Source organism: Oxyura jamaicensis, chromosome 5, assembly GCF_011077185.1.
Source record: "Oxyura jamaicensis isolate SHBP4307 breed ruddy duck chromosome 5, BPBGC_Ojam_1.0, whole genome shotgun sequence".
Classification (NCBI taxonomy): Eukaryota; Metazoa; Chordata; class Aves; order Anseriformes; family Anatidae; genus Oxyura; species Oxyura jamaicensis.
In genome coordinates, this window is record NC_048897.1 from 50,679,189 (window position 1) to 50,749,354 (window position 70,166).

Consider the following 70,166-nt stretch of genomic DNA (forward strand, 5'->3'; position numbering starts at 1 on the left):
CAATTTTTTTTTTTAATTGGAAATCAAATTTGAGAAGACAACTTTCTAACCATAACAGCACCAAACAAGGACCCTTCCCGGGTGTTTTGTCCAAATGGAAACTTCATGTGACTACACATAAAGACCTGACCTAGAAATACCATCATGGAACTGCTCCAAAGGACAAAACCCGGCCTTTTCTTTAAAAACCAAACAGAACAAACCCCAAATAATACACTTCCACACAAGCGATGGCTTGTAGTCTACTCCAACTGGCATGCTTAGAGAAAAAGATTTGGCAATGAACCTGCTCATCTGCAACAAACTCAGGGGTGCTCTTAGCTAGTGGGTGAAAATGAGACTGTGATTATTTTTTCTCAAAGAATTAAAAAGAGAGAAAGGAAAATGAGATGGAACAGCTCCCAGAGAGCCAACAGGCCTCCTGCCCTGCGCTGGATTCAGGCCTTGCTGAAGCTGCTGCTTCCCAGCGATGGCTTCGTGCCGGTGCGTGGCAGCACCTAACGAGCCCAGGGTTTTTCCTGCTCCCTCACACACTGCTCAAGGGATTCTCCCCAGCAACAAAACCCCTCGAGCATCCACGCCAGGAAATCCTTGGGGCGCTTGCTCGCCCTCCCTAGACCTGCAGGGATCCCTGCAGGATGGTGCTCGTCACGGCCAGCCCGCGGGGAGGCCGGGCCAAGGACGCGTTTTGGTCAGATAATGCAGCACAGCTTCTCAGGGGGTTCTTGAAATGGATGTAGGCAGCAGGGAAATTACCGCGACTCGCCCCAGCCCCGTGCTATAGATTTTGTCTGCATAAATTATATATTTACATTCAAAACTCTATTATTCATAGAGTTGAGTAAACAGGTATTGATTTTTACACTGCAGCACAGACGAGTATTTCTAAGGGCGCGGGGGCTGCTCTCGCATTCTCGATAACCCTGACCTCATCCGTGCTTCCTGAGAGCAGGATTTAACGTGGACGATCAAGTTTACAAAATCAGCTAGCTGTCACTGCGCCGAAAGGAAATCAATGGGCTTTGCTTTCTGAATGGACAGCTTCTCCTCCCCCACTACGTCACGTGCGGCTCGTCCCACCACGGCAAAGCCACGTTTTAGATGCGGAAGCAGGCGGATGCCGGCGGAGAGCGAGGAAAAGGATGCACGAAACGATCTGAGCTTGTCAGATGCCATCGGCTCTCCCACCATCGGGGAAGAGGCAGAACCAGCGGCTGTGTGAATAAAGCACAAAGAGCAAGCTTCGGCGTATAAAAACCACGATCACACTGCAGAGCTCAGGCAAGCCAGCTGAGAAAGCTCCTACGATCAGAGCTTGTGCTGAGATTTCTCCACCGATTTCTCCACCAAATGTACGGTATTTCCACGCACATTCAGGGGTGGCAGAAGAAAAAAAATCCCTTAACTGCATTTTCCAGCACTACGTTATTTCAGAGGTTAACCGAAATCACTTACTTCATAGCTAACTTTGCTATAGGGAATCAATGTACAAGTCCCTTATTGGATTTTTATTACAGGTAAAATTGACAGAGAAAATCACTAGGATATACTTAAAAATGGGAAGGAAATGTACGTTTACAATAAAAAGGTCTCTGAAGGTCTCTTGTTTCATAGGAAGGAAGCTGTCTTTATATTACATGAACGATAAAAAATGATTAAAACTGAAGAGAGACAGGAAGCTGATAATTTGATTTATCATCTTAATGGCTATGATTCATGCATAAATAATATAATGGTTTATGTCTCTCTTGTAAAAGAAGTAGAGAAGAGCAATTTGTCTAATAAATGACTTCAAAAATTACAGCTGAGTCTTGTTTGCCACATTTGTTCTATTTAAAAAGAATGAGCAAGTATCTTATTTCTTATTACTTACTAGGACATTTGTTGTATTATTTATAAGAGTCAAAAACCTTAACTAAAAGCCACTCATCTCTGACCACAGTCTCCCATTAGCTTTAAATTCAGGAAAGAGAAAGGGATTGATCACTAGATCAATAAATCTAACCTTAGAGCTGACTAAAAGCTTCCTTTAACCTCCTTCCTACAGCATCCTTTTTCAAAATTAAAGCATCCCCCTTTTTAATTATTTAAGAGCACGTCAATTTTACAGTAAGGCCATGTATGACTGCATCATACAAGGATTTCTTTTTCACATCGGAAACACGCCCGCATCTTTAAAAGAGAAGCGTTTAAATTAAGATCATGCTTTTTTTTTTTTTTTTTTTTAAGCTCAATATGCTACTGAAGAAATACGTATCCTGTTCCGAATGTGCCCCAGATTTCACCGTGACGATTGCTGAGAACCGGGGATGAAGAAGGAATTTATGCTCCCGGTTACTGGACGGACCAACCACCCAAATCCATCAATGAGGCTGGCGGAGCGAGGTCGCTCTGCATTGATGGCATTGCGCCTACACAGCTGCACAAAGTCACTTCAGGCAAAAGCAAATGCCAGAGAACACGATTAACATAATGAACGGAACGAGTGTTTGTCTTTAACCTGTCCCGTAAAAAGAGCTCGTGTATGTCCTTGGCCCAGCGTGCCTCGAGAGCCTGATTTCCCTCCCCCTTATCAACATCACGCATCAAAATCAGATCCTGTTTCTTACCAGCTCACACTGATGCAACGCCGTGTTTCTGCAGAACCACAAGGACACGTAGCTGAGCCCTCCAAACAGAAACCACTTCAGGGCCACGATTCCTGACACAGAGCTGGCTGGGAGCCTCGAAACACGAGGACAGTGGCCAGGGCCACTTTGGGAGCGTGTCCTCGTCAGCCTCAAGCTCTTGTTTTTCTGTACTTCTCCACACCTCTCTTTGTTCCACATTTAATCTTTGCCCTGAAGAACCTGCCAACTTTATCTCGCAAGAACCTGGGATGAGAAGATGGCAGTTCTTACTCTGTTTCTGAGGCTCTCAGAGAAAAGTCTAGAGGGCTTCAACACTGAATTTCAAGACTTGGTCGTTCTTGGAACATACTTCAGAGAGCTAATGCCAGGCATTATAACCCATTATTCGAGTGATCAGCCCCAGTAAGACTGTTAGTAGTACCTTAGGATGACAAATCTTTGTGTATCATGAAGCCAGTTATTTTCTACAAGGCTTATTCAAAAATAAAAAGTATGTGGATTTAAGCAAAATAGATCTTGAGTTCTCATGCTTCATAAAAACCTGGGTACTTTGGGAGATGTCTCTCTCACAGGCTGCACAAATACGCACAGTTCAGGCTGTCAGATACTGAGGTCGCACAGGTATGGCTTGGACAAACAAACAGGAGAAATGTAGGGTGAATTTCCACCAAAGCCCATTCAGGGGTATTTTCTACATATGATTTCTCGAAATAGATACAATTCACTGGCCTGTGGTCAACAGGCACTATTTTTACGTGCAGCACCTCCACTCCCCAACCACTACATTATACAGGTCTCCTAAAATTGGAGTGCTCGAGACGGTTTTGGGGTAAGCTTTGCATCAGCAGCACTCGCCTGCTGAAGCAATGTAGGCTATGTATGGAACGACACCAAAATCACAGCCAGTTGTAGACCTGTAACCCAAAAAAGGTTCTTTCATTTTGAGGGGACAAAATCTCTGCTGGCTTTGAAAGAGACGGTGGCCTTTGCTAAGTTTCAAAACAGGTAAGACTTGGTGGAAATCTCGATTTTGTGGACTTGCGATAAATGTAACAATGGTAATTTCCATCTAAAATTGAGCTTTTTGCCCTGATAGTTTTAGGAAGTTTTAATCAAGCAGCCTGCATCTATGAAGTTAGATTTCAAACCAATTGTTCTGTATCACAGCAGCATTTTGTATTGACGTGCACAGCGTAAAAAAAAAAAAGGCAGAACAAAGATGATCCCTGCTCTTCATTCACTTCGTACGTGGAAAATAGCAGCGGTAGATAAAGAAGAAATAGATTTACTAATCCGAAGCTGTTCTCGACACAACCCAGCTTATGCAAAAAGTAATACCGGTTGAATGGAAGCAGCACAAGGGAAACACTACCAAAAGAAAAGGGTAATTTTTTGGACATCAGTCATACAATCATCATTTGCATACGGAGGAGGAAGGATCTCAGCTGGTATAAACTGTTATAAGTGCATCAATAAAGCCACGCTGATTTATAGCAGCTGAGAGTCTGTCCTGCAGCGTATTCATCCGTGTGCGATGCGATAGATTGATGTGTTTGCATTTTCTCCCTCGAGACTTTGGTTCGAAACCTATTTAAAACACAGTGAAAACAAACTGGCTGGTCTCTAAGCAGATGTCCCTGGAAATGTGCTTACATCACAGCGACAGCAGATCAGGGGAAAGGCTATTCTCGCTCAGGGGCGAGCAGGACTGCATGGCAAACTTCCTTGGTAGCACCCAAGTTCCAGGATGGATTGGATTCACAAATCCGCAGGGTGCTGTACAAGGTGAAATGAAGATATTTGAGGAGAAATGCTGCTTATGCTGCTGTAGCACTTAATCTGCGATCCGGGAGGGAGACTGCACGGCATGCTCCCGCTCTTCGCCTGCACACGTATGTAACCTCACGTACCTGGGTAATTGAGATTTTTTGATAAGATCTCCGGCACGCATGCATAAAATCAGACATCTGTAATTCTGCCTGCTTTGGGTCTCAGTTCCAAACGCTCCCTGCGATCAAGGGGGAAGAAAACAGTACGGCTGCTGTCGCTGCGGTTAGGTGATCTGCGAGCACGTGCAAGTGAAGACACCAGAACCACAGGTTGCTCCTCGTGGAGCCACGTGCCCGAGGCCAACCTGGAAAATGCTCTGGTTTCTTGCCTGGACCTAGAGCCCCTGAGTCTCCTTGGGATCCTACCAATAATTCAGCAGCAGATCTGACCATCCATGCAACGTAAGTAATGCTTTTAGGAGCATTATCGTGGTTTTCCCATATATGGGATTTGGCAGCGGGCCATTTGGCCAAACGCTACAGGTTGCAAGAAAAATGTGCACACTTTTTTTTTTTCATCTATACTTAACCACTAAAAAACCCCTCCCACTAACAACGTGAGAAAGCTATTCGTCACCTCAGGATCAAACAAGTAGGATCAGACAGTTTAATATGCATAAATTGTACAAGATAAAGGAAATACCTGCCTTCCCACCCCACGCTTTATTAACTCAGAACAGCAGCCCCTATAGTGAAAACAGGCTATTTCCCATAATGAAACAGTAACAGAGAAGCAGTTGCCAAGTCCAAGCCCCATCTATCACACGTGACTGCATCATTACCCCTTCCAGACACCAAACAAACCCCAGTTTCTGAGCAGTTTGCTTTTTACTGCTGTTACAGAAATGAAAAGCCGCCCCAGAACCCCACTGCTGATGAGTATGAGCCTTCCTCCTTTGCAAGCAAAATCCTTTCCCGACCAGTCTGTACTTGTTTGTTCCTGTGCTGAGCGTTGTCCTTAGCTTGAATTGTTTTTCCCCTCCCTGGCGTTTAGTCCCCTGATGTATTTATAGAAAGATCGTATCCTCTTTCAAACTTCATTTTGCTAGGAATAGTAATGTTAGAAATAGACCGATGGGTTTACTACGTTAAATATGGGCGCGCGCACACACAGAGGCTGGAGCACTCGCTTTAAAAGAAATGCAGAAAATAGAGATGAGTCAATCTTTAGTTAATGTGCATTGTTTCAAACATGTCAGCAACAGATGCAAATTACAATATAAAAGACAGATCGAGTTCAAAACTGATTTTTAAGGTTTTTAGATCTAAAGACTAGCCATCTAGAGAAATACCAGAAAGCCTACCTGAAATTCCATAAAACTCTAGTTGGGGAACAGTACCGAAAGCCCACAACGAATACCATTTCTAAAAAGACTTGGGAAGACTCAAAGTACGTCCGGATAAAAAAGCCATAGACAGAGGCTAGTTTGGGTTGTAAATCATCTGCAGAAGAAGGGAAAAAAAGTCAAACTGACATTAAGAAACTTAAAAGGAGGAAAGACTGAACACAAATTTATCTGTTTAGAGACAATTTCATTCTTCCATAAAAATATTTTCTAGCTTTGCTGCTCTGGTACATCAATCCTGAGTACTCTAACCTTTGATTTGTAATGGTATTCCTTCAAATACAGCTTCACTGACGGAGGAATAGGAAGTGCATCGATGCCATCGTAAGTGGTACAGTTGCAAATAACTGTTCTACATATATGTTGGAGAGAAAAAGGAAAGGTCCTGTTTAACGGAGTGGATAAAAGGGGTTCAAAGAACATACAGGAGCTCGGATCTTTATAGTGCTCGAGGAGTCCCGTGATGTCTGGGGAGTGGAAGACACACGGATCGTGGGCATCGAAGCTGAAGTTGTGATTCCACTGCTCTATGCGCGCGTGGAGGGAACGGCTGTAGCGCCTGAAGCTCACAGAAAACAAATAGTCTTCTTGGGCGGAATCTCGTAACAGAAACGTTCCCTCCGGCTTTCCTTCCAGCAGCGCTTCGGCGGCGTATTTATCCATGACTCCCCAGTAGCAGGGGTTGTTGTTGATCTGAAGGAGGTCTGGGACCAGGCAGTGGACGTAATCGATCTGCGTGTGGTATTTCGGAGGTGTTTCCATCCGCAGCAGCTCATCGTCGGTTTCCCATTTGGGCTTGTTTCTTTTCCTCGAGCTCGTGCATAGCGTAATAACTTCGTCGTCGGAGTCCATATCGCTCTCCTCTTTACTGCTCCGTACCACCTTACCCAGCACCAGCTCAGACCTCGAGTCCCCCCTGGAGGAAATGCCATCGGTAAGGTCACAGGACTGGGAGGGAGAGTCTGTTCCCCCGTTGGCTACCTCGTCGTCTCGCAGGTGATCCTCCTTCTCCTCATTCTGGGATAAGTCAGCGATTATCCAGTCTTCCGCCTTTTGGCTGATGGGGGCTGTATGCCTTTTAATCAGGTGCCACCGAAAAGCAAGCTCTGAGCGCGGAGGAAAAGGACACTTGTCTAGCATTAATTCGCTGATATGAATTTTCCTTTTCGACTGAAGTCCTGAGGCGTGCCGACTGCTACAGTTCTTTATGGGAAAGCACTGACCCACGGCATCTTGCAACTTCTGTTTGAGAGAGCGGCCTAAAAACCTGTGACCACATGAACGATCGAGATCCAGCTCGATGGAGGAGCAGCTGTATTTCCTCTCTTGGCTCTTTAAATTAGACCCCGATCTTCCTACAGCGCTTGCAGTTTCAGCATCAGAACAGTGCTCGCTCTTTTTGGACCAGGAGAGCTTCTTTCCGCTCCAGACGTAACCATCCTTTCTGTCCGCGCTTCTGCTCCGGTTGCTTTTGGGTCTCACATCTGCGTTTTTAACATTACTGTCCTTATTGTCTGCCATTTTGAGAGCTTTGCTCCACGAGTTTCCAGGAAACGCGCTGTTTTCCTCGTAGGGTTTTTCGCACAAGGAGGCTTCTTTGAAGCACCTTCTGGAAGTACCTGAGCAAAGAGAGAAGACAGGGAGGTTAGCAGCTTCGCATGCACACAAGACCAAAGCCAGCGTACACACGCCAACAGGAACCATTAATTGCTAGCCACCTATAATAATCATCAAGCTGAATTCTTGAGAGCACTTCACAAACGCTGCCCTGATCCCAGACAAGGCTCTCTTAACCCTTTCCTATGAGAAGCATCCTCCAGAACAAACCCGCTGGTCCGTTTTTAGAGTACCCATTCTGACTACGAAGCAGAGCAGAAAGTTTTAGGCGTCGGCAATCCTCCTTTGCTAGGGTCCGTTTCAAAACGAAGCATTTCACGTGGCAGGTGGCACTGCTTCGGCTGTTTATTGAGCAAGTTCTGCATCTCTCCCCAATAACCTTTCAAGAAGGAACAAGCCAGAGCAGAAACAAGTAGGTCAGAGTACAAAGAGCTACTGTACCTAGACGATACGCCTGTTTGCTGCTAATCCACAGGGTGGGATGCCAGAGATCTTATTCTTAACTGACACTTTTGGGTCACTTTCTGGGTAAAAAAAAAAAATAAACGGTATCAGTCACAGATCCTGTCAATTTCTGAAAGCTGTTTTCCTTTGCCTTTTAAAACGGAGCTAGAAAATACTGAGCCCCTCAGGGATTGAAATATCTGGGGCTTTACATACTGAAAAGGATTAAAACAAATCCAGGCCCTTACTAAAAGCAATTTTAAAAGGCCATGAAAGATGGAACTGCTTATTACTCATTAGAGAAGAAAGTTTACATTATTAAAATCAGCGCTGCTCTGAGACCTACGGTTGCTGATTTAGTTCTCTTTTGTTTCCAAAAGCGTATTGAATTCTCAGACAGATAAGAGATTTCCTTTTGAATGTTGCGCTTTGAAAAAAAGAATAAAAAAATTCCTCTTTTGATTACTCGGTTGAAAGTAGAGCAGGGATTTTTTTCCAGGTACACAGAGAGCAACATGCTCTGCGTGCTGCGCTCTCCCAGGGCATGGCAGAAATGCTTTCCATCACGTCCCATCAGACTTTTTGCACCAAAACTAGACACAGCTCCTGCCTTCTACCGGTCTGTGGTGGTGGTTTGGTTTTTTTTTTGAACTAATTGACATGGTAAATACTAAGCAGGAAAAGCAAAGGGCATCCACTTCCTCTCTCCATTCAATCCATTCTCATCATTAGGATTAGGCAGCATGACACAATCTCCCTGCAGTCCCCGAGGGGCCGAGCAGGCTGAGGTCTAGCCTCTGCTTTCAGGAAAAGAATAAGGCTGCCGTGCCAAGGGCTTACATGCGATGTGTGGACCAAATGCATCCCAGATGTAACTTTCACCAAGGAATTTTTGACGTTGCATTCATTATTGGCAAGCCACAAAGCTGAGGGGGGGAAGGGAAAGGGAGGGAAAGGTGAAGAAAAGAAGAGATGAAAACATTTGGAATGAGGATAAGAGAGGTAAAACATTGCAAATGTGTGGAAAAAAACTAGCGTTAGAGCCATGGAGATGAGCAATACCTCACCGGAACCAAGTGGAGTCAGAGAACAGGGTCCATGCTTCAGCAATTACAAATCATCAAATATTAAAGACTGTTTTCTTCTCCCAAGATCTTGCACACAACTTTTTGGTGAAAACACTGCAGATGCAACACTGACAGGAGAAAGGCAGCATTTGAGACCCAAACCTCCTTTATGTAGAGTGGGGTTCAGTGACTGCTTTGTAACATTTACATTTTTTCATCCAGAAGCTTAGAACTGCTTCTGGAGCACTGAATTTTCTCCACCATGATTAAAAAAAAAAACAAAAAACCCCGACAACCCCCATCTCATTCACCCTGGCGATAATCTGAAATAACTGCCGACAACAAAATTGTAGACTGGGCCCGTGGCAAATTACATTAGCTATGTATATGGCATTTTTAATTGGAAGGAGAGATAGCATTTAGGGTGCAAAGTCAAGTACTTAAAAATTAGGGTATGACTGTAATTGCCTTTGAAACCTTCCATTATCTCATTCTGCACATCCAGCCCTTATAAGGAGTTAAGAATAAGCAGAATACAGGCTTTTAATTAAAAACTGCAAAACGTGCAAAACCCCAAAGTGCTGAGAAGGCCTGGTATCCCCCAGCGTGACAGCACAGCCTTGCCACTGAAAGAATTTCAGTGCTTGGTGTCGTTTCTATCTGGGTTGCTGTTGTGTTTAGCGGTGTTCCCTTCCCTGTCTTTCTTCCATTAGCGGTATCTGAGCCCTGAAACTCCAAGCAGCGCGGTAGCACATGATGTTTTAAGACATGCCCCATTAGCCAGCGGCACAGAAAGCTGCTCCCGGGGCTTTGGAGGCTGCTGGGAGCGAGGCGCCAATCCTGCCACGTCACGGGAGTAATTGCTCGGCCGGCGCAGCGCTATGCCCGTGGAAAGAGCGCGGGGCAAATGAAGAAAAAGGGATGTCGTCCTACAAAAGGCAGGTCCGAACCTGAAACTGTGAAGGAAGAGCAAAGTGATCAGTGTGTAATGTGGGAGGCAAAGCTGTGGTTCCCAGCTCTGCCGCAAGCTGCATCCTGAAGCACCCACCACCCACAAGGAAAGGCTGCCCAAATCCCAGTGTCCTGTGATCCAGCGAGGGGTCATCCCTTCAGGCTTTCCCTAATCCATGATCCAGAGCCCTGCCTGTAGCACGGGGACCAAAATTAATTTGGGTAGAAGGACACAAAGGACAGCGAGGCATTCACTGGGGCTGTATCACCACTGCACGCTACCTACCTAAACCAACCTTCCCTTGTGCTGCAAACCCGCAAGGAAAATACGGCGTCCCTACATCCATTAGTGGCTGAATGCAACTCAAAGAGCAAGAGAGGAAAGGGAGAATAAAACCCAGGGAACACAGAGTGTGCTTTTCCCCACAGGCAGCGCTAAATGGAGAAGTCGTGCACCGCACAGCTTACGTACGTCAGTTCTGAGATCTTTCCTCCTGCAAAGAAGTGAAGAGACAGGTGCTGGTAGGTAATGACACAGATACGATTAGTCCTCTGCCTACAAAAGCTTTCTTCTAAGCGGGGACACCTCAGGCATCTCAGCAGCAGACGGATTTGGCAAAAACCTTACGCTCGAAACTCTCAACAAATGGCAGAGCGAAAGCAGCGTGCGGGGATAAACAGGGTTCACATCAGGCCACAGGATCCGGCTTGCAGTTCAAGGTTATCCAGCACTGCCACAGCTTACAGTCCCCGAGGACAGGCAGCGAGCGGGGTGGTTTCTGTTGTTGTTTTCACCACGGGCACAGCTCCTGAGCACGAAATGCCTCTTCGCTCCGTCCGCAGCGGGCTTCAGAGGGGGATGGGGCAGCCGCCTGCACCCAATGCTTTTTCCTTCCAGCGCCCATGCCTGGACGCTCAAACTTCAAGCCTAACTATAAGCAGTACCTGGCAGCTGTTCTGAGGCAATAAAAATATTACCTCCTAGCCAGAGGTAAAATGCCACCACCAACTGCGATAAGGCTCACCATGTCTGCTTAAATCAGCTGCAAAACACCCAGGAACTCCGAGAGCAGAATCAGAACCACCCATGTTTTTTGACTACCCCCCCCCCCCCCCAATAAATCCTGAATTGCTTTAACTAGGTATTTGTGCTCAGCCTCTAGCACAGAGCCCCCAGGTCCTTTCTGTCAAGCTGCTTCGGTTTCTGTATAAAGAAGAAACAGAACAGCACAATGCCCCCAGGCACTGGGTGAAATGGACGCCCAGGGCTTCCAGCCCAGCCTCCTGCTGGAAGCCTTCCACGTCCTGCAAGCCTCCAAGGATGGAGGTCCCACCAGCTCTGGGGGCAACCCGCTGCACGGCCCTCCTGCTGAAGAAAGCTCTCCACAAGTTTTCTGTTCAAGCACACAAAAGCCAAAATGTCACCGTAGCAAGCCTCTTGTTTAACAAGAGGAGATTCACACACAGGTCTTCTAGACCTGATGAAACCCCAAGAGGGAAGAATTAAGTTGTAATAAATTGGAGCACCCGTCCTTTTTCCTTTCAACTTACGTAGAAGTCATTAAAAAAAATTCTCACCGGTCACATGCTGTTTTCATTACTTTCGCCCAATTAGATTTTGGCTACAAGATCCCATTTTAAAACCTGACCTTCCACTGAAGCCAGGCTGTTATTGACTTATTTTGGAAAAAAGCCCGACCTGTTAAGGATAACGCTGAGGTTCCATTCCCCTGTCCTAACTTAAAAATGATAATCTGAAAAGATAGAAACGACAGCCTGCAGTACTTCTTACCTGGAAACAGACTTGATTCCTACAGGGTCTGCATATCCCCAGAGCTCCAGGAGGAGAAGGGCAGGCAGCGATGCCCAGTTTACCCCAAATTAAGCCCTCTTATTCTCTCCTGGGATGTGGAAGAGGTTTGGAGGCAGGTGCCGAGGACCTCTCGTACCTCCCGCTGGAGCAGCGCCCTGTTTGCAGGCGGCAGGAGCAGCGCGCTCGGCAGAGCGCAGCCGCCTCTCGAGCACTAAATCAGTAACAGCTTCACGGCCCGTGACCGACACTTCGCGCTCCACCCAGAAACCCAGGAGGCGAGCCCGGCAGCTCCCGGCTCCCGCCCTGCTGCTGCCCTCTCAACCGGCTGCACCTCTTCACCAAGCTGAAGCTTTCATTTCCGACCGGATTTGAAGAATAACCTTGCACTCGATGCCTTGCCACTTCCAACGGGACCGAGCAACGGTGCCTGCGCTCTCTTGGTAGCACCTCCGGAGGATGCATTTAGGCGTTACGCTATGCTTGGACTTGTAACAGCTTTTACATTGTAAAATATTCCAGGTGCAGTTCGCACGAGACTTTCTGCCAACTAAAATAAATAATTAACAACATAATAATACAGTTGGCGTGCATTCGTCTCAGCCCCAGAAGCTTGCAGGAAGGCTGCTGTAAGAATAGCTCGCTCTTCCCACTCATCTGATAAGCGGTTCAGCTCGAATCACTGTGCTAGAACACATTATCCTCACCAGAAATCACGATTTACTGAAATATGTCAGGATACACCCATGGAAAACATGTCTCCACACAGCTTCCACAAGGCTTAATAATAATGAAATCTGGGCATATTCATTAAAAAAAAAAAAAAGAGCCTGCCTACTGTCTTACTCATTCATGAAAGTACCAACAATGTGAGTGGTATCAAGAGCCCGAGCACATTTCCAACATAAATAAATCACTCTGCTCACCCCGACCACTGATAGATCCGCTCCAGAGTAAAACTGAAGATAAAAGGTTTTTGCCTGGAAGCAAATTTTCTTAGAAGCTGCAATAAATTGGGCCAGAGCATTAAAGTTGCATTAAGGAAAAATAGAGAACATTTTTTTTTTTCCTTACTTCGGGTATGCCGAGCTGTAATGTTTTGTCCTCTAAGAAACAATAATAAAAAAAAAGATGCCTGGCTTCTATTTCCCAGCCTCGAAAAGCTTAATGACATGCCTCGCTACCCACTTCACCGCAACTGCATTTGGCACGAGCAGTCGCGGCAGCTGTTGATAGGGAATAATGCCCTAATTCCGGGGAGGATCTCCAGGCGGGTTTGGTCCTGCAGCCTTCGTGGGGTGCGCTCCCCGCAGGGAGCACCCCGCTGACATTTCGTTTTCGTAGGACTTTGCCTTGACGGAGGGCTTGGTGGATTCCTACGGCTCCTGAAGGATTTATTATGGACACGCACACGGCTCGGATGGAGAAGCGACGGGTACCCGGCACACCGATTTCCCTCAGGAAAACTGAATTATTGGCGCACTGGAAAGGATAAAGCCGGTTTTTTGGATGGCAGGAGGGTCACGCTTCCACCACCCCGCGTTTAACTGCCACCCCACCTCAGCCAGCCGGGCTTCGTTTTGGGGCCAAAATGCCCTTTTTTAGGGGTGGGAGGCAGCCGGGTGCGGTGGGATGAGGCCACCGGGGCTGCTCAAGCGGAGGCCTGGGGGGTCGGAGGAGTAGGAGAAGAAGGAGGAGGAGGTGGATGAGGAGAAGATGAGGAGGAGGAGAGGAGGAAGGCCGCTGGTGCCGGTTCCCTCACGCCCGACCTCGCCGCGTCCCCGCAGGCAGCAGCCGGGCCCTGCCCGCCCCTCACGGCTCTCACCTGCGGCCACCGGCCTTGCCCTGCCCGGTGCTCGCCCCTCACCCGGCTCCGTTCCGCCTCCTTCACCCGCCGGAGCCCAGCAGCCGCCTCCTCCGAGCGGCCCCAGCCTCGCCCGCCGCCGCCATCCTGCGTGTGGCGGCCGGGCCGGGCCGGCCCCCGCTGCGCCCAGCTCCGCCCCGGGCCTGACGGGCTCCGGGTCGGCCCCCGGGGCGGGCACCGAGAGCCCAGCGCGGGAAGGCTCCAACAGGGCGGCCGGGGCCCGCTGTGGTGAGCGGGTAGGCCGTGGGGGACACGGGGGAAACGCGGCCCCCAGCCTTCCCCTAGCCTTCCCCTAGCCTTCCCCTAGCCTTCCCCTAGCCTTCCCCTCACCCCCATGGGGCTCTCCGCGGCCCCTTCCCGCCGAGGTTTCGGGGTTCAGGCCCCGCGTACCCGTCCCCTCCGGTCCCCCGCGTTTAATTTTCCCCCCTTTTTCTTCCTTGGCTCGTTCTTGACCGAAACCTTCGGATCTGGGGGCGTTTAGGAGCAGTGGGGTCTGATCCGCTTAGGCCCTGTGGGAGGTTGGTGGCTGGGCTCTGCGTGGTTCCAGCTCCTGTTGGGGGGGGGTGGGACTGCCATCACCTCTAACCTTGCCCTGGCATCTGGATCTCTTTCTGATTCTTATTTATTTATTTATTTTAATTATTTCTCCCCTTTTTCTCCTCAGGTGAGAGCAAAGATGCCTTCTGCCCAGAAACCCATGCGCTATGGCCACACGGAGGGCCACACGGATGTTTGCTTCGATGACACCGGGAGGTAACTAACCTAACTCCTGGAGAGCAGGATAAAATCTAATCCGGGGGGGTGGATTATCTTGTTTCTGTCTGCTGCTTCATCAGGAGTATCTGTACCAGCTGCTGGTGGTTATGATACTGCACAGATGGATTTATGGCCTGGCATGGTCTGGCAAACCCTTTATTTGCCTTTGTTGACAACAAACTGTAAGACATGTCTTTGATGCCGTGAATTTTGAAGCAATAGACATAAGCTATATGTAAGACTTATATATTTTTTACATTATATACATACACACGTGTATGTTGGAGAAAATATGTTTATGTATCTAATAAGAAACTAAAACTATAGCAGAAGAAATCCACTACTGGCTTGCTATTCTTACATACTTACACTAGTTCTTGCCTGCAGAAATAAAAACTGAATGTTTGTTTTTACCTGTTTTTTGATTAAAAATAAAAGGTAAGCCAGAATACAAGCCATAACAAATGAATTTACAGTCTAAATCTTATAACGTCCATTTAAACCATAATCAATATATCTTATCCCTTTCTTTAGGTAATTAGTCTGTAGAGTTAGTCTGATAACAACCCCCCCCCTCCAACCACAAAAAGTCTTGTTTGCATAAAGTTAAGATTTAGGTATCTTCCATCAAAATGCAGATATATATATATATATATAAAATAATAAAAAAAAACACACACACAAAATACCACAACAAAATAAAATAGACATCTCTGCTGTCTGGTCCAGAATTGCTGAACCCTCCTATGTCAATATTTTGAATATCAACACAGTGTTGCTTGCAAAGTACAGACCTTATAGAACAGCGCCAGGAGAGTAACATCACAGTTTCTCTACTGACTTTGTAATACTTTAATTAGATTTTTTGGGGCCTGCATATGGGAAGAAGAAAGAATGTAAAGCTTGATTATAGATTCACAAAGTATTTAATTAAAAATCCTATGCAAACTTTTACATATTTGCTTTGTACTTCAGGTTATTGTTTATTGCCTTAAAATTGTGAAAGCTAACTCTAGTAGACTTGACAATTGAATCCTATGTTAACTATTTTTAAGAACTCTGTAGGCCTGGAACATGTTAAACTTGGTTAACTTCAGTCAAGTGTGTGTGTTTGTGCCCTTTCTTTGGCCTCAGCTTTGTAATTAGCTGTAAGGTAAGTTTTCAAGGCTTAAGAAGCAATTCAATGCCTAGCCCAAAGTGAAATCGGTACTCATTAAGTCCTTTGAAAAAAAAAATCATCTAGATCCTGGAAAAAGTGGATTGACCTAAAATATGTGAGTTCAATGGGTGCCAGGCCTCACCAGTTGTCAGAGACTCAGGTACTCTGCTATGGTACAAGACTTGCATTTTTTTTCTCTGTTTATTAAGTGTGGCACTCGGTGAATAATGTAATATGTATTGTGTTTCAGTTAAAAACCAGACTCTTCAGTAACATTTTAATTTTGGGAGTGGAAGCCACCATGGCTGTCCTTTCTGTACCTGAATGTTAACAAATCTCTTGTCTTTGAACAGGTGCATTGTAACTTGTGGCAGTGATGGAGATGTTAGGATTTGGGAGAACCTGGATGATGATGATCCGAAATCCATTAATGTTGGAGAAAAGGCCTATTCGTGTGCTCTGAAGGTATCATAGTTAACAGAACTCATGTTAAATTCTGTCATGCTGATGTTGATACATCATAACGTGTCTGTTGAGACTGTTAAGATACTGCTCACATATGTGACAATATACATATACTGAGATAATACACAGAAAAAGGCAGGAATAATATTGTGCGTAGCACGTTTCAGTCTGATGGAGGTTAAATATGTAGATCTTTGTGCTAATATATGGAAAACAGTGTTGAATGGTGTTTAATCAGATTTTGTTTAAATTTGAGCCTATGTCGACATTCTACCTTTGTGTCTAAGTGAAAAATGTTAAAGCAGTGTTGAAAAAATACCTTTCAGACAAACAGAAAACTTCACTGAATGTGTCTATAGAACATTTTAACTAAGTATTTTATATAAACGAGTGCTCCTGACAACTCACTTTATCCCATACAGGCTTGTAGAGGAATTATTCCTTATACTAAAATTCCATAATACTGGTTTTTCTTACTCCTCTCGCTTCACAGTCAGTCATACTTATTTCTGACTTTGATCTCCTTTTTGAAAAACAAACCCAGCAGATTAAACTAATTATGCAGTGAACTTTGTAGACTGTTTCAGTGGTTTTGCACAATGTTAGTTGCAAAAAGTTTCCCAGCATAGTATGTAGTCATCAAGTGTTAGGAAAAGCGTTTTTCAGTGACAGCTCCGTTCTTCAGTGATGAGGGAATGAATATTTTACCGACAGCCTGTAACTGCAGCCAATTCCTACTCTTGCCCTTCCAATCTCAGAGGCTCTTAAAATGGTGTTAACTGGGGGAGGAAGGTTATGTGAAAATAGGTAAGCCAGGAGGTTATTTGGAGTGGACCTATTTTAATGCCCAAGGAATTATGATCTGTATGAATCAAAAATTACTTTACTGAAGCCAGCGCCTGGTAGTGCTTTGGTAATACTTTTTGTTGTTGTTGTTTTATGTTTTTAGTAATTAGTTGATCTTTAGCTCTCAGAATTGCTTGTAGGCCAAAATGTGCTTCTGACGTTTTGTTTCTCCCTTGCTCCCCACCCCAAGTCAGAGGAGAAGATTCTTGTTTAGCAGTAATTAGTAATAATTTCTGAGAATGCTGATTAGAGGTATTTCTGTCACTTGCCTGACTTGTTCTGGCATTTGTAGTACAACCTGCTCCGTTTATTTTAATGTTAAGGCAGTTCCTTGTGGTATATCTTGAAATAGGGGTTATTTGTAGTAAGAAGACAAATAATCCACCTATATCAATTTGTATAATAGAAAACAAATCCTTTTTTTACTACGCATATTCATGTATTTAGCTTGAGAATTCTCACAGCAATTCTTTTGTGTGCAATTATTCTTATATTACATTAATAATAGGAAGTCCAAAATGTTGTCTTTATGGCAATTGTAGAAGAAGAGAAGAATTCCAGAAGTTTACATCTCTTCTTCAGATATGGTAGAGTTAATTTGCAGTCATAGAGGATGTTTTTAAAGCTGTTTTTCAACTATTTGTGATTTTTGGAGGGGAATATAAAAGATGAAATAGATGAAAATCATACAGATGTATTCACAGAATGGCCGGGGTTGCAAGGGACCTCTGAAGATCATCTGGTCCAACCCCCCTGCCCAGCAGGATCACCTAGAGCACGTTGTGCAGGACGGCATCCAGGCAGGTTTTGAGTATCTCCAGAGAAGGAGACTCCACAATCTCTCTGGGCAACCTGTCCCAGTGCTCTGTCACACTCACGGTGAAGAAGTGCCCTCTTGTTTTCAATTTTTGGACAGCAGTAGGAACAGTCCTGTGCTCTTAGCTTATTGGAAAGCAATTCTAGTTTTGATGGATTTATTTTTAAACAATGAGATTATGAATGCTTTCTGTAACTTCAGGAGGTTTTATTTCAAAAAATATGCTTCATTAAATACACTTCTTATGCGGCACTGGTCTGTAATAAGTAATAAATCTGATCTCTTTCTCAGGTTATTACTGGCTGCTGCTTTTTCTTTGTGATCTTTACTATAAATTTAGGCTTCTTTTCTTTTTTTGAAAAAAAATAATGAAATAGAACATTTCTCTATATATTCCAAAAATTTATTACTGCATCCAAGTGAGGAATAGTGTTGTCACTTTAAGAAGATATACTGCTGTCCTAAGCATAGAATAATTTCTTTTGTTTTGGAATCACTTTAATCTGGAATCATTTGTAGATGACATCTGCCTTCTGTTTCTGCAAAGGACGAAGCTGTAGTTCATGAACCTTTCATCTTTCCCTAGTGGCATTTAACTGGCAATTTCGGTCCAAGGATGCCCTCTCCTGATGATGTAGCATATTAGTCTTAACAGGATGCAAGATTCCTCCTGTTCTAAGAGTGCTCTAGCCGATATAAAAAGATTTCCTTTTTCTATCTACCTGAAGAAGGTCAGACAGTTCTTTGAAGTTCATTAGTGACTTTTCTGAGAATTCATTATTTTAGTAAATATACAGGTGGGGAATGTCTTGATGGAGTAAATTGCCATATAGTTAACATCATGAATTTTAAGTTTAGCAACTTGGCATTAAATCTAGCAGTTTCTAGTATATTGAAACAAACAATAATTTTATGAGTTTGTAATAGTTTGGTTTAAGTGATAAAGTCTTTTAATAAGTGATTGTGTTTCTCTGTATTTTTGGGTGGAAGAAATACAAGTTAGATTATTTCTTCGCTACTCTTGATGTCTTTAGGACCTACTAAAGTTAAAACATTGGGAACGTCAGGGCATTTCTGTCTCCTTGGGCACAAACATGGTTTCACTAACAAAAGTTTTTTTTGTTTGTTTGTGTTTAAGAATGGAAGACTGATCACAGCAGTATCAAACAATACTGTTCAGATACACACGTTTCCTGAAGGAGCTCCTGATGGCATCCTCACTCGTTTCACCATGAATGCAAACCATGTTGTCTTTAACAGTGATGGTACCAAAATTGCTGCTGGATCTAGGTAACCTGTCCTTGATCAGGAAGAAGATTGCTATAATTCAGCAACTTCCTCACATGGCGATTGTGCCAATGAAATTATTAATCTGCATACCGCTGAGAGTTTTAAAGTCATGCAAAATGCCTTCCAGGAACGCTGGTGGCGGGGAAGGAATGAAAAGGACTGTTAGGAAAAAAATCTCTGAGAGATATTTGATCCACCAAATAGTTTTAAGTGGAAATGTGGTGTTGTGAAATCATTCTTTCTCTTCAGGAGCCTTGAGTGTTTTCAGTCTTACAATACACGATCATAAGGGTTCACCCATATGGATCTCATTTCAGCATCAAGGATTTTGGTAGTGTGTGCTAAGGATAATGTCTTGACTCTTTGGGATCATGGTGCTGCAGATGTATATGCACATGCCAAAGTTAGCTGGGTTCTGATTTGCACGAGAGCTTTAAGTAATTCTCTGGCATAAATATCATCACCGTTCTGCCAAATGATAACAGATGACAGTTGCAAGAGTCCCCTGAGGGGAATAAAATGCATAGTTTGGTTACAAGCAAACATGCTGCCCTAAGAAATTATGTAATATATGCCAATCCTTTAACAGAGATGGCAAAATAGCAAGCAGGCAACATTCTTGTTCATTTATTTCCGGCTCAGGCAGTTCTTAATTGGATTTGGTGAGCTCTTTAGGTGCTCTAGCTCACCCAGACTGCCTGCTTGCTTCTCTACTGGAATTTGTCCTGCATTCCTGCGGCAGAGATTGCAGAATGTTACATCTGCTACCTGCCTCCTCTAAGCACGAATTGAACTAGAAAGCAATTTGGATCAATATGCTGGATTGTAAATTCTGGCATCTGCAGAGCAGATACACCAGCTCCACCAAAACTGGGCGACTGGACAGCTGGGGACAGTAACTGTTCTGATCTCTAAATCCGACAGAGACTGTGAATTTGGGCTCCTTGCCAGCGCTCATTTCTGAGGGAACAGCTCTGCCCCAGGATCTGAGTTTGATTAGAGGCATTAAGCAGACAACACACTCTTTCTGTTTCTAAAAACTTTTACAAAAAGCCAGTTCTTCTGCAGCCTGACCAGGGTCCTCACGTTAGGAAAAAAAGCTTGTGAAACTGAGGTCACCCCTTGACGAGGTCTTCCATAACACATTGAATGAGGTGACATCTGTGATATGAGGGAATGCAGCTAAGAATGAAGCCTTTACTTGTCACAGGTTGCTCCATTATTACATCAAGTCTGTAAACTTAGATTTGTATAAGTTTAACGTCGAGGTGGCTGGCAAAATTCACTTAAACTGTTTGAAGAGTAGTTGTGTGACTTCTTAAATAAGCAAAGACTATCTTACTGTCTGCTTTTTCTTTAAAGTTGCTTTGCCTTATTTAAGAGAGCTGACATCACTTCAGTTGTCTCACAGCAGAGCTTACAGACTTCTTTTTATGACTGTTTGGCTAGCATTTAGATATTTGATATTAGATATTTGACAGAACAGAGGTTGCAATTCTGTGTAGTTTAGGTAATGACTAACCCTACACAGCCAAAATTCCTCTTTCAAAGTGTTGCGGTGAAGTATGTCAGGGAGTAGTACTGAAAGATTGTCACGAGAGCTCTTTGGCTTAGAAGTTGCTAGCATTGATTTTTGTGAATGAAGCTGCAGTAACGTCTGTAATTTTGGAAAGGGGAGTAAAGTTGAAAAAGGAAAAAAAAGTCTATTATTATATCTGATACAATAAATGGTCTTAATAATCCTGGTAAAAACTTAATAAAATATTTGTGCTATCTTTTTTGACTAAGAGAATGATGATAATGACTGTAGGTCCCATTTAACAGGTACCAGAAAGCTGATTTAACAAGAACTAAGCACAGGTCTTAAGCACATAGTCTCATTGAATATTATAATTAATGTGGTTAACACCAGTTATGTGGTCTGTGTGTACGTAACATCCTCTTCAGAGAGCAACCGTATATTCTGAATTTTGATTTGTACAAAAATGATCTGATAACGTGACCTCGCTCCTCTTGTAGTAAGCCTTGAGATTCTCATTTTCCCGTAGATCATAGTGTCAAGAGTTGCAGCTTCCCCAGAAAATCGTTAGTGTCCAATTTAATTTTTATTGCTGTACACAAATACTCTGTCACCGTTGATACCAACGTTAATAATCTTACGACTGTGCCGTTGTGATCTACAGTGACTTCATGGTCAAAGTTGTGGAGGTGACTGATAGCAGCAAGCAGAAATCGTTCCGAGGACACGACGCTCCTGTTTTAAGCCTGTCTTTTGACCCCAGGGATGTTTATCTGGTAAAAACGCTTGTTTACTTTCTCCTTTGAATTTCCTTCTCCTTTGGGGGGAATTATTTTTGGAGTAAAGCAATGGTAAGTAGGGACATGAGACTACTTAATTTCAGCTGACTAGTGATGATGGAATGTGTGAGAATTTGTTGCCTCCCAGGGGAGCTCAGTCTTTGCTTTCCCACTCAATTACCGTCTATGTTCTTCTGGAATCTAATGCCAATCTGATTTTAGAGGTGAAAAGGTAGTTCACTAAAGTAATTTAGTATTAGTTTTGAGCCTTTGTTGTAATTACAGCAGCTTGAAATCGAGTGGTATTATCAAGATGATTTGACAGTATTAGAAAGCTTTAGGTCTTAAAATGGTTTAAACTGGGAGACTTTCTTTTTAAATCTACTTATGTATTATATGTCTGTAGAGTTGGTTATATTTTTTATTATTATATTGTAGCATTAATTTCTCATTGTCTTTAATTCATTTACAAAACTCTTTCCCAGGCATCAGCAAGCTGCGATGGCACTGTCAGAGTATGGAAAATTGCAGATCAGGTAAGAGGCCTGCCTTCCAGGTTGTTTTATAAGAAAGCAGGGATTTCACAGACAACAGAAAGAACTAGACTAAAATCATCCTGCTGGAATAAATCTTGCTTTGATATGTCATCAGTAACTGATGATAGCATTTGCATATAACGTTTCTATATAAAATAAATTCCCAAATAAAAGGGGAGCTATGCACTGGGACTCCCGAAAGAAGAGGTGGTAAATGGAGAATTCATTTTTTTAGGAAGAAATTTGACTGTGCTTTATAGAATGATTTTACCTATTTCTGGGAGAAATTCCAAGCCTGAGTGTGAAATACTGCCCGGGTAGCTGTGGGCTGTTATTTCTGCCTGTGGTATCCCTGATTTCTTTTGTTGATGTTTCTTCATTGGTCAAAATTATGTATTTGAAAATAACCCTTCACGTGGTTCATAGAATCGTAGAATGGTTTGGGTTGGAAAGGGACCTTAAAAGTCATCCAGTTCCAACCCCCTGCCACAGGGAGGGCTACCGTGGTTTCAGAATTTCAGCTGGCTGCTTTCAGCGTCAAGGAAGAAATTTTTATGCTAATAAACTTGTCTAGATATCTTTTGTTTTTATTTATTTTTCCTGTGCTTCCTATGAAATACTGAATAATTTTCAGGATTGGAGACTGACCAGGGAGGGTGAAATAATGTTCAGAGTTGCTACGCAGCATCTTTTATAAACCTTCTGCGTGGTTAGTCTTGATCATATGAACTTGGTCACTTTGATTTGATATTAGGAGGAGGTTTGGTTTTCACATGCCGAGACTGGTGAGGTGATGACCATTTTTCTTTGGTAGGGATTTTTGTGCACAGCACTGCTTTCATCTCTTTTGCTCTCCGTCTGTGGCACACGTACTTGGTTTTGCAAGGACTCAAAGTTCGACTTAGTGCATACCAACCTTTTTTATTTGTGGAAATGGGACCAAGTTATAATGAGTAAAAGGCTTTTTAAAAGGTGAGGGGCTTGCTATTCTACTTTGTTTTAAAAAAAAAAAAAACAGCCATTCTCTCTGCTGGCCTTGCACTCTAAGGAACTTGAGAAGAGGGTTTCAGGTGAACGCTGTTAATTAAGCATTTCTGCGTGTATGTGGGATTATTTTTCGTAAATGCCATTATTGACTGGAATAAGAAGCCACGTGGAATTACTCCAATAAGTACGCTTAGGTATGTACTTCACACTTGTAATTGCTGCTTTTTAAAACAAAGCCGTGCTGCTAATGTGAAATCTAGTGTTCCAGACTGCTGGGTGCCTTTTGGGGCAATTAGGCTGTGTCCTGGGACTGTGGCAGTAATGTGTGTCATCTGTGCTATAATATGAGAGCGTGGCAAGTCGTTGATGTTTGTATTGGTATGGTGACATGCAGGCTGATGTGTGTCACCTTCCTACAGTCAATCTGGATTTGACAAATGCGTTTTGGCTAGGTATCTCTCTTTATAACCTAAATATATGTCACCTCATGTGTTCTGTACTTCATTAACAACACTCGTTCTGTGGTCTCATTTCTCTGACAAGTTGTTGCATTGTAGTTTAAAATATTTTCAGGTCTACGTTGGCAGAGTATTTTGCAGTGTTTTTTTTTTTCATTTTTTTAAGGGGGTAGGCACCATTGTATTCAGTTGAAAGAGGTTATTTTGGTTCCAGAAATGGTATCTCTTGTTTCCTTTTAGTTTTTTCCTCACTTCTTCAGAATTTTTTAAAAGACAGTAGATTTTCACAGAGCTAGAGAACTCATTTTTGAATATTCTGTTTTCAGACATGCGTGACAAATTGGCTACTGCTGCAGAAATGTAATGATGTGATAAACGCTAAATCGATATGCAGGCTTGGCTGGCAACCTGGCAGTGGGAAGGTAAGTGACAGATTGTTTTAGCCACATCTTAATCCTTCATTTCTCTTTGGGAGTACAGTAGAATTCAATCCAGGCAAGTGCAAATGCCAGCTCCAGGAACTAAGGAAAATATTTGGGATGAAGTTCACTTTTAGGAAAAACAGAAACAGAAATGATTGCTTGTTTAAGTACCAGACTATGTTTGCCAGCAGTCCAGCTGTCAGCCCAAAACACTGCTAAACAGTCATGTTGTGCTGGGTAGGAAAGAAGCACCATGGAAGAGCACCATGTACAGATCACTTACCAAAATAGGTTGGGGGACAGAAGTTTGCATCGCTGCGTGGATGTCTTCGTATCATGTAACCTAGAATACCCTCGCAGCGTCTGATAATGCGAAGGGGAGAGGAGAAAGGAGCAGATAGATTCAAAGCCATATAACCCGAGGCATGCTGCACCATACTTGAAGTAAAGGACAGGGAATTGAGCAAGAGTTGGCCATTTGGGGAAAAATTGCTTTGTGGCTTCTGTCCTGATCTGTTGGCTGGAATAATAAAGGATGAATAGGTTTTGCCAAACTATTGACATTCTAGTATGTGCAGGGTCGAAAGAGTATTTTCCAGTGTTTTCTCACAGTTTTGACTTGAATAATCTCTATTTTTTTGTATGCTTGTGCACACATGAAGTGTAGGAAGCTGCCTTGCATCTATTCTAAAGTAGATGATTAGAAATCATAAAAACAGAAACCCAAACAAATAACAAAACCCACAGCCAAATCCCAAGAAGCAAACAGGCAGTAATGTTACATAGGTTTGTGAAATGCGAAATGAGCTATTTCAGGAATCAGCTATTCAGGTAAGATTTATAGAGAAATTGTAACCTGATCAAAAGAGGTTTGGGGAGGGAGGAAACAGGAGAACATAAGCCTTGTGCTCAGAATGTTGAAAACTATTTATGCGTGTTTGTTAGCTGTTCCATGAATAAGAACTTTTAACCTCATGTTGCAGCTGTCATTATCGTGTGTTTTCTGCCAGGAAGAAATGAAGATCGAAATGAAAACAGCCATTATTTGCTGTGTTGCATATGGAAAGCATTGAAGAACCTTGTAATTCAAGATCACTTCTGTAGCGTTCTTTTCTTTCTCAGTTGGCGCTGCTAGGATGCTAAGAGAACTGTTAAATACTTACAGCCACAAGTGTGATGCTTTGGAATGAAGGAGCTTTGCTAGATCTTTGAATGTTTTGCTTGGAAGATAACTTGTTCTAAATTGCCTAAATCTTGTTTCCTTGGAACAGTTGCTGGCAATTCCTGTAGATAAAGCCGTTAAGCTATACAGAAGAGAAACCTGGGATCATCAGTTTGATCTATCAGATGCTTCCATCGCGCAGGTAGGTACACAAACAAGCTGCTTCCTAAATCTTCTGTAGTTAAAATGTTATTCTGCCAGAAATTATCTTCTGGACAGTGCAGTTCTATTCCCCCTCCTCTTGGTAATGATTGGTTACACTTCTGTTTCTGATCCTGTTACTTCATGTTGGAAACCAAGGCAAGAGATACCAGGAAGTGTCAAACATGTACTTGGCTCTGGTTTCCCTATTTTACTTGTTTTATTTTATTTTTTATATTTTATTTTATATTATGTTTTAGAGACCCACCAGGTCTCTAAAGTCAACCGGTGAGTCACTGAGTGAAGCTGAAGAATACCAGTTTTCACAAATTGTTCTAAATGCATAGCATTTTGGGGAAAATCTGAAGAGGATTTCTTTACACAATAGAGATACCATTTGTTCACTTTATTAACTTGAAATTTAGCTACACGATAGCCTTATCTGTGCCATCTGCTTGCTTTGGACCTCATGATCAATTTGGAAACCTTTGAGTGAAAGAAAATGTTCCTAGCATAATTGTTAGGTGTATAGAGTCTGTGTTAATACTTTTCACTGACTTGAAAGTATACTTAGATATGTAGCAACTGGAATGTTAACAAGATACAGAACACGGTGTTTGATTTTAATTAATTAAGCTTAAAAAAAAAAGCTTTGCTCAGCGCCAAGTTTGCACATACACTCTTTCTGTGTACACGTCTAGAATGAGGTTTTGTTTGACCTCATGGCAGCCTTTAGTGACAGAAGATAAATATTCCAGAAGAAAAATAAGTGTGCTATCTTTAAGGAATGGTTTTGCTGGGAACTACCTGCAGCCAGCTCTACTGTGGGAGGCTGGATGTGGTTTGCTAAAGATTAAGATTTTTTTCCTTCCAGAATGTGTGCTTTATCCTTCGGGATATGAGTGCTGTGTATGGATTGGTAATACTTCTTTTTATCTAAATTCTCTTGTTCCCTAGCCCTTGAATGTTGTGGCCTGGTCTCCTTGTGGGCAGTACCTGGTAGCTGGAAGTGTGGATGGGAGTATAGTGGTGTGGAAGGTGGAAACCCAGGAGTGCATAGAGAGGTATGTAGTGCTGTTGCATAATTCCCTAAATATATGCTGCTCCTTGAAATAGAAATTTGTTATATCTCTTCTGTAAAACTTATTGGTGCGAATATAGAACTTTGCCTGTTGAAAAGTCTTGGTGAGGTTTACAGGGTAAATCCATAAGCTTTTTGCTAAAGTTCCACTGAATATCATAGAATATCCTGAGTTGAAAGGGACTGACAAGGATCATCAAGTCCAGCTCCTGGCTCCACATAAGACCACCCAAAAATAAAAGCATGTTTCTGAGATCATGGTCCAAACACTTCTTGGTTTCTGGCAGGTGTGGTGCTGTGGCCATGTCCCTCAGGAGCCTGTTAAAGTACCCAAACCCTCTCTGGGTGCAGAACCTTTCCCTAACACCCAGCCTAGCCCTCCCCTGTCCCAGCTCCATGCTGTTCCCTCGGATCCTGTCGCTGTCCCCAGAGAGCAGAGCTCAGTGCCTGCCCCTGTGCTCCCCTCGTGAGGGAGCTGCAGGCCGCCATGAGGCCTCCTCTCAGCCTGCTCTGCTCTGGGCTGAGCAAACCAAGGGACCTCAGCCGCTCCTCCAAACCCTTCCCCATCTTTGTAGCCCTCCTTTGGACACTTCTCTAGCTTTATGTCCCTCTTACGCTGTGGCACCTAAAACTGCACAGTTCTCAAGGTGAGGCCACACCAGCACAGAGCAGAGTGGGACAGTCACTTCCCTCAGCCGGTTAGCAATGTCGTGCTTGATGCAACCCCAGGATACATCTGTCTCTTTTGGCTGCCAGAGCGCACTGCTGACTCATGTTCAGCTTTCTGTTGACCAAAATCCCCAGAGCCCTTTCTGTAGGCTTGCTCTCCAGCCTCTTGTCCCCCAGTCTGTACATACAGCCAGGGTTGCTCCGTCCCAGGTGCAGAATCCGGCACTTGCTCTTGTTAACCTTCACGTGGTTGGTGATTGCCCAGCCTTCTTCGTCAAGATCTCTTGGCAAAGCCTCTGTACTACCAAGGGAGTCAACAGTTCCTCTTAATTTACCCCACCAGTGGCTGGCCGCCAGCCTGATGTAGCTCTTTTCACTCTAACTCTTTGAGCCTGACCCATCAGCCAGTTGTTGACCCATCACATCACGTTTTTGTCTAACTGTATGCTGGACATTTTGTCCAGAATGGACCATGAGAGACAGTATCGAAAGCTTTGCTAAAATCCAGAAAGATCATGTCTACTGGCTTCTCTTGGTCAACGAGGTGAAATTAAGTTCGTTAAGCAGGACTTTGCTCTTATCAACCCGTGTTGGGTACAACCAATGACTGTGTTGTCTTTCAAGTGTTTTTCAGTTATCCTAGAATAATCTCCATGATTTTACCAGGCACTGATATGAGACTGACAGGCCTTGTAATCACCAGGGTCTCCTTTCTTTCCTTTCTTGAAAACTGGGGCAACGTTTGCCAGCTTCCAGTGGACGAGGACCTCTCAATATTGCCAAGACCATTGAAAAATAATCAAGAGGGATCTTGAGAAGACCTCGGCCAGCTCCGAGCACCTTGGGATGAATCCCATCGGACCCCATAAAAGTTAGGTGCCTCCAGCTGGAGCCACAACCCCCTCCCCAAGTCCGGAGCCAACTGGGAGGCTACGCTCAGGGCTCCAGGGGTCCCGGGGCCCAAAATATAACTGCGTTGGCCGGGAATCGAACCCGGGTCAACTGCTTGGAAGGCAGCTATGCTCACCACTATACCACCAACGCCAGCTGGCAGGGCTGTGGGAGACAGCGCCTAAGAGCTCAGGCTGAGCTATCCCGTCGCTGCGAGCGTGTCGGGAGAGGGAACGCAAGCGAGGGTTTGTCAGGTTGGGGCGACGCTGTAACACAGGGCCACTGTTCGGTCTAAACTCGAGCAAGGGAGCAGGAGGAGGTTGCCTTGTGCAACCTGGGTGAGGTGCACTAATGCCTCAGTTCACGTGCGGACAGGAATTCGAGGGCTGCCACATCATCCCTGCCTTCTACCAGGAAGCAGCTGCCAGGCGAGTATGACTGTCAGGTAGAAACGTGGCATTGCTTTGCCTTCCCCTACCGCATCTGGTATGCACAGAAATCCGTTGTGATTCATACCATGTATTGCTTTCTTTCAGCACAGCTAAAAGAATCTGGAAACGTTACGTTCTTACAAATAGGACGGGGGAGGGACATGAATATGGGCTTGTGTTCAAATTCCGTGGTCTAGTTCTCTTTGTGCAATGGGAATATGTTTTACTTGTGATTGATTAAAGGACAGTTCTGATGGAAATAAATCGTCCTCGGGTTACAAACGCCAGGATCATTGTCAGTATGAGGCATCTTCTAAAGGGTGTGGGGAATACTGACACAGTGAGTCAACCGTCCTCACCTATGGGCAAAAAAAGGGCCAAATGGCTCTTCATCTCAGTTAGCTAAAGGGAGTAACAGAAGGGAGGCTTCCAGTGAGTGTCTTGAGTAAGAAACATGATTGTTACTCTAATGCATATGTTAGGAATTAGACAGACCATGTAAATGATTCATGGCAGGGTTGTTTTGTGGGAATAAAGCGAGGAGAAGATAGAGGACTAGCTCATCAGTTTGGTACGAGAGAAACAGCTGAGTGTTCGTTTTATAGCTGGGTGGTTTGGAATGTACGGCCGCTGTCTTGTGTTGTCTTTTCTACATCTATCAGGAGCTGTTTTATGATTCTGATTGATTCTAAAGCCTAAACAATTTCCTCCATGGAAAAGTAAGGTCTGCTTTGTTTTTTTTGCAGTAGTTATTTATGCTGAAGTTTAACTTATGAATTATTTTACTATGTGTATGTATTTTATTATGTTGTTTTCAAGTAAGTATTACCACTGCTTACAATAATGCTTCTTAAATTCCAGCTTAATAAATTCCAGTATTTTTCATATTCTTTTTAGGACAAAGCATGAGAAAAATTACTCAGTTTGTGGACTGGCATGGCACCCCAAGTACAGGCAAATAGCCTATACAGATACTGAAGGAAATCTGGGGTTGTTGGAAGATATCGGCGTTGGAAAGAAACCAAATGACAAGGTAATTAGTGCCAATTATTACCTTGAATATTTAAGCCATCAAATTACATTGAACATTCTGTATTGGGTGTTGAAATTTCCTTCTTGTTTGTTCATTCATTCCTTGTGTTCCATGTCCAAAAGAAGATTTAATCACAGAACCCCAGGATGGTTTGGGTTGGCAGGGACCTCGCAGCCCATCAGATCCCAGCCCCTGCCATGGGCACAACCCCTGCCCCAGCCCCGGCTGCCCCCAGCCCCATCCAGCCTGGCCTTGGGCATCCCCAGGGATGGGGCAGCCACAGCTTCTCGGGGCAGCCCGTGACAGGGCCTCACCGTCCTCAGCATGAAGAATTTCTTCCTCGTATCTAACCTAAACTTACCCTTTTTTAGTTGAAAAGCCATTACCCCTTGTCCTATCACTACGCTCCTTGATAAAGAGTCCCTCTCCAGCTTTCTTGTAGGCCCCCTTTAGGTACTGGAAGGAATTACCATTATTAAATAATTATTATAATTAATAACAATAATTGATAGTTGCTAAATGAAAAAAAAATAAATTGCTAACATGGTTCTAGGTTGCCAGTACAGCGACAAAAGACTACAATGATCTCTTTGATGGAGATGATGACGACTATTTAAATGGAGATGCGATCGAACCACCCTCTTCCCCAACCACTGGAGCTAACGAGGATCACGGCGATGATGATGACCTTATGCCAACTGCAAGCCACCCAAGACGGGCAGTACTTGATGACGATGATAACTCATTAGGTACAGAATGAACTAATTTTCCAGAGCTCTAGAGTGCTGTTACTGGGACAGACTCTTAGCATCCTCTCTTGGCATCCTCTAATCAAATGTATTCAGTCTTATTTTTCTGGTCAAGTCTTCACTGTTTTAGTTCTGTGTGTTTTTTTTGCATATTTTCTGCCATAATACTTGGAAGAAGTAACAAATAAATGTCTTTTTGTATTTTAAACTTTTAGATATTGGGATGATTAAAGCTAATTCCAATCTTCTTGAAAAGGATGACGACGATGATGATCAGACTGGTGGCTTTCCAGCTTTGCCAGCAACATCTACACAACAGCATTTCTATGATGGGCCATTGCCAACCCCCAGGCAAAAGCCATTCCAGTCTGGCTCCACTCCTGCACATCTCATGCATCGTTTCATGGTAAATCTCGTGGCTGTGCTGCCACATAGATGTAGTTAATATTGTCCTGGTTTTGCTGGATCTTAATCTAATCATTTCCAGCTGCATGTGTCTGGTGGTTTTTTTAATACTTCACAGTGTGAGCTAAATGGTGAGAAGTAGCTTTGTGCTAATGCAGACAGCATAATTTTATGCCATACATTCAGGTTGCTTTTGATGTCGAAATAAATATTTGGTTCAAGACTAAAGTAAGCAATGCAGTTTGTACCTGTGTTATTGAAGTTGAACAAATCTGTTTTGAAATTCCTTTTTACCTGGAACTTGTGGATATTTTTTTTGCGTCTAGGATTTTTCCATCCATCACCCATTATTTCTTTATAACTGCAAGTTGTTAATGATTACTTTTGCAAGCAGAAATTTGGTTAAGCAATGAGAACAAAATTATTCTGGGCCTAATTCAGCCGTTTTAGAAACTACCAGTCGTGACTCTGCAAGTTTTCAGTCTTCCTCCAGTCTCTCACCTATTGTTGTTTCCAATAGAGGAGGTTATAGGAGGCTGTTCTAGGGCAGTCAATATGGTTGATCATTATTATTGTGATTTTTATTTATTTTTAATAGGTCTGGAATTCTGTTGGCATCATTCGCTGTTACAATGATGAGCAGGACAATGCTATAGATATCGAATTTCATGATACCTCCGTACACCATGCGACACACCTGCCCAACTCTCTGAATCACACCATGGCTGACCTCTCCACTGAAGCTATTTTGCTGGCCTGTGAAAGCACAGAGGAACTTGCAAGGTAAGTCACGGCTTTGCTCTGACAAACCCATAGTATGGAATTACACTTAGCATGTTTCACATATTTCAGCTTTTATCACTTTTTTTTTTGGAGATTTTTGGCTTTTGATCTTGCTTTTTTATTTATGGGACCGCTTTTGAGGGGGATTTTTCACACCCACCCACTTGTAGACTTCAAGGTATTGAAGGACGTATTTTGTTTCCTGAGGTTTTTCTCTAAATCCTTTTCTTCAAGTGTATATACTAGAAGGTTCATGCTTTGCTGGCTCAGAGGAAATTGTAAACATGAACAATAGTCTTTCAGTCTGCTCAGATCAATGATAAATCATAAGGGCTCTGCTATTTCTTTTCATGCTGTTGCTATGGAAAGACGTTTGGAGCTACCTGAAGAATTATGTGAAGAACACAAGTTCAGGAAACCATAGTAGAAAACTTCAAGCAGCTGGACTACTCTGCTCTTGTATTTAAGAGCAATATTTTTTTTTACTATTTTTTTATTATTTTTTTTTGTGGAGATGTATTGAAGGCAGATCTTTCTGCCTATTCTGGCACAAACAACACTACGATAACTTGAAAAGCGAACTTTACCCGTAGGAGTATAATTTCTATGTATTGGTTGTGTGACTCTGAAAATTTCAATACTTTTTTTTTCCTAAATGAGGTTAACATCTGGTTATCTATTAAAAGCTGTTGTATCTGTAAGTTGGTTGCAGACAATTTTCAGTCATTAAGATCTCAGAGTCCAAGTTCCTAATCTCTTTGCTCCTGCAAGGTACCATAACGTGACAGACTTAGAATCGGGCCTGATTGTCAGGTACTGAACACCTTCAGTTCTTGCAGCGTTAATTAAGCAAGGTGCTTATCGGTTTCCATCTAAAAATCGCCACTCAGACCTCTGAAGTGTCTCTGCTTCATGCTTTAGAGGCTGTAAATCTGCGGTGCTGGAGACTGAGCAGGCTCTTCAATTCTCGAATAATAACAGTAACAGCTTTGCAAACGACCACTCTGTAGGATGACGCAGTTCCTATGACAGGCACAGATTCTAGGTCTCTGATAGGAACACAATATATTGGTGTAGTGGAAATGCATGATCTATTTCCAGATACTGTGTTTTTCTTCTTGTGATGCATCACTGCTATTCTTTGTCTCTGTTTTAGCAAGCTCCACTGCATTCATTTTAGCTCATGGGATACAAACAAGGAGTGGACGGTAGATATGCCAAAGGATGAAGATATTGAGGCTATCTGTCTAGGTCAGGGCTGGGCTGCTTGTGCCACTAGTGCCTTGCTGGTTCGTCTGTTCACAGTTGGAGGAGTTCAGAAAGAGATCTTCAGTCTCCCAGGTCCTGTGGTGTCCATGGCAGGACACGGAGAGCAGTTGATGGTTATTTATCACAGAGGTATTTTCTCCCTTCTGTCTTTTTTGAACTGTTTTCTTTCAGTCCTTGTCTGTTGCTGGCTTCAAATACTGGTTAATTTGTGCGTAATTACCAGGAGTGTTTTACTTTTCCTTCTTGTCTTGTTGATGACACTTTCACTGTCACAACCTATAAATATCGGGATGCTGAGATTAACTTGTGGGGAATGGGAGAATTTTGTAACCGTAGCATAGATAGATTAAATTTAGGTTTCAGATATGCCAGAATGAATTAATAGAGGAAATTAAGGAACTACTTTGTTATGCATGCTTTGCATGTCCAAAATGATAAATAGTCGCTTGTCTGATAGTTGTATTTACGGATAACGCTGCCTTAGAATTAATTCTTGATTCAAAACTTATTTAAATTTAGCCAAGAGACAAGACAATTCTTTGCTTTTCGACATAGTCATTGAACAACTTCATCCTAGGTACTGGGTTTGATGGGGACCAGTGCCTCGGAGTACAGCTGATGGAGCTAGGAAAAAAGAAAAAGCAAGTTTTGCACGGAGACCCTCTTTCTCTTACAAAGAAGTCCTATCTGACATGGGTTGGATTCTCAGCAGAAGGTATGAGTGACACTGAGAGATCTTGATGATATTAGGTGATCTTTGGAGGGGGGGGTGGCTAGCTAATGCCCCTTTAGTAAAGGCAATCCTGGGAGCTAGATTTCCCCTCCTCACCCCCTAAATCTCCTCAATGTTAAATTAATTTGTTTTTCTGCTCTTTATGAATATTTATAAGAAATCTTTAATATGTTTCCACTATGAGCAGAATGCACTTGAGTATTACCAGAGTTTAATTTCCTGATCAGTTGCCCTGCTCAGCAAAAAGAAATAAACCACGTAAGTGCATCATAATTGGCATGTTCAACATAACTATCTCAGCAAAAGTCCCACCAGAAAAGCTGGTAGCTGGGGAGGAGTTTGTATGATAACTAGAAAAAAGTAATTGTAAGATTACTTACCTTTCTTTGGGATCTACCCAAGTAACAGAAATTTGAGTTCATAAAATGTTATAAAGTCTTAAATTTGAATGTGAGTCAGGAGCAGTGGTATTGGCTGTCAGAAGGTGGCGCATCTTTCTAAGGAAACTAGTTTTTCCCAGTTAGGTTGTACTGTTTGGGTTATTGTCTTCGAGTTATGCAAAACGCCATTTCCCAGCAGTATCCACCAGTTCAAACTTACTCACATCAGGATCAGTTGCCTGTGAGAACAGTTGTCTGCACTCGTACCCAACAGGTACCCCCTGTTACGTGGATTCAGAGGGAATTGTGCGCATGTTGAACCGAAGACTCGGGAATACTTGGATACCGGTGTGTAACACAAGAGAGCATTGCAAAGGAAAATCTGATCATTATTGGGTCGTGGGCATCCACGAAAACCCCCAGCAGCTCAGGTCAGCTATTCCACAAAAGAAGCGCTTTCTTTTTCTTACTTGTAATTTACAGAACACCTCGTAGTAAGAGAAACTGGAAACAACTATTACTAAAGGTGGTGGCGAGTAAATGTGCATTGATCTAGTTCATGAATGCAATTCTGCACGGATGTTTCATTAGTAAATTTGTTCTGAATAAACTCATTGGTTTTATGATGTGTAACAGACTAATACTGGCTTCTTGCCTTGGCTAACAGGCATGAGCACTTTGGTCTGAAATCATACATCTCTGATGCAGGCAGATTCAAAGGATTGCACTTTGCTAGAGAATGCTACTAAAAACTTATGGTTGGTGTTAGGATTCTGCTTCTGCTGTTGGTATATATGCATTTTTTTAAGTTTCTAGTTTTTTTTTCCCTACCTGCTGTAACTAATGTACATTCCAAGGCACAGATAAATAAGAAAACACTCACTAATATTCAAGCCGTGGCCATGAAGAATGCTTTTGTAAAAGTGCTGATGTGCTCAAATAAACATTTAGTCAAGAGTGAGCCATTACTTTAAAATGTGACAGTGATGGTGTCTAAATAACTTTATTCCTCTTAACTGTAACAAGCATCATAGGAGTTTAGTTGCTAAGCTTTGTTTGTAGTCTTCTTTACTCGGCGATACATGTCCTTCTCCTACCAGCTCAGAAGCTGTCAGCTTACATTTTATTGACATTTGGGCTCTCTGCTAATCATGCACAATTTGGGGTATTGGTGGGAAGCTGCGTTTTATTTATATTCATTCATGTGACACTTTTTGAAATCCTCTGTTTTATGCAGTAAGTGAAATACTTTGATATCACAAGTAAATATCAATTAACTGCCCGTTTCCCCCTCCAAATTATTAAGCAATGTTGGCCTTTCAAAATTCACCAAAAAATGTGCAGGACACGTCCCATTGATGGGATGTTCAACTCCGAGTCAGTCATCTTGATTTCCCCCGCCCCCCCCTTCTACTCCAAGAAAGAAAACACTGCTCTCGGAACTGCAGAGAGCATTTTATTCAAAGCCACTAGCATATTGAAGATAAGAAGGGGGAGGGTTATTGTAGAAACACCATATGCCGTAATCAACACAGAACACTAATGCTTCCTGTGTTGTTTTGTGTTTTTCCTAGCTTGAAACACTAGCCTAAAGCTATAAAAAGAGGCATTTTTGTCAGTGCTCGTTGGTGCTGCTGGAAATACAGCTCTTCCCCAGTGTTTTGCTTAAGTGATTGTAACCAGAGTGCTAGTTTAATGAAGCAGACTGTGTTTTTAGTATGTGTGTACAGCTTTCCTCCCCTTTTTTCCCCCTCTGTCGCAGCACTGTTCTCATGAAGTCCAGAACCCCTATCATCATAAATGGTAGATGTGCCTGCTGTTTCTCCAGTGGCCCTCAGTTGTTCAGTAGTTTCTGAATTTAAACTGCATTTCCTTTTTGTAATTGCTGTTAAACAGTGTGCCGTGTGAGATAGAGATCCGTGTCTCTTACGTGCCATGTTTGGAGTTCCTGGTGTGAAGCAGAGCAGCGTGTGCCTGCTGGTTTTAAAATCTATTGGTTGCAATGTAAAAATAACCCTTTATAATGCAATCTAAGATATTGCTATACTTAAGTCAGTGATTTAATTACTACTTTTTAAAGAACAAATCCTCTTAAAGTATCTTGCTTCTTAGGAGACATGATCTAGATGTAGAACAACTGGTGGCTCTGTAGCTGATGAGGACTGTGTGTGGTTTCTTGTTTCCTATGCACAGGTGTATTCCCTGCAAAGGAGCCCGATTCCCTCCCACGCTCCCACGTCCTGCCGTGGCAATATTATCTTTTACACTTCCTTACTGTCAAGTTACAACAGAAAAGGGACAGATGGAGGTATGGAATGATGTTGAGTCCACAGCTGATAGTCTTACACATCCCCATAGTAGGGATTATATAAGATTCCTATTAATCATCTCTACTACGAAGCGGGTAGTGCAAACTCTGAGCAAGGCACCTGGCTAAGGAGGTTATTTGGGTTCAGGGGCTATTTGGGTATAGCCCTTTCCGTTTGGCTTGCTTCACAACTGGTTCTAGAAGAATAAATAATAAAGTTGTTAGAGTTGACACAAGGTTTATATTTACACATAATCTCTTTCTGAGCAATGAAGTTTTTCTCTCTCTCTGGTTTGTTTGTTTAAAAAGTTGGAAGTGGCCTTACGTTTGAGGAAGTGCCAGATTTGGGGATTTGACTTGAGATCCCCTTGAAGACGCCTATTTTAAATTCTTTCTGGTACTGTCCTATTTCTGGAATTTTTTTTGAAAAGACGTCCTAAGTATATAATTATTCTGAAAACGTAGGCCTTGAAGCTTGATTTCTTTTCTTAAGGCAGAATCTGATTGAAGATGTATGTGCGAAGAATATCCAGAAAACTGTTATCTATTTTTCCAAATTTTAGTAATCTTTTTTTTGTTTGTTTTTTTAATGTGGAGTTCAGCTGTAGTGTACAAAAGAGAAATGGACATAAAATTCTAACCTCGGCCTCAGAGTCTGTTTAATGCTATTTGAAATTTGTTCTCCTTGATACAAGTGGGGAGGAAAAAGTTTCAATAACAAATACTTTATCCTTTTTTATGAACTCATTCTCATTCCTTTCAAAGTATTTTTTTCTTTGTTTACTTGAAGAACTATGTTGTTTTGTTTGTTTGTTTTATCCTTTTTTGTTTTCCCTGTTATTTCCAAATCAGGAACTGTTATTTTGCCCAGGGGGAATATGTACATCTGTATAAATTGTTCTTATAAAAAAACAGGTGATTCCTAATAGATCTGATGAAAAGATATGGGTTTTGAGTAAATTATTTTGCCACAAGAGCTGGTCTGGTCTAATAGCCTTCCTAGTATTTCCCTGAACAACCTGTCTTGCAAATGTTACTCCTGCAGTTACAGAGTTATTGTGGAATATTTCCATTTCACTCTGAGACAGAAATTATAAGATAAAGTATTCAATTTGTTCTAGAACTGCTGATACTGGTAACAATCTGGTGAACATGTAGGTTTTGTCCTGCTGAAAACCTGTAACAGAAATGGAATTTAAAGAGGGGATGACTATTTGGGTGGGTTTGTATGTTAGAGTGGTCTATCTTTCCTCACTAGGCATTAGTGTTTAAAGAGAATTGTCTGCCACTCGCCCGTCATTATAAAATGAAAGGAACGTTTAAGAATGAGTTGATAAAATGCTTTGTAAATTATTAGGTATAGAGCTGAGAGCTTTTCGTTTTTTCACCCTCCCTCTGACCTCCAGCATGTGTCTTTCTCCCATTTTCAGGAACAATACTGGCGTTCCATTGTTTTTCACAGCCACGTGGATTACTTGTCAAAAAATGGCTATGAAGTTGATGAAAATGCAACCAGTCAGTCAGTGAAAGAGCAGCAAGAACTTCTAATGAAATTGTTTGCTGTAAGTACAAATACCCTAAAAAATAGAATCCCAAAGACTATATTTTGAGTAGATAGCATTTGATGCAAATTGAGATGTGATTGCTCTGCATAGAAATGTGGCTGGTTGTCAGGTACCTCTCCAGCTACAATAAGAGGTGGATAGCAGTTAATATTATGATTTATCAATACAAAAGGTTCTTACCAAAAAAAAAAGGTCTTTTTCTTTGCTATGCAGTTCATAATTGTTGGTGATTTGTCTTTATTCGTTCAGTACATTAAAAAAAAAAGTATTCTGGTCCTGGAGTCTTCAGAGAGCTGTATAACTGAGCTGTGTAACTCTCAAGGCTTTTCTCCTTTCAGCTTTCTTGTAAACTGGAGCGTGAATTTCGTTGTGTGGAACTTGCTGACCTCATGACACAAAACGTTGTGAATTTAGCAATCAAGTATGCTTCTCGCTCTCGGAGACTAAATTTAGCTCAGCGGCTTAGCGAAATGGCTGTAGAGAAAGCAAGTGAATTGGCAACTGCACTGGAAGAAGAAGAGGAGGAAGAGGATTTCCAAAATCATTTAAATGCTGGGTAAGACAAATTTCTGAGATTAAAAACCTGGGCATGTTTTTATTGATTTATTGACGTTTTATTCCAACTGATGCACTTTTGCTCTTCTGGACTGTAATTTGTAATGTGTTTGTTCTGAACTACCGGTTTGTACTGCTCTGCTCATAAATTGTCTATAACAAATGGTAAGCTCTCGGTGACATCTTGTGAGGACTCCAATTAGAAATTAGCAGCAGGGTGCTGACACAGAGTAGTGTCTCCGCTGCTTGCTTACTGTGTCTGTGTACGATGGCTTCAGAGGCAAAGTGGACTTGATACCAAGTTGCTCTGATTTTGTTGGATTCTTTTTTTGTCTCCAACCTATTTTTTTTCTCTTTGCCTCTGTCTCTTTACCCCATTTCTACACCCTTCTTAAAATCCTTTTACCTTTCTCCAACCCTCCCCTCTTTCAATACGCCACCTCAGTTTATCCCAACTGATCTTATTCCCGTCTCTAATCCCAGCTCTTCAAAACTATTGAACTATTGCAGGTTTGCTGTGCATTCTTTTCTCTGTATCTTTGCTCCTTACCTTTGCTCTCCTACCTGCACCTGCTTTGCCTGCACTGTCTGTAAAGCAAGAAGAGGCAGAAGATGTGTGTTTTCTTCTTTCTCTTTGCTTATTTTTGTTTTAAATACAGATCATACAGAAGAGTTGTGTCTTCTTGCTCGGCATCTGGGCGGTACAGCTGTGAGGAAACTAATAGCTAACCACCAGGCTGATAACGCAGAAAAAATGTCCTGTTTTATCAGAAGCAGCGTCCTCCCATAGCAATTTTATCTATGAAGTTTGTAACTTTTTTAAAGCAAGAGGAAGTGATAAGTTGAGCCACTTATCTGTAGCCTTTCCCTTAGTTTTAAATGTGCTATTTCACAAAGAAAAAATCCTTTTTAAATGGTCTGCCCTGTTCTTCTGGATCATGAATGGCTGAAGTTGTAGACATGGGGTTGCAACTTCCACTTTGAGGGCTGAAATACCCTGCAAACCCTGTGTTGTTCTTAGTGCCAGATGAATCTACTACTGACATTCTAATCGAGAGAAATGAACCTTTTTTCAGGTGCACGCATTTTAGTAATCAGCAAAGATTAGGGGAGAAATGCAAGAGGTGGACGTGCTGCAACTGGGGAGTTTAGAGAATAATGAGATCAAGCATCGAAGCTTGCTGCTTAAACCTCAGACTGGAAATATGTATCCATGTTATCACCCGCGTGTTTGTTTATGCAGAAAAGTAACCTGGTATTGCTGATGATAGCGGAGGTATGCAGATTTCAGTGGAGCTGGAAGGTGTCTGTTTGCATTTACATTTGCGGCAAAGTGTTCTCAGCGTCCTTGTTGTGCACTCTGAACAAGGTGGCAAAAGCTTGCTGCTTCTGTTGGAGCGTTTGCTCTTGCGTGCAGAGCTGTCTGAAGGATGGTCCTTGCACTTCTAGCTGGGTGGGAGTTTCAGGAAGTTTTGCAGGCACGTGTGGTCTATCTTAAAACTCTTATTTCTTAATTAATTTAGGAAGTTAGCTTAATTACTTACTTAATTTAGTAAGTTTTGTTCCGATTTTCTATCTGAATGTGGTGAAGTTCAAAGCACCACTGATGAATTCCCTCCATTTAGTTACAGCAACTCTGCCACAGAGCGGAGTCGTCTGCCAGGCAGAAATGTTCAGCAGGACGAAGAAATGGAAGATGCTGAGGAAACCGATGAATATGAGGAAGCAGAAGAAACGCCAGAAGTACATAAACAGAGTAAGACAAATACGATCTTTGAATAGGCTGGAAGTTATCTAGATCTGTCTTTCCCACACTTGTGATAAGGAATTCTGGAAATTCCCTGATCATTTTTAGTTTGGGTAACTCAGCAGGACAGAGCATTAAGCAAGCAGTGGAGTTTCCTGGATGTTTTTGATTTTTTTGACATGAAATTTAAGACAGACAGACACACCACATGGCAAAGGGCCCTACAGGGCAGGCACAGGAGATTTGACTTGGAAGCCCTTTACTTAAGTAGAAAATAATAGGATTTCTTTCACTGCGTTTTGAAAATCTGCAGCTGTAGCAGGGATGAGGTTTTCTGCTACCTTGTTAAAATAGGTCTGGTGTTTTCTGAGCTGTCTTGGCTTTGATGTATGAAAAAACATGCAGCAGGTCTAACAGGGTGGCACAAACTCCTGCCTGCGAGCTTCCTGTTCGCTGCACTCCCTGTGGGAGGTGAGTAGTAGTGTCTACCTGATCCATAGCCCAGCACGTACCTGTTGTCGCTGCAGAATAACAAGTGTAGCGTGTGTCCTCTGCTCTGTCACAGCTTGTCTGTGCATTGTACTTAACTGTTTAAAGGGATCCTCGGGGAGGATTTTGTTGCCTGATACCATTTCTAATGGACCAGGTCACATCGCGAAGCTGTTATTTGGTTTCAGTTCAAATCATGCAGAAGATGAATTGACAGACAAGTTGTTCACTGAGCACTCCCCTCTTCAGCAGCTAGGCTTTTACCTCTTGCAGGAGAGTTGTCAAGCAGTCTGCACTGTTTTGATGTTCCTGTCATTACCATACGCAGGCTGTTTGTTTTTCCCTTTATTTTGTTTCCCTTCACCTCTTCATCTTTCCCATCCTTTTGTATGTTTCCATATACTGAAAAATTTCATGTCTGGGCTTTTAAGTGGTGGTCTGGAGGAGTTCAGTGATTATTCCCTCTTGCTTGTGTAACTTATTGTGATTATCTCTCTTATTTGGTTTGTAAGTTAGGTTATCTTCTTCCCTCCATAGAAAAGGGGGGTGGAAAGAAAAAAGGAAAGATAGCTTTACCTATAAAACAGAGCTATTGCTTTCTGTATTGCTGCATTTATATTTTACAGCACTTACACCTTTTATAGTTTGATATTTCTTATTAGACATTTATTTAAAAATCCCGTGTCTCTCTTTCAGGAAAAACTTGGTTTTGTTAATTTAAAAATTAGGTTTAAGGAACACGTATGCAACTCTAAGTTACATCCGCGTTAAAAAAGACGGATGTTTTTGTAAAAGTGTGTGTACGATTTGAAAATGAAAAGTCATGCTTCAAGATAGGAATCGGTTTACTATGACGTGCTTGTGTGTTTAGGGTTTTGGTTTTTAACAGGCTATGTTATTACATTTTGTTGCACTTACATATGTACTTTTGTCTTTGTTCCAAAGGGCCAAATCCTTTCTCCAAAGGAGTCACTTCAGCCGAGGTGACTACTGCAAAGCCTGGTGAGTAAATCTTTGTTTATACTAGGATAAGAACTTTGTTATGCTTCACAACATCTGCCCCTGTTTTTATCTTCTGTTCTACTGTTGCTACTAACATTCAGTGTGTAACAATGCTGTCAAGCAGTAACTTGTACTGATTATTGCTTTTGTGTTTTTAAGAGCTTTCTTATTCCTGCTGATGTCATCTTTACATAATGATGTTCTTTAACATCATTACCTGCTGATTACCTTACTTGTGGCAAGTGCTGAATCAGTTATCTGCCTGGCATTCTTTGGGACGGTGGAAAAATAGAACAGTGATCCATCCGTTTGTTTTACTAATCACAGATACGTTCATTAGCCGTACTTAAAAGGCAGGGTTAAAAACCCTGCCATGGAACTGGGGGTCTGCTTTAGCAGGCAAGGCAAAATACAACCTCTTGTTCCCTCTTGCCATCCCTCCAGCAAAAACAACAGGAATGGAAATGGATTTGGGAATGGAGGAAGTAATCGGTGTTCCTGTGGGTTGGTAGTTGTTGGTCCTGTGTGGCTTTTCTGATGACTACCAATAGCTGAGGATGCGTAGTATAACCCTTATGGGGTTAGCAAAGTGTCTTTCTCTTCGTACATCAACTTTGAAGTGGTTCAAGAACTTCTTTCCTTTGGCGTGGAACAGTTAATGCCTCTGACCTAGTCATCCTCTTCGATTTTTGAAGTATCAGAGGCTGAAATATGAAAAGTGAGAATTAGCCTTGTTCTTTGGAAACGAGGCTAAGGTTGTATCAGTTACTCATCTAAAATGTGTGTGTTGCAACATGGGGGGTTGTCTACACACACATTGTACATTCCTTTTTTTTTTTCTTTTCTATTCAGTAGCTGTAATTGCATCAAGCAGCCAAGGACGAGTGAATCCCTTTAAGGTAAAAAATTTGACACTGGATTGACTGCGGTGCTCTGAAAATCACAGCAGAGTATACGTAAAGTTATAATACAACTACAAGAGATATCTTGGAGGGACATAGGAGCGCACTGTGAAAGAAAATAAGTAAAATGTTTATTTATCTGTTTTGCTAGGTGTCATCTAACAAAAAGGACCCACTGGTCCCATCAGCGAGTGTTCTAGACAGTATGAGCAAATACTCAAAGAAAACTTCATCTAGCAGTCGAGCTGTAAACAAGGAGAACCCTCCAGTTATAAAGCCTCTGATTCCCAAACCAAAATCCAAGCAGGTAATGTTTCTCATCTTTTCTTGTTGCTTCAGTGACCAAATAACAGTAAATTGAATTTTACCAGCTTTTATCAAGTATGAAGCCCTGCTGATTGAGTAAAGCGTCTTAGATGGCAGGGTTCTTTTAAGCACACTGCAGAAACTTACACAAACACAAAACAGCAAGAAAACAAATTGCTTCAGTTGTAGAAATTGCATTCTGTGCTGGTTTTTTTTTTTTTTTGCTTTTATTTTAAATAGGATTAACTAAACATCTAACATTGTGCTGAATTACAGTCTTACCTTTTTTTCTTTTAAACTCAATTTCTGTAGGCTTCAGCAGCATCCTTCTTCCAGACTCGTACACCAAACTCTAGTGAAAAAGCAGTGGAAGAAAGACAGGAAAAAGCAGTGGAAGAAAGACAGGAAAAAGCAGGAAGGGAGTCCCCTGAAGTCAAAGTCACTGCACAGGACAACACTGAAAAGAAAAGGCAAGTGAACACTTGCCACTTGATGCCATATTCCAATTTTGATCAAATAGCAAGTCCAAAAACTATTTCTTGACTGGCCAAAGTGGCTTAAGATCAAGATTAAAGTGTAAGCTCACGAGTTGTCACATTTGTGAATTTACTTCAGGAGTTTCAGCAAACTGGTATTTGTATTGTGGCAATTTGATACTAATCATATTACAACCACAGGGAAAGAACACAGGCAGAGCTTCCTGTTTATTAAATCTTTCCAGGTATGCATGGCAGTGTTATTCAAAGTGGAAGTTTTGTGTCAGCCTGAGACAAATGCATAGAACGTGCAGGTGAACGATATACAAGCAGTGCATAATTTAATTTTGGGGCTATAAGCAACGATTTTTGCCTTAGTAATACTTACACAGATGATAACGACCTTTGGATGATAAATGAAACCATGCTGCTATACCAGTTCCAAGTATAGGAAATCCTTAAATGTGTCTAGCAAATCTCCAAGGAGGTCTAAAAGCTAAGCGTTTTATGTTAAAGTATTAAAGCTTAATTTTGCTTTGGGGTGTGTTTTTTGTTCCTTTTTTGGTTTTATTTATTTATTTACTTTTAAAAGAAAAAAAGCAGAAGACTCGTAGCACTTAAGCAGCACTTAAGCACCTTCCTTGTTAAGACTAATATATCTTATTCCTCTGAAGCAGACATTTTCCATGATCCCAGTCCTCATGAAACTTGCATTATTATAATGGCTTTCCGTTTAGACTTAATTTAACTGAGGAAGATGAAGGTAATTATTATTCATTTGGGCTAGTATTCTTTTCATTAACCTTAACAGGTAAGTTTCTAAAACAAGTGGTAAGGAGAATTGTGAAAAGGATTAGCTGAAATGTGCTAATGTGTGCTCCATTTTTAGGTTGATGAGACCTTGTCAGGAAGGAAGAGAATCATTATGCTTTGTCATTCTAAAACTGAAATAATCTCCATATATATCATGGGTTTAATAAAAGTGCTTGACTTAGTCTTTCCTTGTCAGTCTATTCTGCAAGAATATTGCAGGAGGGGAAAGCAAACTGCTGACTGCGCATGACTTTTCTTTCAAGAACAAAAAACCCACTCAGGTGTTGTTTGGAAATGTGATTTTGGGGCATGTGGTTTTCCTCTAAACTTTGTAAACTGACGTTTTTTCTGTGCTTGTTTCAGACCGAAGACAGGATTCCAGATGTGGCTAGAAGAGAACAGAGCAAGCATTTTAACAGATAATCCTGGCCTGAATGAAGCAGAAGTTATAAAAGAAGGCATGAGTCGATTTCGAGTTCTGTCATCAGAGGAAAGAATGGTAAGAAAGCATTCTCCAATTATGATTACTTATTTATTTATTTTATTTCACCACCACCACCAAATTCTGTGGTTATTTCCAAGTAGGGCTTTTTTCTTTAAATTCCACTGTTCTTCATCTTCAGGGACTTAAATTTTGAATTGGGCCATGATCTAAACCGTGTATTTGTGAAAATATAAAGTATATTGACATCAGAATAATAAGTAAAAACAGAAAGCTGCTATTCTGAAACAGGGCATGTAAGAAATGTAATCAATGAAGAAATAACAAAATTGGGGCTTGTTTCTAAAGCCTTTTGGCTTCCTTATTTGCCCAGAAAGACCATTAAGATCTTCAATTTTATATACAGGCTCAAAGGAATCACAGTTTTTAAGGGAAATGCTGATACAGAAAAAGGAAAGTGAGGAAATTGTTCTCAACTTGATTGGCAATCTCTATTAGTTACTAACAATAATTATTTTAGTACTTCCTTATAATCAAAGAAAGAAAATGTGTTAAATCAGTGAATTGTGTGGCCTGCTATGTAGTTTTCTATTTAATGATGTACTTTCTTCAAAGGCGTGGACTGAGAAAGCAAAAGGAGGAGCAGTTAATGGTTTAACAGAAGACAAAAAACGAAAGCGTCCCACGGTGGCTGAAGATGAGGCAAAAAAGGAGCAAAAATCAGAGGACTCGAATTTATCAAAAAAACCAAAAACTTCAGGTCAATCTACAAATGTCAGATTATCAGCTTTTGCGTTCAAGCAAAGCTAAATAATGTGGTGCCTTCTCAGCATCTGCTTTCTCAATGCAGAGCCATCTCCTGTTTCCAGAAATTTGCCGCTGTGCTCAAAGAGCACTAGCAAAAAGAGAGCGCCTTGCTCCACATATTTTTAGAAAGTATTTTATTATCAATTATTTAGGGAAATGTTGGATCCGCTCTCCAGGTCTTTGCAAGTTGCTAGCGTAAAGATGGACAGCAGAACTAATCCTAATGGGCCTGTTACCTTGAAGCACAGTTCCACAGTTTTGATGCTCATAATATTTGATGCTAAATCCAGGTGAGTCATTTTTGGGGTCAAGTGCCATGTTCAAAAGCTGTCCTTTGGTTATGGAGAAGCAAAGCGGTGGCTTCTGTACCTGCCTGCTGCAAACTCTTGTAAGAGAGAGACGCTCAGAGGAATGACAGTGAGGGGAAGATGGCAGCTTAACATCGTCCTGATGGTCAGCTGCAGCTTCAACACGTGTGGCACTGTCGTTGAGCAGCCTGGCATGGGCTGGGACAGAAAACCAGGACAGATAGGAACGAAGCTGAATTAGGAGTGTCAGGTGTGCAAAAACAAACCATTCCAGACTGTAAATGTGCCTTCCCAATCTGAGCTTCAGGACGGCCCAGAAAGTTTTCGGAACTTGAAAATGTGTGCATTATTTTCTGTAATGTTTGTTTTTAAAATAAAATGTGAATGTTTCTTTCCTTGGCAACTTTTTTAATTAAAGTAAACACACTTTTACTCACTAATCATAAGGCAGTCATATTTACCCTTCTCTGAAGAGGAGACAGTACGTCTAATAAATATATTTGAATCAAATTCAAATTTTGAAACTTTTCCTTTTTTGTGATAAGGTAAAATAATTTAACTCCTCAGCATAACAACTTAAACTGAAGAGCTCCATCTCTTTTTTTTTTTTTTTTTTTTTGCACACCCTTTCATCCTTCTTTCGTTCTTCATTTCTCATCATTTTATAACTGAAAAGGGAAATGACTCTCCATTTAGAACACATTTTCAACATTGAAATCTCTAGATTGAAGATTTGGTGAGATTTATGTAAACGTCAGCGGTGTTCTGCTATACTCTTCTAGCAGTTGTTATAGGCCACTTTGGAAAAAACAGCTCCCGTTTTCACTGTATGTAGAAAATGGGGGTCATGACATCAACCAGGATGATAAATACCTATAGAGAAAAATCTAAAGACCGTTAATTTAATTTATTTTCCAGCCACTGTTCTTATAATTGTTCTACATGTTACTGTTTAATGCTGAGAGTAGACTGAGAGTAATAGTTAATGTACAGAGGGGGACTGTATTGACACTGCAGAAAATTGAGGAGAGTTGCAGCACGTTATAACAGTTGTCTACCATCACTGGAAAGAAACGGTAGTATCAGTGGCTGTCTTGAATTACTTTTTTAGGCAGCAAAGTATTTGTTTTTATTTGCTGCATTTGGTTTTGTTGAAGAAAAATGGGATTGCGTTGGTAAGAAAAACATCCTGATAGAAAATCACTGTGGGCTTGGTGCCAAATTAGGATGGAAACAAACAAACAAACAAACAAAAACTTCTTAATGTCCCTTTTTGAAAAACAGAATATTTAGACTGGTAACTTTGGGCTTTTCTGGGCATATATCCTATAAGTGAATATTTTGACCTTACTTATCCTGAATCAGGATGCTGACTGACTTCTGATGCAACAGCGTTGTTTTGGGGAAGGAAGGGAGGTGCTGATGTTGCCAGTGAGAGGTGGAACAAAGCCATTCTGTAGATCCAGATATTGGTACCATCTCTGTCCACCACTCCCCACATTCAAACTACATACACAAACCCTGTACAGCTCCCACTCTGCAACAGGAGCAGTACAACCGGACCCGCAAAGTATCTCAAGCCCTTTTAGACTCTAACTGGGAAGAAACATCCAAAGTCAAATCCCAGAAGAGTTTTCTGGCTGGTTTCAGAGAGCTGGCTATTTGCAATCACGTCGGTCTTCTGAACAAACACACCAAAGTTCTGTTTTATGGGAGACTCCTGGATTTAGTGGATGAATTCATGGAAATAACAGAGGACGTCAGGCTCCAGTTGCAAGTCCCCAGTTCCTGTTTGCTTTTCTCCTGGCTGAATTTTTGCTTTATAATGTTTGTGGGTTTCATCAGACCTAATGTCCATGGCCTGGGGGTCATAGTCTGGGTCTCGCTGCTGTCCACACAGCTGATTAGAGTCAGCAAAAACTGCTTCCCACATCTGAGCTGGAATTTTCCCTCTGGGGGCTGCCTGTCCCACTCGGAGCTGGGTGCCTGGAGGCGGTGGCTCTGTAGCGTGGAAGAAGCCACCCCCAACCTCCTCCCTGAGCCCGTAGAGCTGTGACTGTCACGCCTGTGCTTAGCTCTGTTCACTTTGTGCCTCTTGCTGGAGAGAAGTAGGGCTTCTCCATGTCACCAGCGTTACCTCCTCTGCTCAGAGGAGCCCCATGTAGCCCCAATGCAATCCCACACTGCTGCAGGTCCAGGCTCTGTGCTCTGGTGGAGAGCAGGGCTTGGGAGCCCTGTCCTCTGTCTGCTGGATTTCTGATGCTGTGAAAGATAGCCGGGGGCTATTGGCACTTGCTTGAAAGAATAATAAAAAATGATTTATTTTTCTTTGGGATGAAGACAGCTGCCCTTCTTACCATCCCTTTTTCCACTCTGCAAAACAGCAAAATGGTGGAGAGACGCCAAGTTGAGCAGCTTTTGTAGCAGTGACGTTTAATTACTAAGCAGTTGCTGCTGTCCACAGCAATAAAATTAACAGCCAACCGCAGCCCCCATCTGTCTCCATGCCCCAGCGCGGCTGCTGTTGCCTCTCTTCCCTCACAGATGCGGTCTGCTCCATTACCCAGCTGCGGGCAGGGCTGCAAATAGACCCCCAGCACCTGGAGACTTCCACGTGGCTGCACCGTGCCAAATGGAGCAGGGGATGCTCATCCTCACAGCACCGAGGTACTACGACTTCATCAGACTTCATCATCATTCCGCTTGTACCTGAGCAGGAGCCTAAACCCCCCTAGAAAACGTGGAATGGATTTTAATGGAAAGCTGTTAAATCTCAACTAGCTGCTTTTATGTAAAGATGCTCCCCAAAGATGTTTAATAAAATTGCACTGGAATCTTCAAAAATGCCTGTTGGTCCTGAATTTGTTCTTTCCAATTAAAAAGCGAGTTATTTAGAAAAAAAAAAAAAACAGCCTGGGAATTGCAGCAAAGCACCTGCCTGCTGCTGTTTGTTCCTCCTTTTGCTCGGAAAGCCAGACATTTGTGTGCCTGGCCCTGAGGCAGGATTGGGCAACAGAAACACCCAACCTTTGCTGTGGGTCCTTTCCCCGTGGGTCCCCATCAGCTGACCCCCCTTGAGGCTGTGGTGTGATGGGAAGCGCTGCTGCATCTCAGCACAGCTCCCTTGCCCAGCTAGTGCAGCTCCTTTCCAAACCCCAGGAGCGCAAAGCCTCTTTTCATCCTCGCTCTCTGCTTCTGCGTCTGTTGAGTTCTTCCATTTCACTGCATAATGTGACCTTAAATAAAATCCCTTTCCCGTCCGCTTTTTCTAGAGGAAAACAAAATCATCCAAAAATAGCAGATGAAAGTGGATTGCAGGTGATGGAAGCTGCGGAAGAGAACATCGGTGAATATTGCCCGGCTACCTCTCTGCTCCTCCTATACCAAAACCTGCCATCGCATCTTGTGTTCAGGGCCTTGTAAGGTCACAGTTGGGTTTCAGCAGAGCCAACTCATGCAACAAGCTGCCCTTGCTCTGCGTATAACCCAGGGTTGCTCCTGGCTGGAAAGATGTGACTACTAAAAACCAGCAGAGTCTGTTAGCTTTTTGGGGGGATATAATTCAAAGCAGCAAGCATCCACCTCCCTTGTTCTGTAGCTGAGAGAGCATGTCAAGCCCTTTATCTTAGAAAAAGATCTATAAATGGACTACTTGGCGTGCTGGAGTACTGCGATCCTGTTTGACTTCAGAGGGAGTGCCGGACTCGCAGGAAGCTAGACATTTATTCAGAGAAAGAACATTTGTACTAGAAATAAATAAAATGTGTGCTCACCTCCTAGAGAATATTTTCTTTGGCTTTGCAAGCACTTGCTCCGTAATATAATTCTGCTACAAAGGAAAACAACTGCACACCACCACCCAGCCACGCCACCTTGACTGCTGCACGATAAAAACCCGACAAAATCGGCCTCTGCGTGCCAGCAGGAGCTCAGCCTGGAGGAGGAGGATGGCCTTACAGAGCCACTCGCTTCGGTGCTGCAGCTGGGCTCCAGCAGGAGAACAGAAATAGAGGTGTGCATCGTCCACTCCTTTTTTTTTTTTTTTTTTCATGACCTGTAATGCCAAAATCCTGACCCAAAAATAAAATAAAATAAAAATTAAAATTTAAAATAGAAATTAAAAAAAAAAAAAAAATGAGTACCTGGAGTACTCGTGTCCATCAGGGAGGAGAAACATCTCCTCTTTGCTCCCTGAGATGTGTGGAGCTCCTGTGTCCGCAGCCCCTGCTGGTGATCTGATGTGTCCTTGGGTTTGTCCTGCTGGCACTGGGAGCCAGAACCCCCAGGGCTCCTGCTTCGTCCCTCACCAAGGATTTCACCCACCTACAGCGAACTTCCCCTGGCTTGTCTGTCTCTGGCTCAGAAACCCATTAGAAACCATTAGTAGATCCCTCATGAGAAACCCAGTATGTGTTGGTTAGGACTTTTCCTTCCCCTTTTGCTGCAGCAGCAATGAGCAATGCGCTCAGACTCGTACAATTTCCTTCACAAACCTGACCTAAGTCACTTCATGGACGTAATGCTCCAGCCCTGGTTTTGGGGTGTAAAAGTCAAGAAGGTTAACCAGCCTTGATGCCTGGGGGAGAGCTGGGCACAGGACAGCCTGTGCTTGGACAAACTTTCCCTCTCAGGCACTTTCTATCTTCAAAATTCAACTTAGCCTCTCTCAGGTGGGCATTACAGTGCCTGTGGTGGAGCAGCTCAGCTTCATGGGCCTTGCTGGCCAGCCCAAGGAGAAGACAGAGCTGAGAGAGGCCTAGAGAAAGGCCGGGGCCCTCCCTGAGCACTGCTGTAGAAATGCCACATTAATTTATTTACTTACAGGCAGGCCAGACGCTAATATCTACCTGGGCTGTGAAAGAGCCCCTTAATGCTGGACTCGATCGGATGTGAATGGCCAGGAAATTTGGGTGAATAGTTTCAAGCCGCGTGTTGCCAGGGAACAGCCCAGGCTGCAAATCGCGTTATTGATCTCGGGGATATAATGCCAAGAAGCAATTGAGCAGAGAGGTGCGGGGCCACGGCTGCTGTCCCACTTTGCTCAGGAATCAAAACCCATCCTCAGGTCAGAAGTGGGCTGGAGGGACCCAGAGATCCCCAGCGTGTCACTCAACTCCTGATCGGGTCGTTGAAGCAAGAAATGGGGCGCATCCCGGAGCTGTTAATTACAGGTTAATTGTGTTTTAACTTGAACCTGCCTTCTGTGGTCGCAGCCCATGTCCTCTGTGGGTTTCAGGGAACAAAGGACGGAGGAGCCTCTGGGTGCGAGATGCTCTGTGCCCAAAAGCGTTCAAGAAAAACTGGGACAGGGCAAAACTGCTTTTTTGCTCCAATTTCAGCTCTAAAACTTGAGACCTGACCAGATCGGTTAAAATGGAGAAAGTCCCTCTTGTGGAAATCCTCTCAGACCTCAGGGATCTGCTGTCCCCACAGAGGAACCAATCCCTCTGTAAGAGGTTAGTATTTTAGGAGCCTGTAATCGATTTTGCTTGTTATTCCGGGTAAGCGAATTAAATTGCTTGTGATTCACTGCTTAAACTGACGCACTGTGATTCCAGCGGCCGATAAACCCCAGGCTGTGCTTACAGGGCCCAGGACGGATGTCAGCAGGCCGCGGCGCTCTGTGGATGCGTGTAGATGCGTCCCCGTTGTTTGAGGACCACGCTCGGGCTTGCTGTTAACAGCGATATCGATTTGCATTGCTCTTCTCCTGCCTGAGCTGCTAATGATACGCTGGGTCAACACGAACAGCTGCGGATGGCTTGAGAAGGTGGAATTTGTCATTTCTTAATCTCTGCGCCCAGTCCCAAACACTTTATGGGAAGAAAAGTAAGTGTCTTTGGTGTGTGATTTATCTCAGCCTTTTAACAGCTGCCAGTGCAGAAATTGTGCTTAAAATACCACTTAGATGGCTTCATTTGACCCGCAGCAGACCGCCTGGGGTTTCTTTAGCCTTAGCCAGCCTGGCACGGAGAAGTTTCTTTTCAGGAACTCTTCTCAGGCTGAGGAGCGCCATCCCTCCCCCCCGTGCTCACCATGCCACAGAAATGGTGGGGACCTCTCATCTATTTTCACTCATTCTGGATGTTATTCAGATATAGCAAATAAAAATTTAGTTGGGAATAAAATCTTACTGTGAGGTACTTAAAAATATCAAGCATTGGTGCTGCTGCTCACCCAGCGGATGTTGGTGTTTCAGAGGTGGACGACATGGCTGGCTGGAAATGGAGCTGTAACACGTCCTGACCCATATCTAAATTACCTAGAACAGAAAACTCAGTGCTTGCAAATGCTGTTAGCAAACCTGCTGCCCTCGGCTCCTGCGTGTGTGACCTCTGCTCTCACCCATCCCCAAAACTGGTTCTCTGCAGGTCCACGGAGTGCTCGTGCCAGCAGTAAAGGGGTGGCTGCCCCTCTCTTCCTGCACGCAGGGGAAAAATTACTGCCGACTGCCACGCTTGCTAAATTTAGACCATTATAAAGTTCGGCCGACTGTAGATACCTTATCTGCCGGTCTTCTAAGTGAATCAGTGAAGCACAGCCCAGGGAGTGCCACTCCCCAGATACCCTTTGCTAACCCCCTTCCCATACGTCCCATTACGTCTCAGCAGCTTGTAGTTCCTAAGAAAAGGCTCCCACCCTTTGTACCGTGCCGGCTCCGTCTGGCTCCAGCCAGGAGCGTAGTCACCGTGCTGAATTTGCTGACTGCTTCTGGCACATTTCTGGCAGGGGAGTCAACACAGTTTATGTGGAGAATTTGGATACCAGGGACGGGGTGCAGGGTGGTGAGAGGTGCCCAGCTGCAACCTGGGGTTGTTTGGGGAGGAGAGGGGATGGGGCCGGGGGCTTCCAGCCCCCCTGCCCACTGCTCCTACAGGCCAGCACCTTCCCAGTGATTTCACCTGAGTCATTCTTTCTCTCTTCTGGTAAAACCTGTGATCAGAAGCCAAAAGATAAACGTGGAGTGCCTTATTGCCGCTGGGGTTGTGTTTTTTTTTTCCTATGCACGACGGAGAATTTGTCCCTGCTGCCTTCCGGATGGACCTGCGTGTGGGAACAGGGCTTTCTGAGGTGTTTCTCAGGTGTTCCTGAGGATCTCAAGCATTTATTTTGAAAGCTATGAGAAAAGTAGTGATTACCCCTGAACCGTGAGCCGCCCTTTCCACCCCATATAAAACCCAGAAGAGGAAACTTGGCTTCCCACCACCCACCCATGTAGGTCTTTGCCAGCCCTCAGACCCTGCACAGCAGCGAGCACTTAACCATGCTGCGAGCCAACAACATGCTTCCATGGCGGCAAAAATGGCATTTAATATTTCAAAAGGGTTTCTGAAGACAGCAGAGCCACACCCCAGCCAAATCCTTTTTTATTATTATTATTTTTCTTTTTCTTTTCCACCCAACCTTCCCCACCCTGTGGTGTTTTTTCTCCTTTTCCACCCACCCTTCCCCATCCCCTGGTGTTTTTCCCCCCTTTTTACCCAACCTTACCCCACCACCGCCTGCCAGGGCAGCCTTGCCACCCATTCCCAATCACGGTCCTGATCCCTGTCCTGATCCTGATCCCAATGCTGGTCCTAATCCTGATCCCAGTCCCTGTCCCGATCCCCATCCCAATCCCTGTCCTGGTCCTGATCCTTGTCCTGATCTGGATCCTGATCTCCATCCCAATCTCGGTCCCAATCCATATCCTAATCCCAATCCCCAATCCCAGTCGCGATCTCTATCCCAATCTCGATCCCCATCCCAATCCTGATCCCGGTCCCGACCCTGGTCCTGAACCCTGTCCCAGTCCTGATCCCGGTCCCAATCCAGATCCCAATCCCAATCTCAATCCTGATTCCAATCCTGGTCCCAGTCCCTTATGCCAACCCCGATCCTGATCCCTGTCACGATCCCGATCCCGATCCCCAATCCCAATCCCTGATCCCCAATCCGGACCCGGACCCGGACCCGGACCCGGACCTGGACCCCGACCCCGACCCCGACCCCGACCCCGACCCCGACCCCGACCCCTCTGCGGGGCGCGGCGGGCCGAGACCGGCCGGCTCATCGCAGGGGCAGCGGATGACGTAGCGGCGTCTCCAGCCAATGGCAGCGGCGCGGGCGGTATAAAGCGGGCGGCCGAGGCGGCGGCCGCCGAGTGCTGAGGCAGCGGCGGGCGGGCGGGAGCCCGTGTGGGGGGCGCCGTGTGAGGGGCGCCGTGTGAGGGGACGGTGCCGAGCCCCGGGGTGGTGCTGAGCCCCGCCACAGCGCTCTGCCCGCACCGCTCGGGGCCCGATCCGTCCCCCATGGCGGCGGCACGGAGCTACAACGGGTACCCGCGGCAGGACGGGCCGCCCTCCCCGCCGCTGGGCTCCGACAAGCCGCGCGTCCCCTTGCCCGGCGGCAGCGAGGGCTGGCGGGGCGAGCGGCCCCGCAGCGAGGAGGACAACGAGCTGAGCCTGCCCGGCCTGGCGGCAGCCTACACCTCCATCCTGCGCTCCCTGGGCGAGGACCCGCAGCGGCAGGGGCTGCTGAAGACGCCCTGGAGGGCGGCCACCGCCATGCAGTTCTTCACCAAGGGCTACCAGGAGACCATCTCCGGTAGGCGCCGTTCCCCGCGGGTGGAAGGGGAGAGGGTGTCTGGGGGGGATTTGGACTCTTCTGGGGTCAGCTTTGGGCCGGCAGCCTCTTGCTTGGTGCCCACAGGTGCTCCCAGCTGATTTTTGGGGGTGAGATGCAAGGAGATCGGGGTCAGGTAGGGTCCTGGTGGTGGGTGCTCGTCAGGTACCCAACTCAGGGGAAATCCTGCCTTGTAGTCTTTGCTTTCACATCACTGTTCTCCTCTTACCCTTTCTAGTAAGGACTGCACCCAGCCCAAACTGTAATAAAAGCTTTGGAAAACCAGGGAATTCCCCCTTCTGCTTCCTCTTACGGTGAAAGGCAAGTTCCTGGTGCTGACACGGGGCTGAGCGTGGGTCAGAAAGGTGCCGAGCATCCTGAGAGCAGTGCTGCTGCTGTATGAGCCTGCCCCAAAACAGCACCGGTGTCCCTGAATGAAAGGGCTGAACTGCTAACCCATCCCTCTTCTGCGTGCACTGTGCTTCAGCTCAGAGGCTGGCTTTCCCGTTCGCTTTCTCTTTCACTTCTCAAAATTGCTGCCTTCTCCGAAACCTGATTGCATATAACTTCCAGCACTAACTTACTCACAGCTAGTATTATTTCAGTGCCAACGTCATGCCCTAGCTTCCATCAGGCACAGCGCTTCTGCCTTGACCTTTGTTTTTCTCTTATGGCCAAACCTGGTTTTCAGGCTCATGTCTAGAGATCAGCTCAAGGCTTTGCTGGCCGTCATCCCCCTCTTGTTTAGCCTTGCTGCATGGGGTGTTTGGGATGAAGCTTTGTCAGGGGCTCACAGGGCTCACTCTGTCTACTGGGAAAAAGTTCTTGCGCTCGAGGACTGCACTTGTTGCTTTATTGCTGTAAAACATGGGAGGTGTCATAGTCAGGAGGTCTTTCGGTGATCATCTCTGGGAATTTATGTGCTGAGAGTTTGCTGTTTATCCAAAGTCCTCTCTTAATCTTGCTGTGGGTCTTACCTACAGGGAGAGTTAAACTAAACTGATTCATTAATTTTCTGATAGCTTCTTCTGTCTTCTCCAGTGGATGCTTTGTGACTCTGATTAATCTGTCCCGGTCTTGTGCATTTCCTTTAGAGTGGTTCTGGACAGTCCCCTCCCCTGAATGCTCATCATGGGGGAGCTATGTTATACTGGAGATTAAAGTGTTAGTGTCACTGCTAGGTGCTGTACTCCTGCACTGCTTTTTTTGTTCCTTTCCTAGGAAACGAAAGGAAGCTGTGATGCTAGCATCCCTTCCTGTGTCAGATGGGTGATCCTTTACTTGTCAGCTACTTGTCTCCTTACACAATGCTCAGCTTCCCGTCCTCCTGCTCTTATTAGTCTAATGGGGAGGGAAAATGAGCTGTGGTTGAAGGACAAGCTAGGAAATCTTTGGGAATGGTGGTAGTTGTGGGGCTGCAGCTCCTGTTGCTTGTCTCTGCTGCAGCATCTGGGTGTGCTGTCACTTGGCTGTACTCATGCAGCTGGCTGCCTAGACCAGGAACTGGACTGTAAAAGGAGGAAAGAGGGGGAAAATGTCATGTTTTCTCTGCTTTATTTTGTACTTTATTCCCTCACATGGAACTACATATGCGTATGTTAAAACAGTGGTTTGTGGGATATTGAGGTGTGTGTTCGAGTCTATTCCCCAGCAGGGAGAAGATAAGAGGTGAAAGAGACTCACTGTTACAAAGCTTCTGAAATAAATACAAAATTTCTGAAATAAAAGCTCTTTGGTGGTGATTGTATGGAGGGCTAGAAGCAAGGTGTGCTGCAACAGGTACCTGGTTCCAGCTGAGCTCCCAACCTGTGTCAGTGTGCTAACAGGGCCTGGCTCTGCAACCAGAAGAGTGGAAATAACCTGAGAAAGGGAACAGCGCTGGTCCAGCTACAGGCTTTACAGTCAGCCTCCTCAGTCTGTCTGCTTGGGTGTCTGCCCTGGGCAGGCAGGGGAAAAAGCAACTCACTTCTGATGGCATTTTAATTTATTGCATCACTTTTGTGTTCCTGTGTGGAAAATGTATTCCTGAGTTATGAAATCTCTTGAAGGCTGGATGGCGTGAAGTTGAAAGCGTGCCAGAGGAGGTCTGCAGCGTTTGGTGAGCTTGGCCACAAGCTTTGCCTGTGGGAGGTGAGAATGTAGAGGTGATGTGGTTGGTCCCAAAACTAAGCTGCCTGACTGCCTCGAGTGCTGCCTGCTGCTCTTAGAGGTTTGTCATGAGTGGTGTCTTGCTCTCTCTTGTCACTGAATGTTTCTGAGTGCAGTCAGGATGCCTGAAGCTTTAGGTATGGTGAGGGATGATGGCCTCACCTGCCCTGCAGCAATCTGTCCTGTGGTGGTCTTAGAGGAGGAGAACTAATGGTACATGTAGAGAATTCAATATAAGGAACCTGGGGTGCTTTGGGAAGCTGCTGAGCTAATGTGTGGTCTGCACAGAAGTCAGCAAGCAGGTATTGGTTTTTCCTTTTCAGCATTAATTCACTCTTAAGAGCAAAACTCCTTTTTTTTTTTTTGGTTAGGGTGTGTCTGAGAACATCAATGCATTCGGGGTATGCATAAATATGCTGGGTATCTTCCTGGGTGTTGTCACTTTGCTTCGGTGACAGCTGGTCATATTTCTTTTTTACTTCCCTTAACTTAAACTAGTGTTGTAGGGAAGGTGACATCTGAGTTCTGTCCCCTCTCTCCACTGGGATTTCGGTGAGCAGCAGAGAACCAGATTCTGCCTTCCAGCTTCCTCTGTGTTACTTCCTAGCTTGTTTCTGACAGCACAGAGTAACAGTGTTCCTGCTTCACCTTTATTCATCTCTGCTATCTGTGTTCTGCAGCTGGCCGGTGTTGTGTTTCAGAGCTGTTAGTAGAGTTTACTTGCTAAATATTTAAATCATTCTCTTACTGTTCTTTCTAGATGCATTCTCCTATTAATCCTGGCTCTACAAAAGGCCTCTGCCCTTGGCTCTTTCCTTGACAAAATGCATTCAAATGTATGGATCTCATTGCCCAGAGAAGCTGTGGATGCCTCATCCCTGGAGGTGTTCAAGACCAGGTTCAATGAGGCCCTGGGCATCCTGATTTAGGGGGTGGTGTCCCTGCCCATGGCAGGGGTCTGGATCTGGGTGGTCTTTGAGGTCCCTTCCAATGCCAGCTGTTCTGTGATACTCATTCTGTAGTCCTAATAGTCAAACTCTGGTTCTCATTCTATAGTACTTACCAAACTTTCTTTGGAGGTGTGAGAATGCCACTAGGGATTTAAAGTAAAATCCCTCTCGGAGAGCAGATCTAAACATGCTGGCAGTGCACACTGGGCATGTGTAGGTGAGTAGCCACTACAGGATACCAAAATTTTACTCTTCAGCTTCATGCAGTGATTTTGCATCAGGATTCAAGAACATCTCTTTTCCTGAGCGAGGGTCAAATTTATCCGCTGCCTACTTCTGGGAGTAAATTATAACACGATAGCAACCTGTGTAACAAAGGTAGTCTGCTGTTATTAGCAGGCTGCCTTGAGCACTCCTAGAGAGTGTGTGCAAATGCAGTGAGTGAGTTTGTGGAAATACAAGGCTGAGGATTGTGCCAGCTTGTAACTGAAGTTGGAGACTTCAGACTTGATCTTGCTAAATGGTGAGTTCCAGAAACAGTGAGAGCCAAAAACCAAACTGTAAAGGAGTTGGTTCTGACTGTGCAATCCCATAGGAGACATCAGGCACAAAGCTGAGCAAGCTTCCTGTAACTGCAGAAGGAAGCTGACTTGTTCTCGTCGTACCTAGGTCCTTTAAGCAGAATGGCACAAGCGTTAAATAATGTTGGTTGTTACATGAATAAAAGCTGAAAGGCTGCACTGGCCTCTATGCTAGCTTCCAAGCAAGTTGGGAGGTCCAACTGTCCTTTCAACATGTTTAATAAGGAAATGAAAATTGGAAATATTAGAGGATAACTTTGCTTTCTGAACCTGTGTGGATTGAAAGGCGGCACGTGTGTTTTATTTGCCTTAAGGCTAGCTGATGCTGCTATGCAGCTTCTTGCTTTAAAGCAAGCAACACCGAAGGTCCAGCACCAGTAGGTTAACACCTGCTGCAACGTGTATGTCACTGCCTCTCATTAGTTTGTGCTCCCTTATGGTGGAGGGTGAATAAATGCAACCTTAATACTTTTCTTCACCTTCTTTCCTGTGTGGTTTTATTTTCATAGGTGCAGCAACAGAATAAGCTTACAAGTTTTCTAAGCCTACTCAGTTTGCTGTGGGTGAGAGGTGCTAAGCATCCCTACGTAAAAACAGACAGGCAGCTCCTTAAACAAACAAGGCTGTTTGATCAGCAGCACTGCCCTTTGCTGAGAGCTGGTGAGTTGCTTCTTTCATTTCTGTCGGTGGAAGCGAGATGCTGCTCTCCTCTTGCTTCATATAGGTGTGAAAGCCTAACAAATAACTTAAATATCATATTGGTAGTGTGGCCATGGCTCGGTTCTTCAGACTGGAGGGTGGGAAAGATGGGATCATTCATGGTAAGGTTCCTGGGGGTTTCTTTCCTTTACCCCGACCCCTTGTGTGGGTGAAGCCTACCGTGAGCTTACCAGGATGATCTCTCTGACCATCAATATTCAAGCAACACCAAATTCGATAAGCTTGTTTGGATTTTGTCAAGAGTTGATTAAATCTCTCAACCGCTTGGATCGTACACTATTAAAGACATCTGATCTTTTTCTGTTGCTTTTTCAAAGCACTTTCTTTGTCTTCTCTGATTTTTCATTTGTTTTGATTACAGAAAGTGTGGATGGGGAACTTCCAGCACCTTCTGTGACATGAGATAGTGAAGTAGTTATTGAAATCCTGATGCATTTTAATGAGCTTTTCCATAACCCTGCTTTCCCTCGTATTAATAAATCTGTTGGCAAAGGATGACTCCTAGAACCTAATCTTAGTTTCATCTGAGAGCCTGCAATAACTGATCTCTTAGGAATAGACTTAAATCTCACTGCAACATGGCAAGTGTCTTAAAGTAAATGAATCAGTAAAGCTGATGGCCAAAATTAGTTGAATATCAATGCTGCATTTCCTCTATTTGCCTCTACAAAATGAGTTGTAAAAGAGCTGGACCAGATGTATGACTTCTGGTAGCTGAAGAATTAAGTTTTGCTGCAGAAAATGTTCCTTTCTGGAGTGGGTTGCCTATTTCCAGTCCTCTGGTGTGGCAGTGATGAAATCTGAACTATTAGTCATCAGCTTGTAACTTCTTCTGTCTGGTGTTCCTTCCTTCCTGGTAGGAAGGTACACGATGGTAAGGAAGCCACGTGGTGCTAATGCCTCCTTAATTTTTCTCTGCAGCTTTTGAACTCTGTTGCCTGTTCAGAGTCATGCTGCAGCTTAGGCTGTGTCTCTTTCTAGAGTGCTTCAGGGCTTCCTGAAGCAAGTGGTAATTCTGTTGTGAGTTGGCACACCCAGACCATCCCCTTTCTTAGCAACCTGAAGCCATTAACTTTCTGCAGGAGTGTAAACTCTGTATGAATATTTGTAGCCTGATTCTCCTCCCTGTATATGTAATAAGTTTGGTAACTTTCTAGTACTGAAATGCTGCAATAATTCTAGTGTTGCTTGTCTGGAAGCTTTTTCCAACTACAGTTCTGTAGTGTCAATGCATGAATAAAATGCAAAGTTTCAGTTTTGACTCTACATCTTGCTATTTAGCAACAACTGAAAGCTTTTCTAGCAATTTTCTTCCAGATCTAGTTCAGATCCTGTAGTCTCCTGGCTTTCCTGCCACACATTCAGCTGTTAGCTCAGGCTTCCTGCTCTGTTACATCTCTCCTCGGATGGAGAGGAACTTCTTCCCAAGCAAGCCAGCTGAAGGTATCTGGCCATGTACCTGAACTGATTTTTCCACCTCAGCAGGCAATTGGTCTGGTCTCTGGCTCACATCAGTTCTGGAGCACCATCCTGCTCGCTGCCTGCTCCTAGGTCACACCAGGTGTTGGTGCAGGCTGCTTCGTGCTCCTGGCAGAGCAGAAGGAACCTGAGCACTGCCTGTAGTTTTTTCTCTTATGTCACTATCAGGACGGGTGAGCTTACGGGACAATATCGTGAATGTGAGACTGCCTCCGTCCTGTTGACAGTGAACAACCCTCAATCTCTCTTTTTCTAGAGGGAAACAGCCCATTGTGAGAACAACCTTCGAGCATCTCATTCTTTTTGTCTCTGTCAGAAGCAGACACCAGGTGCTGTGAAGCTGAAGCAGTGCTGCTCTGCGGAGTGCTGTCATCCCTCATTCCCTTCACCTCCCGAGCCAGCTGCAGGGTGGGCTCTCTTTGCTTGCCAGAGGTGCTTCTGCTTTCCTGTGTCACATTAAAGCCATGCAAATAGTTTCTATAGCAACAGGTCTTTTTTGCTTAGCTCTGACGCAAAATCCCAAAAGGTCTTTCTTGTTCTGTCTTCATCCAATTCCGATTCCTGCTTTTATCAACTCTTTTTTGAAGATAAAGGGGGAAAACTAATTCAGGTCTGTTGCTAACTCAGGAGTTAACTTGCAGCAGAAGCGACTGTTTAGTTTTTAATAGCCCACTGAAGTTTCTGCAACAGGACTTGAACTCTGGGCTGAAAGAAACCTCAGCTGGAATAATCTAGAGATCATCCCCCAACTAAACATTTAATGTTTGTTCTTGTTCCCTTCCTCCCAGCCATGTGTTTTTATCCAAATCTTAGCATTTCCTCAAGCCTAGACACACCACGGTAAGCATCAAGCTCCCTTAGCTTTCCTGGGGTGGTAGGGAATGGAAGCAGTGCTTTGAAGAACCTGGAGCCCCAGGCAGGAGGGATGGAATGGATGAAGTTTATGTTAGAAGGCAGGTGGGTGTTTTGGGGCTGGGAGGTGCAGCCAGCAGCGCTGCTGCATTGCCCAGCCTGACCTGGGACAGGGCTGGGGAGGGAGCACACAACACGTAGGTCCTGGCCTCGGTGGCAAGGAAAAGTCTGGGGTTAGAGTAAGTGTTTCTGGGGGTTCCAGATGAGGAAGCCAAGAGTAAAGTGAAATCCAGCTGCTGAATTAGGTGCTGTGGCCTAGAGAGAATGAAAGAACAGGAAAAGAGGTACAAATTTGTCCTCGGCTTTGCTTCTGGACTGGCTAATCTGAGTCCCTGGTTCCCCCCCTCTGCCCTGTGAGCTGTTATATTCTCTAGAACATGTGCTGCAGGCTCCGGGCTAAGCTTGTTGAGGCCTTGTTTGATGCTACTGCAAACTGAATGACTACAAAAAATAAAAGGTGAAGTTAGATAAAATGGCATTGCCTCTCCGCACAAAGCGTTTGAGTCTTTGCCAGGCAAGTCTCTCCCAGGTAATTACTGAAGGCAAGTGCTGCAGCAGGACCTAGCACGGCGTCTTGTCACAGCTACTTCTGCCTTGCTCTTCTGCTGGCAATGCAAGGCTTGGATTTGAAAGGGTTTTGTGTTGGGGTGGGGACGGGGGTAGATACAGACACAGGCTTTGTACTCTGCTTATTTTTCAGGAGGAGAGGCTTGCGAAGTGCGAGCAGGAGGGACTTGAGCAGGATAGGGGTGACTGGAGCTCTGTTCTAACACCATGAGTCCAGTAGTCAGGTACTGGCCTTCTGCCCCAGTCCTTACTCTGCCTTTGTCTCCCTGTATTGCCTGGCAGTTGTGGAGGGGTATTGGAGGGCCAGCACTAAGCTTCTTTCTTCATTTATGGTTTCTGGTCCACCTTTTCAAGGAGTAACTGCTGCTGACTGTTAATATTGACACTGCTTGCCGTGGGCACAACTGCAGAAGTTTTGCAGCTGAACAGGTATCCTCTGTCATCTGGCTGCTACTTGCTAGTAATGTTCCAGAAATCCGGGGTGCAAAATCGGTAAATCTGTATAAATGAGAACTGTGAAACACCCCACAGCTCTGTGGTTCTGTTCTTGACAAAGATCTAATTGCTTACATGCCTCTAAAACCTCTTTTGAGAGGAGGCATTACCCAAATTGCTATGGCTTGGCTGTAGCCTGAGAGAAGATATGCACCAGGATGGGTGGCCTTTGTGTTCCTGTTCAATGCTTTAGCCATGGGAGGGATGCATGTAGTTCCTGAAGTTACTTGTGGGATACTTCGCAGGTCTCAACCTTCTTTTCCCCAGCCCTAAAATAGGGCTACCAGCTGTCTCCAAAGTATAACGTGGCTCTGCAGTGCTCTGGTAACGGATCGTGGTTCCTTAGATGACGTCCGTAAGGATCCATTCATACATATTTTATAGATGCATGTGTATATGCACACATATAAATGTATGTGCATGTATATGAGGCTCTTCCACATAGAAATACCTTCTGCTGAGGTTTTGACCTTACGCTGTCACACATGAATTGCTGTGGCTTGCAATGGGAACGTGGCCACTTCTGATTCTTCTGAGCAGTCCGCTCCACGAGCGTGCTGACGTAATCCTGTATCTAGCATCAGGCTCTGATACGCTGCTGGCAGTGCTGGCATGAGCCAGGCTGGTGGTCTAATAACAGCAGCAGTCACTCTAGAGACACTTCTTGGGTCTGTTTGGATTTTGTTTTAATAATCCAGGGCATAGTAGCGGGCTTCATGAAACCACTGTTTGCTTTTTTTGCTCTGGAAATGGCACACCTGCAGAGTGCTGCATGGAGGAGCTGAGAACCCAGACTGCTGCTCTGTCTCCCCTTTGTCCTGCTCTGTTCCAAATTTTGGCTCCTTCTGGCTGAATTCATACTAATACAACTGCATGGTGCTTCCCCCGTAATCAAAAACCTCTCTGGTAGTGTTTGGTGCGAGCTGGACCCTAAAATTTAAAGGACAAAATCATGTGCTTTTACAGCGTTGATTCCTGGCCCCTTTTGTGCCCTCTGTCCCGGTTCTCTGACCTGATCGAAAACCTTCTGGGGTTCAGCCTCGTTGTTTTGCAGGTTGCCAGCCCTTCTCAGGAAAGGACGTGCGTTGCAGGCAGAACATCTTGCGCACAGTTTCCAGGGTTACCTGTGTAGTGCTGATAGCAAGCAGGAAATTAAAATGCTCCATGATGACGATACGTTATCGGCAACAGATGGTGGCCATTAGGTGTACGTACATGGCAGGGGAGGGCATAAAGGCAAGGAGAGCAGACACGACTATTAGGTTTCTATAATCATCGCTGCAGGTGCTGAGCTGCACTGTGGATGAAGCCGGGCAGTCCCTGAGCATCCTGGTTCCCATCTGGCCGTGGTGTGTCTGACTCTGGTTCCTGGAAGTAACTCCAAGCAGTCTGTGTGGCTTCAGGCTAACTTCCTAGCAGAGTTCCACGTGCTGATAACATCCCTTCTGTCCAGCTAGTTCTCGCTTGCTGTTCTTTTTCTTTCCATATTGTCTCTCCTTTACAGCTGTTCTCTCTCATCCTTCAAAAGGCTCCCTCTCTTACCTTGAGGCTCTTCTGCTTTTAAGTTCTCCAAATGTGGTCCAGCTTGCTGTAGCTTTTTGTGGAGGCTACAGTAATCTGCTGTAACCTGCATCAGGATTGCCTCGGGACTCGTCAGGGGACTGCTAAATACAGAAAATCAACTAAGGGTCTGTTTTGCTGAGCTCTGGGACTAGCAGAGTCCCATGCTATCTGGTCCTTTTCTTACTGAGCTGTCTCTTCCTCTTATCTTTATGGGGTTTTCCACATTAATTCTGTGAAGCTTGAGATGGGGATTCAGATGGGATGTACTTCTGCGTGCCTGTTTCAGTGTGAGACAGCAAATGCCTCCCTGATCTGTGGCTGCAGATCTTTGTACACCTAAACAGCTGCTGGTTGGTGTGCCTCAGGGTGAAATGCTTCCAGGGCACAGAGCTTCCTGGAAGAGAGTGGTGCTGATGTTGAAGTGTTTGAAGAAACCACTGTGATGGCTGGCTATTACAAGCTGTATCAGATACTGCCTGGAAGAACCTTCCATGCTTGTGCATGTAACTTTTTAATGCTAATGTTTCATTTCAGATGTTCTGAATGATGCCATCTTTGATGAAGACCACGATGAGATGGTAATTGTGAAGGACATAGACATGTTCTCATTGTGTGAGCATCACCTCGTTCCATTTGTTGGAAAGGTAACTCTTCCTTACAAAACAAACATGGGGAATACATGATAAAAGACCTAAAGTACATGTAAAAGACTTTGTAGCTATAACTACAAAGCTTTTAAAGCTGTAAGTATTTACTGCTTACGGCTATGATTCTAGAAGTTAATCTCCAGAGAATACAAATAAGTAAGACCTCCTTAATGTGAGTTTTATTTGGATTTAAAGCTCCTAAAATATAATGCTCAACCTTTCCTGGTCTAAGTAATCTAATGGTTTCTGACATTTCATATCAAAGCTCTTCTTCGTGAAGCAGCAGCAAGCCTGGAGGGCAGACATCTTGATATTAAACCAGCTCACCCTGCACGCTGTCTCTGTCATGGATTTAGCTGCTGGCTCAGAGCTATCTGGTGCACATTCATCTCGGGAGCCCCCATGAACAGAGCGAAATTCAGACTAGCAGCCCTGTTTTAATTTGGCTAGCAGGAGACTGCATAGGTTGGGACTTCTGTGAAAGGGGCTGGTGTTTCAGACGGTGTTGAAATCGTGGTGCCAATGGCTTAATGCTTCCCTCTACATCCCCAAAAATGAGAAACACACAAAGCAACAAAGCTCCAGTTAACATCTGTAAACTTGAAGAGTTCAAAATTGGTAGTCACTTCTGCAAGCCTTAGCCTCTTCGGTCTCTTATCAGCAGAGAAGGATGGAGCTTAGTCTAATCCATATGTTCTACTATTAAGTACTCACAGGGCAGAGTAGCAGGTGCTTTTGTTTTCTGTAAAATTTTATCAGTACCACATATGTTCCAAGTAAACTGTCTCCCAAGAAATAAAATACCCAAACAGAAACCAGCTGCTTCTTTAGTTGAGTCAACTCAACTTCATCTGCTTTCTTTTCTCAATGTTGGTTTTATACCAGAGAACGAGGTAACTTCTTTTTCTGTGGAAGCTTTGTTTCACCTGTTGTTCTCGATTACACATGCTGTGCATATTGTCTTCGTTACTTCTGTGGCAATATATGCATTCTTTTTACATCTAGCTGTTTAGCTTATGTGCTTTGGAGAAATCTGGAAGCACCAAATTGGTCCCGCTTCATGTAATGGTCTGCTAAATGACTTGGTATGCCTGTAAATATTCTCAGACTAACCATTCTCCTGTTGGGTACATCAAACAAGCTGCAAATACTGAGCAGTAGGTCTGGTGTTTACAGTTCTATCCTGAATAAAATCAGGATTTTCACAAAAAAAAAAAAGGGAACAAGATTCAACACTTATTTTTAAGTTATGTCTCTTAATTTACCTAAAATGTTTCATGTCTTTTCAGGTGTCAGTGGGTTGATTACCCAACAGAAGTGCTAGGAATGAGCAAGTTAGCCAGGTAATTAGGTGCACTGTGGTACCTTTAACTGGAGGTACAGCAATACAGGATTCTGAGATGGGGCCTCTAGGCAAAGCACTAAGACAGAATCCTATACTGATACTTCCCTTACTGTATCTTGGCTAATTTTTCAAGTCTCTGGTACAGTGACATAAAATGCTGATTTATAATGTTACAATTGTAAACCCACTTGATTTCAGAAGCCTATGTTGCCTTTTGAATAACAGGAAGCTAAATGCCTTTCCCTTGCCTGTCAGATCTGAGCACTTTCCTGATCTGGAACTTACTTCACACTGTTACAGTTACACGCTCGTTAGGAATGTGCAGTAAATCCATATCCAAGCAGAGTAGAAGTCAACTTATATAGTGATCTATGGTATTACCAATAGCACATGAGGTGGTGTTAAAAAGAATAACAAAAAATCAGTACGTGTAGCCTGATTTTGGTGGCGAAGTACTTGCCATCAGAACTTTACCTGAAATGCAGTCCCTCTCCTTCCCTTCTCCTGGATCTGCTTTAGGTCTTGAAAGAAAAGCATTTACTTTAGACAAACAGTGCTGTGCTGAGCAGTAAAGCCTTCCTTTTGTACCTGAATATAATAGTGTTCTGGGGCATTCCTGAGACTTGGAACATAAGCCTTGACTCTTGAAGAGTTGTGATTTTTCTCCCCCCTTAACCTGTTCTGCACATGGACACTGACCTCACCAGGCATTTACAGTCTCGATTAGCTCCACAATTCAGGCTTGCATGGTGGCATGTTCCTCCCACATGCTAAGACTCCTGGACTGTTCCAGAGTTAGTTCTGGGGCAGGTGTGCATCTCATTCTCTGTGCATGAGTTTCACGTGCATTTTGAAGTGTGGTTTTGGTTCTGCTAACGGCTTGTTCTCCTCTGTCTAGGTACATATTGGCTATCTTCCTAACAAACAAGTACTTGGCCTCAGCAAGCTTGCTAGGTAAGTGTTGATGTAATGAAAGTGATGCTAATTTGTAAAAAGGATTCCAAGCTGTGCTAACTGTGTTAATCTTTCTAATCTGGTCCCCCTGTAAAGCTCAACACACTTTGTGTCCTGGATTTGGATTTAGACCAATCCTCAGCATTATGTTTTTTGTGTGGAGAGGACAGACAAGTATTAGAGCTCTGTTAATTCACGTTACAGTTGACTGTAGTAGAGCTATAAACTTCTGTGCATTCATCCAAAGCGCTGGTGTCTAAAAGGGCTACAGAAGGAAGAACAAGTGGGGAATCTTTGTCATGTTTTAAGGCATGCCACCAAAAACAGCAGGGATCTCTGGCTGTTACTACTTGATGTGTAAATTTACTGATAAGAACAAAAATCCCAAACTGTAAACGAACACACTGGCTGGATAGGAATTGAATCTAAATCTGTTAGCTGACTTCAGATAAATTTGACATTTCTTTCTTTCACTCGAGGCCTGCTGAGAAAGCTGTGGGGTAGATTCTATAGATAAGGCTCAGCCTTATAAAGTAATTAGGATACACTTGAGAAATCCATTTGTTATGTAAAATAGCTGTTTCCTCAGCAAGTGCCCTTGGATCAGTTGTTGCACTGAATCGCGTTATAAAGTGATAATCCCTAGCTCTGGTGAGGAAGGGGATGGTAGATCCCTTAAATAGATGGACGATTGGGCAGCAGAGTGGAAGGGTGTCTTTCAACAAATGAATCTGAAAAAGACTGTCTGTAGTTCAGGAAGACCACATAGGACTTACACTTTCCCTGACACATCTGTTAATCTTTCTGTAGTTCCAATAACGCTAATGAGAATTAGCCTTGTAAATCTGCACGCCTGCTGGGTTTTCTTAGCGGTTAAGAAATGTGCAGGGTATGACAGTAGGCGTGCTTTGAAATCAGTCAGCTCTGTTTGCACAACAATGAATTTGGTTTGGAAGCAGAAGGGCCCAGGTCGCATCTTTGTTAATGTAACCTCATATTGCAGGGAGACCATCTTCATGTCTTCTAGCAGTGCTTGCAGGAGAGGAATTTGCTCTGATTAAAAGTCTGAAGCAGTTAAACACTTAATTTTTTCGTAAACGTTTACTGTGACTGCAGTCAACTGTCCCCTGACACTGTAGGATGAGATTTGAACTGTCACCACTGCGGCTGCTGGGTGGAAGATTGCCTCTTGCAGCTGCTTACTGCTAGGAACAGGCTGATGTGTGGCAGTTCAGGGCTCGTTTGTGTGTTGGCTGGTACTTGTGTGGCTGCAACTTTATAAGTGGTGAGGTTTTTTTAAGCTGGGTTTCTGAAGGTGGCCATCGTTCCTAAAGAGATTGTGCCTCCCTTTCTGAAGGGCTTTAGGATCACAGCTGAAATACGCATCAGTTGATTTGTGCTTGCTCTGGTCTGCAATTACCTCTCAATTGCTGGTTTAGAAAGGAGCTCAAAACTGTCTTGAATGCTTCTTAATGCAACTGGCAACGTGGTGCTAAAAGTGTACAATTTTCCCACTATTTATTCTCAGTATAGAAGTATGCTTGGATATGTGCAGGGCTTCCTGCATTGTGTTTTAAAGGTTAAATCTACCCTAGCCCGAAAAGAGAGGCAAGAACTCCCATACGCTACAATAATGAAAAGATTAGGTTCTTGTATAACAAAATGTTCTCAGCCCTTGCTTGCTTTTGAGTGCTTACCATGAAGAGATTGGTAGGCCAAATAGTGCTTCTCTTTCTTGCCCTATATAATGCAACTAGTGTTCGAACGAAGATTTGTGAGGCTGCTGGTGCTGTGCACCTAATCTTTCGTAATAGGATTAGTCTAATGTGTGTTTCTGGAGTTGTGATGACCTGTATTCAGTAAACAAACATATTTCCTTGGATTTTAAGCTCAGGCTTGAAAATATCAATGCTGTTTTTACACAAACGTGCTTATGGAGCTTCTAATATATAACAACAATCCAAAAAAAAACCCTCAGCATCAACTTTTTCCTATCCATATATTTAATCTAAATGTTATATTGCTTTGTTTAAAATAACTATAACACAACCATTTGATTTCTGGAGGGGAGTTTCTGTGTATAATTCTCTCTCCAAAACAGCAGGCAAGTCTCATTGTCAGAAATGTTTCTTGTAACTAATGCCTCAGGCTGCCAGCCAGCATCTGTTTTTTGTCTAGTCTGACCAGATGGGTATTGAAGCTTTCTATAGCAACTTTTTAACATGGCCACTTGATGTGTAATTAAGCATTTTAGGTCTGCATGAATAACCCACTGAGTTACAGCTATAGGACTTTTTTTCCTTAACATGTGAATTTCAGTACTGTGGTGACAGATGATCAAACCGTCGCTTGAATTGCTCCACAAATGGCTTGAATTTGAAGTCACCTTAGAGAAGAGCACTACGGTGATCCTTGTCGCTGACATGCGAAGGCTGGTGTGATATATGAGTGGAGAGCATCTTTTGCATAAAAACAATCATTTCTCATTGTCGTTAAATCTGTGGTTAGATGCAAGAATCTAGAATACTTCTTGCTGTAGTAGCCTTCTGGGAATCTCTATATCTGAACTGTCATTAAAACAGCATTTGGTTTAAATTGAAGCAAAAGAAGGTAATCTGATCTCAGTTCAAGGATTAGCTTTCAGGGAGTCTTTGGGTATGGATTCCCTTGGAAGAGTGTGATCCAGGTGGGTGATGGTACATGTACTTTGTACAAAAGTAACAACCAAGCAGAAGAAGCTCTAAGGAGTAGTGACAGGGTTGCCCCTCAAATAGCCCCTTAAAATAGCTTATGAGGTGGCAGATATGGGGCACCTGTCACTAAAAACAGTGATGTGCTAAGGGAAGCCCTTGAGCCATACCAACTGTCACCTGGACTTCCAGGAAGGATGTGGATCAGTACAATGGTCTCATTTGGCAGTGCAAAGTAATTGTGCAGATCAGGCCATGGTCTTAAAGGAATAACTAAAACAAATTATCTTTTTCCTTTCTCTTCTAGGATTGTGGAAATATACAGTAGAAGATTACAAGGTAAACAGCTGAATCTGGATTTTTTCTGTTGCTTGTACGGTCCTTTGCTAGCTAGCTTAAGGCACCTGTAATTATAGGTGGGCTAGAGCTGTACCAATTCTAAAGTGTGCGATGAAAAACAATGTGTTACTCATCTGTCATCTTCCTTAGCCTCTGCATTTCCCTTGAGGGGTAAAACGTGCCTATGAAAGTGGATGGAGGCAGTAACTGGTTCAGAGGATAAATGTGCTGTTAAGGTAGAGCTGCCAGGGATAACTGAACTAGCTGGATGCTGCTGGATATGAACTCCTCCACAGATAATTTGAGATGCCTTCAAGAAGCCTTGTCTGAGGAGATGAACCGATGGCTGCCATATTATGGGCTGGCTGCCATCCCCTGAGAAGCAGAGGAAGCTGCAGGAGCTGCTCTGTCTTGGGTTGGGCTCAGCCTGCTCTCATTGTCCTGCAGTTGAGTTTGGTCTGTTCATGGCAACAGAAGTCCCAGTAACCATTAGGTGTGAGGCTGGGGAATAGCTGCAGGAAGTAAAGCTCTGGAGGACAATAGATTCCCTTAATTTACTCTTCTATTACCTTTCCTCAAAGATAAATGTTGTGTGTAGGGAGTGGATAATGTAGTGGTAAAGCTAGTGAATAAATATGTAAAATATCTAAAAAATAGAGGAAAGCAAGAAACTCTAACCACATAATGAGAAATGCAAGACCTATTATAACAAGTCACGGTAATGCAAATTCCAGAAAACATGTGTAATGAGAAACTCCCAGCATAAACAAGCAAATAAAAGGCTTGTTTCGGGATACAAAATATAAGCTAGGGTTTGTTGCTAACAAAACTAACTTAGGAAGACCAGAGCTTGGGCAGGAAGTGGAGGGGACAGGCACACTTGGAAATGAGGATGCAATATTTTGATGCTGTCCTTTCTGTGACGTGCAGATAATGATGATGCATTTAAGCTAGTCAGATGTAACAATGGTTCTGAACTCCCTCCTCTCCTTTCAGTCCAGGAGCGCCTTACCAAACAAATCGCAATAGCCATCACAGAAGCCTTACAGCCTGCTGGAGTTGGAGTGGTTATT

At 43.7% G+C, this 70,166-nt stretch overlaps 3 protein-coding genes and 1 non-coding gene across 7 annotated transcripts in view; 2 read left to right on the forward strand and 2 right to left on the reverse strand.

The window, feature by feature from the left end:
* Positions 1-5,609: 5,609 nt before the first annotated feature.
* Positions 5,610-13,676, reverse strand: SOCS4 (suppressor of cytokine signaling 4). Of its 3 annotated transcripts, XM_035329044.1 has the most exons (3): positions 13,562-13,676; positions 7,864-7,946; positions 5,610-7,424 (listed from the first exon to the last, which is right to left on the reverse strand). In XM_035329044.1, exon 3 carries the CDS (start codon positions 7,324-7,326, stop codon positions 6,016-6,018), a length of 1,311 nt encoding a protein of 436 aa, XP_035184935.1. In that variant the 5' UTR covers positions 7,327-7,424; positions 7,864-7,946; positions 13,562-13,676; the 3' UTR covers positions 5,610-6,015. The 3 variants fall into 3 exon arrangements, with proteins under 3 accessions (XP_035184935.1, XP_035184936.1, XP_035184937.1); XM_035329045.1 differs by lacking the exon at positions 7,864-7,946 and having other exon boundaries at positions 13,562-13,672; XM_035329046.1 differs by lacking the exon at positions 7,864-7,946 and having other exon boundaries at positions 13,520-13,575.
* Positions 13,653-45,609, forward strand: WDHD1 (WD repeat and HMG-box DNA binding protein 1). 2 transcript variants are annotated; one of them, XM_035329031.1, is made up of 26 exons: positions 13,653-13,794; positions 14,230-14,311; positions 15,827-15,938; positions 18,740-18,891; positions 21,075-21,186; positions 21,675-21,725; positions 23,497-23,592; positions 24,864-24,956; positions 25,913-26,019; positions 28,925-29,060; positions 29,614-29,809; positions 30,025-30,215; positions 30,813-30,997; positions 32,154-32,395; positions 32,844-32,981; positions 33,654-33,810; positions 35,573-35,687; positions 37,118-37,249; positions 37,591-37,808; positions 39,433-39,563; positions 40,989-41,045; positions 41,901-41,944; positions 42,099-42,254; positions 42,566-42,723; positions 43,906-44,041; positions 44,600-45,609. In XM_035329031.1, exons 2-26 carry the CDS (start codon positions 14,235-14,237, stop codon positions 44,792-44,794), a joined length of 3,387 nt encoding a protein of 1,128 aa, XP_035184922.1. In that variant the 5' UTR covers positions 13,653-13,794; positions 14,230-14,234; the 3' UTR covers positions 44,795-45,609. The 2 variants fall into 2 exon arrangements, with proteins under 2 accessions (XP_035184922.1, XP_035184923.1); XM_035329032.1 differs by having other exon boundaries at positions 13,678-13,786; positions 14,223-14,311.
* On the reverse strand, positions 27,678-27,749 carry TRNAG-UCC. Its single transcript has one exon. It is a non-coding gene; the product is annotated as a tRNA-Gly (tRNA).
* Positions 45,610-53,293: 7,684 nt separating the features above from the next.
* GCH1 (GTP cyclohydrolase 1) overlaps positions 53,294-70,166 on the forward strand; it is a 17,718-nt gene continuing 845 nt past the window's right edge. Inside the window, exons 1-5 of the mRNA XM_035329053.1 lie at positions 53,294-53,685; positions 63,653-63,762; positions 66,009-66,064; positions 69,062-69,093; positions 70,090-70,166. The exon at positions 70,090-70,166 is cut by the window's right edge and continues 8 nt beyond it. Of these exons, the coding sequence (XP_035184944.1) occupies positions 53,391-53,685; positions 63,653-63,762; positions 66,009-66,064; positions 69,062-69,093; positions 70,090-70,166 (570 nt within the window). The 5' untranslated portion in view covers positions 53,294-53,390. The remainder of the gene's footprint in view (positions 53,686-63,652; positions 63,763-66,008; positions 66,065-69,061; positions 69,094-70,089) is intronic.

Coding starts and splice junctions, on each gene's coding strand:
- SOCS4 (XM_035329044.1), bottom strand. CDS start 7,326: ATGGCAGACAATAAGGACAGTAATGTTAAAAACGCAGATGTGAGACCC.
- WDHD1 (XM_035329031.1), top strand. CDS start 14,235: ATGCCTTCTGCCCAGAAACCCATGCGCTATGGCCACACGGAGGGCCAC. Junction 32,982..33,653: donor GGTTGGATTCTCAGCAGAAG/GTATGAGTGACA, acceptor CGTACCCAACAG/GTACCCCCTGTTACGTGGAT. Junction 42,724..43,905: donor GACAACACTGAAAAGAAAAG/GCAAGTGAACAC, acceptor TGCTTGTTTCAG/ACCGAAGACAGGATTCCAGA.